The sequence below is a fragment of the Saccostrea cucullata genome, unplaced genomic scaffold, assembly GCF_032062105.1.
Source record: "Saccostrea cucullata isolate Sc308-1 unplaced genomic scaffold, CSIRO_AGI_Scuc_v1 ctg534, whole genome shotgun sequence".
NCBI classification, from domain to species: Eukaryota; Metazoa; Mollusca; class Bivalvia; order Ostreida; family Ostreidae; genus Saccostrea; species Saccostrea cuccullata.
In genome coordinates, this window is record NW_026923154.1 from 128,063 (window position 1) to 200,151 (window position 72,089).

At 32.8% G+C, this 72,089-nt stretch overlaps 3 protein-coding genes and 3 long non-coding RNA genes across 6 annotated transcripts in view; 5 read left to right on the top strand and 1 right to left on the bottom strand.

The window, feature by feature from the left end:
* Positions 1-8,006: 8,006 nt before the first annotated feature.
* On the top strand, positions 8,007-12,144 carry LOC134263313 (uncharacterized). The gene is made up of 4 exons (XM_062745648.1): positions 8,007-8,145; positions 10,005-10,200; positions 11,394-11,641; positions 11,816-12,144. The coding sequence occupies exons 1-4, from the start codon at positions 8,007-8,009 to the stop codon at positions 12,142-12,144; spliced, it is 912 nt and encodes a 303-aa protein (XP_062601632.1).
* Positions 12,145-14,588: 2,444 nt separating this feature from the next.
* LOC134263315 (uncharacterized) lies at positions 14,589-18,478 on the top strand. The gene is made up of 3 exons (XR_009991231.1): positions 14,589-14,780; positions 16,158-16,251; positions 18,096-18,478. It is a non-coding gene; the product is annotated as an uncharacterized LOC134263315 (long non-coding RNA).
* A 2,930-nt stretch (positions 18,479-21,408) lies between these two features.
* LOC134263316 (uncharacterized) lies at positions 21,409-25,098 on the bottom strand. Its single transcript, XR_009991232.1, has 4 exons — positions 24,907-25,098; positions 23,881-23,934; positions 23,098-23,204; positions 21,409-21,796 (listed from the first exon to the last, which is right to left on the bottom strand). It is a non-coding gene; the product is annotated as an uncharacterized LOC134263316 (long non-coding RNA).
* Positions 25,099-27,220: 2,122 nt separating this feature from the next.
* On the top strand, positions 27,221-31,184 carry LOC134263317 (uncharacterized). The gene is made up of 2 exons (XM_062745650.1): positions 27,221-27,455; positions 30,768-31,184. The coding sequence occupies exons 1-2, from the start codon at positions 27,221-27,223 to the stop codon at positions 31,109-31,111; spliced, it is 579 nt and encodes a 192-aa protein (XP_062601634.1). The 3' UTR covers positions 31,112-31,184.
* An 11,301-nt stretch (positions 31,185-42,485) lies between these two features.
* LOC134263318 (uncharacterized) lies at positions 42,486-44,376 on the top strand. Its single transcript, XR_009991233.1, has 2 exons — positions 42,486-42,554; positions 43,980-44,376. It is a non-coding gene; the product is annotated as an uncharacterized LOC134263318 (long non-coding RNA).
* Positions 44,377-68,467: 24,091 nt separating this feature from the next.
* LOC134263320 (sulfotransferase 1C2-like) overlaps positions 68,468-72,089 on the top strand; it is a 5,856-nt gene continuing 2,234 nt past the window's right edge. The window contains exons 1-3 of the mRNA XM_062745652.1: positions 68,468-68,566; positions 71,297-71,446; positions 72,010-72,089. The exon at positions 72,010-72,089 is cut by the window's right edge and continues 247 nt beyond it. Coding sequence (XP_062601636.1) covers positions 71,299-71,446; positions 72,010-72,089 — 228 coding nt within the window. The 5' untranslated portion in view covers positions 68,468-68,566; positions 71,297-71,298. The remainder of the gene's footprint in view (positions 68,567-71,296; positions 71,447-72,009) is intronic.

The following is a 72,089-nucleotide window of genomic DNA, read 5'->3' on the forward strand; positions in this document are numbered from 1 at the left end:
CTGTAAAACTATTAATAGCTCTCAATTATTCATTTACATGAGGTACATTTTTGAGAAAGGTCAATTTTGCTGTTAGAATGTGCTTATGATGTATATGTCTGATACTTAAACTTTTATAATCAATTACTAGTATATAAAAAAAGCATTGGATTGTTTCAGAAGCACTGCTTCTGTAAAACTGTTTTATATAAGAAATAAACATTGTACAGGACGACAATGGTGTAATTTTGCTTAAATCATAGCATGGGATATATATTGTGAGAAAAAAAAAATTAAATTAATAAAATATATAAAAAATAGTTTTAAGCGCAAACACAGTTAGCTGGGGGGGGGGGGGGGTATTTTCATATTTATTATCAAAGAAAATCTATTTTTCTGTAAGTATAAGTACATTATGTAGCCTTTGACTTTGAATGTTTTTATTGTTTAATTTACACAAGGAAAAATAATTAAGCATGACTACTGACCCAGCCTCTGATGTTTTAGAGCTTCGTGTACGTTCTGATCCTGGAGTCCGTTTTACAAAAGAATATACGACAAAGACAAAACATTTGAGCTGTTTGTGCCACTTTGTGAGTGAAAGATAATGTTAAGTGATGTCTAGAGTAAATTCATAGTAATTCTAATTCTGAATTGTTCACTTCCTTTAACTTAAAATGTACTACATTTAGCATTGATCAACCTAATTTAGCATCAGGTGCAATAAGAAAAAAAACTAGTATTCTAGGATTTATACCGTGGACAAAGGAATAAACATATCTGATAAATATTCAAATTAGCTCTGTCAAATAAGCTACCTCCTCTGTAAAAAATGATTTTGCTTTGGATAATACTTAACATTTTATGTCACTCAAACAGTGGTACATACGGGCATTTAATTTTGAGGACAAAATATACTTGCCCTTAGAGATACATGTATACTTCCCGAGAAAGAATCCTAATAATTACATTTTGCTGTGGTTATTAAAAAAAATTCTCCAGTATCCAATCAATTGTTAAAATTAAATTATCCTCTGGAATTCCGTTTGAATTGAAGTTTACTTTTCCATCGAAATGTATATTTGTAAATGCTCTACAGGTCCTTTTACTTTGTTGTGGTTGGTTAAAGTAAAGGTATAATTGATGTTGTGGTTTGTTTTCATTTTAACAAAATGGTATTTTTACATTTTTCTGTGGGAATAAGTAGATTTAAGTTATATTTTTTGAAATTAGATGCTGTGTTTTTAACAACCCGCAAAACATCAAAAAGTCACACATTAATAACTAATGTCGTGAAAAATGGTTAATTTTTTAAGTTTTTCAAACATGACATCCTGGAAGAGATAATATGCTATTCTTTATCTTTATCTTTATGCAATGGTACTTTGAGATACGAATTACAAAGAACATAAAACTCACACATAACATCTGTTAATTAAACAGCTAAATGATTTTAAGCACACATTTTGTCCTTGGTATCTGCTATGGAGGATATTGTAAAAGTTTGATAAACCTATTTTTTTTATCTAAATTAAAAAAACTGAAAACGTTTTTGAAATATATGTTATTTAAATTTTCATCGATTTATACTTGAGTATCCCCACATTTCTATAGTTAAATCGACATTAAACCTTTTTAAAGATATCAAAAATAAAAACAAGAGGCCCATGGGCCACATCGCTCACCTGAGAAGCTTTGACCATTCTGTTCTTTACCAGATTTCCCCCTTGTTATACAAAATGCATCCCCACCCTACCCGACTGATCATAATTTAGATATTTTGAAATCTACACTACCCCATGATCCTTCCATGGGCACATATGTTTCAGTTTTTTTGGCCCAGTGGTTCCTGAGAAGAAGATTTTCAAAGATTTTTCCTATATATTTCTATGTAAAACTTTGATTCCCTATAATGGCCCCGCACTTCCCCCGGGGGTCATGATTCCTACAGTTTAGAATTCACACTACCCCAGAATGCTTCCACATAAGCTTCACTTTTTCTGGCCCAGTGGTTCTTGAGAAGAAGATTTTCAAAGATTTTTCCTATATATTTCTATATAAAACTTTGATTCCCCATTGTGGCCCCACCCTTCCCACTGGGGTCATTATTTGAACAATTTAGAATCTACACTATACCAGGATGCTTCCACATAAGTTTCAGCTTTTCTGGCCCAGTTGTTCTTGAGAAGAAGATTTTCAAAGATTTTTCCTATATATTTCTATGTAAAACTTTGATACCCTATAATGGCCCCGCACTTCCCCCGGGGTCATTATTTGAACAATTTAGAATCTACACTATACCAGGATGCTTCCACATAAGTTTCAGCTTTTTGGGCCCAGTGGTTCTTGAGAAGAAGATTTTCAAAGATTTTTCCTATATATTTCTATATAAAACTTTGATTCCCCATTGTGGCCCCGCCCTTCCCCCGGGGGTCATTATTTGAACAATTTAGAATCTACATTATACCAGGATGCTTCCCCATAAGTTTCAGCTTTTCTGGCCCAGTGGTTCTTGAGAAGAAGATTTTCAAAGATTTTTTCTATATATTTCTATGTAAAACTTTGATTCTCCATTGTGGCCCCGCCCTTCCACCGGGGATCATGATGTGAACAATTTAGAATCTACACTATACCAGGATGCTTCCACATAAGTTTCAGCTTTTCTGGCCCAGTGGTTCTTGAGAAGAAGTCGAAAATGTGAAAAGTTTACAGACGGACAGACAGACAGACGGACGGACGACGGAGAAAATGTGATCAGAAAATCTCACTTGAGCCTTCAGGTCAGGTGAGCTAAAAAGATTTATCTACCGATTGTTTCAATTGTGTAATTAACAAAAACGTTCTTTCTTTATATCAACACGTGTAGTAATAAAACAAATACAAGGATCTTTTTCAATTTGGTTATCTGAACCTATACAACACATCGCCATACGAACATTGCTTCAATAAATATATTTTGAAAATTTTCAAGGAAATAATGAGAATAAAATTTCAACTACAAATTTCAAAACAAAGCCATGTACTAGAACACATCGAAATACCAGAAATAAAATTTACAATTTGAATCGTTCCGGAAATAAGAAATAGGATATCAGTGGTCTCGTTTGTAGTCATAATTTCGTACCTTCTATTGTCGATACAATGACCTTGTCAGCAAATATAATTTATCATTGAGTCAAATTTTGACTGATTTTTTTAAATACCAAATAGCCCTTCCGATTCATACTATTGTTCAAAAACAAAAATGCAAACTAAAGAATATGTCAATGAAATATATGGAGATAACAAACAGTATTCAAGCTCTTGTACCATAGTTAGGTGTGATTTCTTTGTTAAAAGTGTGAATTTTCTATACATAACCCACACTTTAAAATTTTCTATAACTTCGCCAATCGAGTTGGGACAAAATAACTATAAAATCAAGCACAATTTTAAAATGAAACAATTATCCGGGCTTGTTATACCAAATTCAGGAGAATAAAAGAGAATAAAAAATATCAACTGTAGACAGCATTATGTAATAATTAACAATTAATAGTGGACATTAATACTTCAACTTTATTTGAAAATTGGAGAAAAAAAATCAGAAATCGCTTGATTTTTAAAACATTTTTTTTAAATAGTGTCATGACCAGGGTGACGTTGGCTTAAGATAGATTCCGATATCGTTCTTTTGATAACCAACAAAGGAAACACGTACACATGTGACGTAAAAACAAAAGTGTAGACTACTGTACTTAACAAAGTTTTGTGGATCTAGCCGATCAAAGATCAGATTTTCATTAAATTGAAATATACATAACCCCGAACAAACATTTCAATCAATCTACCACTGTGCACGACAAAGTATGTATCGCGTTTACAAAAATTTAAGTTAAACCAAGTTTATAATAAATTTCAATTATTTAATTTTGACGATTGAAATTTACGAGGAAAAAAAATGTCAAAACAACATATCTCATTGAAATTTTAATGATGTTGATTTTGGTAAAATCAAACAGTGTTGTTACCTGCTTTGTGAGATGGAACCAGTACATACTGGCCATCTTATCCGTCTAATTCTTTTTTTTTTTTTTTTTTTGCTGAACACAGAAAGATGGTTAATTTTCAGTTTGACCCTCAATGGATGAATGCGAGATTTAATCCTGCATCTGATATATTTTATTCAATCTTACAACGTGTCAAGCTCTTTTTTCATGTTTTGCCCATCACCTTGCGTAATCTTCAACAGAATCCGTCACATTTATGAAATCATGACGCCAGTTAAAAGATCAATTAATTCTTAGTCGCCATGTGGTATATATTCAGAGGGAAGGTTGCAGGGAACTGTTCTCAATCAAATATGGCACAATCCACTCGAATTGGTTCTCTCTCTCTCTCTCTCTCTCTCTCTCTCTCTCTCTCTCTCTCTCTTTGAAGTTGTACATAGGGTATAAAATATATTTACCCAGTGTTCAATCAGTAATTCCAGCTTATCATCATCTGATCATCATATGATCATTAATAAATACTTCATTAATTACCAATACATACGGCTTAGCAATATTTTCAATATCATATACAACCATTTCTCACGCTGAAATTAGTATCATAGCTACAGATATCTGTTTTATCAATAAAAATTGAATTTGAAAATTCAAGTACATTGTCATTGGACGTCTGTTATTTTTTTCTTTTAATTAAAAACATTCAAATGTTTTATACAAATTCTCCAAAATGAAATATGAAAATAAACAGTAATGAAGCTCAAAAGTCCGTTAAACAATGCAAATGAAACCATAAAAGATGGTGATCTATAAAATCCCTAAGATTGGATATGTTGTCGTGGAAGAGAAATCCATCATCTAGGAAAATTCTTAATAAAAAGGAATTTGAGCTTTAGATTGACATTCTGTCTGTAGTTTTTTAAATATCAGAGGCTTTCAATTAATTGTTAAGAATTGAAGTAATTACTAATTGTGCCTGTATATAAGCAAACACATTTTTGCATCACGTATTGAAAACCTTCTACGCGAAATTTGAAGAAAACGAACAGAAATAAAATTTTAAAAAGCTTATTAAAGCAAACAAAAAATAGAGCATTCCCTTGCGTATCGAATGAACTGATACAAATATAACTCCGCATGCAGATGATGAAGGTATATTGCTGATTAAGTAAGACTGATCACACTGTGGTTGTGACTGATCACACCATGGCAAATTAAGTGTAACAATAATGGCCACATACATTTATGATCGTCAAAGATAATTTCAGATTGCAACAACTTATACTTGCAAACTAGATCATCAGATAGACCATAGATTTTCAAAATATTGATATTATTGTAAGTAGTTATATTTCACGTTTCTTTTCTAGAATTTGTCTCCCTACAAGGTTAAATAACCCATGAATATAGTGTACCAAGGTATATTGTTTCAATGTAACATATGGAGATAACAAACAGTATTCAAGATCAAAAGTCCATAAAACAATACAAAATAAGAGCAGAGCAAACATGAACCTCGAAAACATCAGAGGTTGGATCAGATCCCATGGAGGAAGCAGCATCCCTGCCGACCAGTCACACCCGCCGTATGCTCCTTGTTATGATCGGGAAATATCGAGAAAATCCGTCGTCAATTCTGTGTATAAATATGGACAACAATTTCTATGAAAAACATCAGTCAGCATGTGACTCAATGATAGATTGTATTTGCCGACAAGGTTATTGTATCGACAATAGAACTTAACGAAATGATCACTTTAAGCGAGACTGCTGATATTCTTGTTTAATCAATTTGTTTGTCAATAATTGACCTCGTTTTAGAAATTGTTTATACGTAGAGTATGCTCTTGCGTATCGAATCAACTGAGATATATTATCTTCGTACGCAGGTGAAGAAGGTATATTGCTGCATAAATAAGGGATGTTGACGATAAAAAAGTAAAAGTCATTACGTTTATCATAGAGCTTGGTTGTATGATTACCATTAACGTCTTTTTCAAGTAAAATATCCAAATAGGAAACAGATGTGTCTGACTCTGTCGTATCTTTAATCTCAAGGATATATTGTATCGACATACGAATGGGAATTATCATTGATTTTTGACAATACGTCGTCGATACATCTAAATGTCGAGTTGAAGGCCACAGCAAGTGTTTCTTCTTTTCACACATAAGATTATGCACAAATATTAATACAAAAATAGGTCTGGTAATTACAGGGTGCAATTGGTAACCGTAGGAATTCCTATAGATTGTTGGAAGACCTGGTCTCCAAAAACGACATAGATATTGTCAATCAGAAACTCAAGCATCTTTTTTATGTCAACTTCAAAGCACTTGTGTGTACAATCAGAATGTTTTTTAACACAATAATTTTGCAAATGACCAATGACAAGGTAAGTAATTTTATGAGTTCCATCTTTATTGGAAAAGACAGCTGTGTATGATATAAAAAAATCTGAAAAATGGTTGCGTATAAAGTTGAAGAGTCGTTATTTTTTTAAGCTGTTGATTTTGGTGAAATCTTGTGATTTCAAATTGTCCAAAAAATTCTTGGATTTTTTAAGTATCCACATCTGATTTACACCACTTCTTGAATATATTGTTACACAGTACTCTTGAAGTCTCTCCTTCACTACTGTTGATATCTTAGTGAGCAGTAAAGAAAGAGGCTTGGTTGAACATTTACTGGAACCCGCCTTTGTATCTTTGTTCGTGAGGATTCAAAAAAGAAGGAGCAAGAGAGAGAACTAGTTATTATCGAATCTTACTGATGACCCTTTTTCTTAGCAAAAAATATCTGTAATCACCTTGAGTTCAATTGTCATAACAATAAAATGTTCAATTCAAATTTTTGTAGAGTTTAAGTGTTTTAATATAGACCTCTGCTTATGAGTTTTTAAAAATAGTTATGTATTTTAAATATAAAATGAGTAGATGCCCAAACTAAAAAAATCAGTGAATATTATTAACATCGTCAGCTAATACAAAGAGAGACTTCTCCTATTTATCATTTGTATTTATTTTTACTCATAACTCAATTTATTTGCTGTTAAGCGGTTTAACAGATAAATTCCTTGTTCGTATACTGGAATATATATATATATATATATATATCTTATTGTGCAGACTCTACGCGTCAGAGAAAATTAGAGAGAAGACATGTACTTTTAGTGGACGATCTTCAATGAAAACAACAATGCACAGTTAGAGTTGCTTCTCATCGATTTATTTGCCTAATATCTTCTCTTACCTTTTTACTATCTTAATAATTTGTGTATAAGGATGCGAAAAAATATATATTTTTTTACAGTGTGTTGTTAATTCTTGTAACAATAAATATTTACAAGATATAAAAATATTGTAGACAAAGTATAGCTTCCAACAATAACAGAACCAATTGCACACATATTTTTCTTAAATGAATTTAATAAAAATCTAAAAAGAAAAATAAATAAATAAATAAATAAATAAATAAAAAAATGACAAAGGCAGAAAAAATATTAATTTGGGATTGTTGCTATTAACTTTTCCTCTGTCGAGTCTAAATTGAAGACAATTTCCTTAAAAATAAAAATATGTTTTAATTCAAGAATAGGATTATTTCTTCTTTTCTGTGAAAATTACGTATTCCTGAACAAGTGTGGTGACATTCAGATAAATCAGAGTGTCTACTCTTTATAAACAATACCTCTGATAAATTTAAAGATGAAACAGTCACGTTATGTCCATCCATAAATGATAGAAGTTACATTAAATGGCTGAGCAAACAAGTATCATTATTGGAGAGATTCAAAAGCAATCTTTACATATTACATCGTATTGATTCCATTGTCTTTTCTATAAAGGTGAAAAATTCATACTGGGTCGAAAAACTTTATACAATTGATCAAACATATTTGAAAAGCAAACTATCATGCAGGTGTTTGTCTATAAGAAAAGGTACGAACAGCATTTGAATATCGTTCATGATGATATTTGTTTAGATAGCATAGTATTTGTTTGTTGAAAACAATTCTACAATGATTGATTCAGATACTAATGGTTATGGACAAACCATACACAAAACTAAGCCTTTCGAAATTGACCTTCAGAGCATACTCTGTTATGAAGACGTTGAAAGTTATAAGAATTCTGGGCATTTTTCTTGGAATCTTTGCAGACCTTACTGTCATCGAAGGTATCGTAGGTTACTTTAATTTATTATCATGCTTTAATCATGTTAATGAATACTAGATCTAAATATTCTATACCATAAGATTTGTCCGTTTTATTTAAACTTCAAACATTAATTGTCATAAATTATGATGAAGTTATTAATCAAAAACTAAAAATTACTGATGTTAGATTTTGAAAGCTTCCAATCTTAAGAACAGATTTGGGCAAAATGAGCAATTTTTTTTTTTCAGAGTAGACACCCAAAACTTTTATTTTCATATCATTTTCTATCTTGCTTCTTTAGGTTACGAAAAATAATAAAACTTTAAAAACAAGAGGCATACTTTGAAAATAAACAAATATTCCCTAATAAATAAATGAGATTCGCATAAGCCAATATCTATTTTTGTTACATTTTTGTCAATTGTGTAGCATCATTTAATGTAAACAGAAATTTATTAAGTTTTCTAAACAGAAAAAGGCATCAGATGATTTACTACAACAGTATTTTTACACTTAATGACAATGGAAAAAGACATTGACCTTCACCTGACATTGCTTCTGAAGTATAACGGGTCGAATTGAATCACATTGATACTGTCACTCATTGAAATTGTCCTCTTAAATCTAAACATTGTTCATTAATTTTAAATATAAAAAGCACCTTCAGTAGAATTACGTTCATTCTCAATATCAAATGGCAGTTATTTTACCCATGCTTTATTGATATTTATTGATAAATGAAATCAGTTAAACAACCTTATTGAGCTTATCAGAACAAATAGCAAATCCAGAGTTCAATAGATTCAAAGTAATCGTAAAGAGAAGTAGCTCATGTATTTCAAGTTTCACTTAAACTTTGTTTATATAAAGGACATGGTAGAATAACGACCGAATCTGGCCCCTTTATTTGATGTTTAAAGAGGCTGGGGGTGGCAGCAATTTTTAGACTATTTCAATCTCCTTTAAAAGGAGAGCTCCATATAAAGATATACAAAAATGATCAAATTTTAAAACTAAAATGTATGAATTTTTGCTTTGTCAAATGATAGTTGACAGCTAAAGATACCGTATCTAAAAAAATAAGTTAAATCTGGTGGTTAATTTGGGATTAATTTGTTGACCCACCAGCCTCCTTAAAGTCTTCATTTCGTAAGTTCTATTGTCGATAGAATGACCTTGTCAGCAAATACAATTCATCATCAAGTCAAATGCTGACTGACGTTTTTCATACTAATTGTTAGTCAATTATTTACACACTGAATTGGCGATGGATTTTTCCGTTATTTCCCGATCATGACAAGAAGAAAACGATGGGTGTGACCTGTCGGCAGGGGATGCTCACTCCTCCATGGCACCTGATCCCACCTCTGATGTTTCGGAGGTCCGTGTTTCCATTTCTCCTGTTTTGTATTGTTTTATGGACTTTTGATCTGGAATACTGTTCGTTATCTCCTATGTTTCATGTAAAAATCAAAACACTGGTTAAATTGTGATAGTTTATAGTTAAGAACTTTAAATGTTGTTGCTTGAAGACCAGCACAAATTTTGATTCAAAGCATTCATTCCAAAAAATAATGTGCTGTAAAATTGATGAAAAATTGCATTAAAATGAGAAAAATCGAAAATTTATCTATTTCCTGACCTCTATGTGACCTCTGTGCATTCCAAAACTTAGAACCAATGCTCATTTTGTGGCAGGGGTGACAACAGTCTGTAATGGATAATCTGTTGTATCATTCTGAAAGGCACCCAAAATTAGGGGCCAAAAAGTGGTCTCAGCCTTTCTTGTTTTTTTTTGGTTTTGTTTTTAGAAAAGCTAGCAAGCTTTTTATTTTACATTATACATAGTCAGCTTAATTTTTTAATTTAAATCGGCAGGTAATTTATGCAATGACATCCTAGCCAGTAAGCTGCATGTCTTTCCGGACAGTTCTACAGCCTGTTTTTGGTTAAGCTTAATGGCGATGAATTTTACAGACACTGAAGCCCAATGCCAAAAAGATCAAGGATACCTAGCATATATTCCAGATTCTACCGTATATGACACCGTGCTTAGTCTTATACAACAATTTGGGTAGGTATATTCAAGTTTCAATAAATAATAAAATGTTCTACCTATAGAGAACCTAGTGAGTTATCTGTCTTCTAGTTTTTACATACATCATTAATGTTCTGCTACATTACAGAAGGTCTATTGGAGATGGCATAAAGCACTTTGTACTTCGTCATGTCAATAGAAATTATGTGATTGAAAAATATAATTTGACGCACGAATATTATACATATAAGTTGTTGAAAAAAAATCGCTAACATGTATAAAGATAACTAGATAAATCAGCATGACAATAGTTTAGATCATTTTTTTAAATCCACGGTGTTAAGGATTAATCCTTCTGTCAGCACCTGAAAGACAAAAAGTATTTATCATTTAATTTGCAATATCAATTCATTTTGTGTATAGCAGCAGAGTGACTTTTAACAATTAATGTAATTTTGTTGATGCTCAATCCGAAGATGATAATTTTTTAGCACCATTTTTATTGATGAAGCAGTTGTTCGGCTATTATAAAGCCTAGTTTTTAATTTATCAAGAGCAGTGATTCCGGTGCACGGTCCATACTCCTGGGTAAAATCATATTTGAGAGTGTAATATTCCCAATATTTCTCCAGTCAGTTTTCAAATTGATGTACAGTGTTTGATACAAAGGCGTCTGGCAAACTGTTCCACAGTTTGATTACTCTGCTTCTGAAAGTGTATTTTCCAACATCTTTGTTACACTTATGTTTCATTTATTTAAAGTTGTTTCCTCTTGAAATATGTGTTTCACTCAACTGATGTAGATAAAACTTTTTTATAGTATACTTTATTGACAATTTTAAATCCTTCAATCATATCCCCTCTCATTCAATGTTGGTAATTTATCTTGACTCTTCAATCGTTCTTCATACTTTAAATTTTTCAGTTGTGACAGCATTCTAGTTGCTTTTCTTTGTATCAAATCTGTTTTATCAATTAACACTAGTTACTTCCTTCTCTATGTCTACTTAATATATCCCAGTGCATTAGAAGTAAAATCTACAATCGATAAACAGAGCAAAAGACAGAATCCCTCGTAATTTTCAGAGGTTTGATCGGTGCTTGAGAGAATTGACCATCCCCTGTCTACTGGCTACACGTTTAACATTTGTATCTCTGTTTTTTATCTTTACCTTTTTCATTCAAACTTTGGATGTATTCACTGTACAAATTTTTTTGTATATTTCTAGAGATACCAGTTCGACGGCAAATTATTTTCTAGGATATACGGAATGGGCCGGATACTTGTATTCATTGTCTGGGATCTTAATACAGTACAGTAATTTTCATAGTTCACAACCTGACAGAGAATCGGAAATGTGCATTATGATGTCTGGATCTGAAGGGTATTACTATGACGTACTCTGCAGCAACAGAATCTACGGTGTTTGTTCTTCACTCTTTAATTCTGCAAGTAGTGCAGACACAACGACCGAAGGTGTCTTTCTGTGTTATTCATTTTTACTTATTTTACTTTTCAAAAGAATCCTTTACAAAGTAAATTCAGAGTCAAAAATTATTAAACATTTTTTTCTATTTGAATTCAATTTCTTTCCTAAGAAAAACTAACTTTAATCTACCATACATCAGTAACACAAATATGTATTTTTAGGGGTTATAACCACTGAGATCTCAACAGCCTTATCCACGTACCACAACTCAGAATGTATTTGTTCCTGTCCTGTGACCTATGACCTGAACCCAAAGGTCAATCTCACGGCGGAACAGGAGGCCGAGATATTGGAAATAAAACAAAACCTCACTGTGGAGAAGTCCACCCTTTCGAGTTCAGTGCGCAGGCGCACCAGTGCTCCAGATGATCGGAAATCTTCACAAGCTATGGGCTTTCTAGGAGTCTGCTTTTTAACATTTACTTTTGGTTTAGTCGTTTTGGCTGATTGTTCTCGGATTATAAATTTAATGAACTGTGAGAGGAAATAACATACCAATCTTTACGTAAAATACTTTAAGAAAATCCAATTACGGTGAATAATTCAATTTAGATAAATGTTTTACTGTTATATTCAAGTGTAATGAAATATCTATTTCTAAATAAAATTAAGATTTTGGTTGATTTTAATCATCACTAATATTGTTACAATGAATTGACGTTAGATGTTTGTACAATGTATGTGCATATTCTAAGATTTATATTAAAGCGTTTTCTATTTGATCTGCTTATTTATGTCTAATGGAAAATATTTTCATATATGTATTGCTTATAGATTTTTTTCTAGATCGATAATGTTCAGTATATTCATCTGTTACTTTTCCAAATTTATTTTACGTACTAGTATATTGTGCATAAAGTGCAAAGTACCTCGAATAAAAAATCCTGAACAGAGAAGGATAATTGGTTTTCATATTGCCCCTCAATCTTTTGATGCTAGGTTTTCACATACATCTGATACATTTAATCCATGATGACAGCATGTTAATGTCTTTTTTTGCATGTCTGGCCTATCGCCTGGCGTAGTCTTCAACATACGAAGGCTGTTCAATAAATAATGTCCTCGGTGCTCGGAAAGAAGCAAAAGACGCTTTTCAATGATTTAGTCTTTATGATTTAACTTAATATTCTCTTTTAATTAAAACACATGTCCGTAACATTTTTTATCCAATTGTTTTTAGAACTAATTTTTGGGTATGACCCTCAGTATACTGGAAAATACAAGACCTATGATTTCCTGGACTTGTTCTCCCTTCTGAAAGGTGTTTCTTCAAGTTTGGAAATAGAAACAAGTCAAAATCTGGCGAATATTGTTAATGTGAAAAAACATTAACTTTCTGTTTACTCTTCAGTGTGTGCGGGTTTGGCTTCAGTGTGTGCGGGTTTGGGCGCTGTGTCATGAAGAAATTTAATGTAGTGGATTCCTAATTCTGGGCCCTTCCTCTAATAAACCTTTCGATTTTTGCTTTCTGGACTCCTCCAGAAATTAAACTGTCTCCCCGAATACGAGTTTGAACAACAATGCCACTAATAATTAAGAAAATTGCATAATTATAAATATGTCTTTGTGCTCTTGCAATTATTTGCTTTTGTGAGACTTTCGCTGTTTTTATCATGTACATCTTATGGTAAATTTTGTTTGGAAGGTTTTAAGCAATAGATTCAAGTTTCATTATCTGTTTGAATATCAAACAAACGTGGATAACTACAATTACTGATATTTGTTAAGACATTCGTACACGCTGTCGTTTTCACTCATTTTTCAAAATATAGGATGACCTTTGAGTAATAAGCTTTTTTACCGTCAAACGTTTCTAAGAAACAGTGGTAACTACTCCCGAAATTATGTCTATCAAATTTACTATGTGTCTCAAAGTCAATCATACATCATCATATATTATTTGTTGAAATTTGGCAAACAGTACCTAAGTTGTTATAATTTTTTGTTGGCAAGGAGGGTACCCATTTTTGATGCCCATTATATAAATTTTTACCATTGAAATCCACCTGCTCATTTGTCTATAAAACAGACATTGGTTGCTGTAAATTTCACATATTTCACTGAATATTTCTTTGGGAGTTTTAACAAGTTTTACAGCAGCTTTAATGAAGCTTTTAATTTCACTCTACTTTACTGGTTCTATTACATTCAATTATCATGCAGTGTCTCGAATAGCCCTTGTTTTCCAGCTTCTCACAATGAAACTATGTGATGAAAAGTGGTCACATAAACTGTTATAAATTCATTAAAGATTCAATAATGAGAGAAAGCCAAGCTTCATGTCATATGATATCTGTATTGTATGTTATGGAAAGCCGTAGGGTACCCCCACATTATTATTATTTTTTCCTATATAGTTATACCAAAAATAATTATGTCATCCAAACTTGCTTTTTACAACATTATTATTATTTTCCTGCAACAATTATAATCTTGTCTGTTAATTAATTAAATGTGTACACATTATTATTATTGTGTCCTACAATTATAATGATTCACTTCACAATAATAATCTTGCCAGTCAATATGTAGACACATTATTATAATTTTTCGCCTCATGATTATAATCTTGTCAGTCGATGTGTACACATTATTATTATTTTGTCCTACAATTATAATGATCCAAACTTTACAATAATAATCTTGCCCGTCAATGTGGACACATTATTATAATTTTTCGCCTCATGATTATAATCTTGTCAGTCGATGTTTAAAAACATTATTTTTATTTCACCTCAAAATTATAATAATTGTTCTTACTTTTAACAATTATAATCATGTTTGCCCAAGCGAACACATTATTTTTATTTCGCTTCAATTTCATGCCAATTTTATTCCACAGTGATCATACAATTATAATCTGTCTTACTCCAACAATAATAATCGCGACCAAAAAAGTTGCAACATTATTATTATTTAGACGCTTGAAATCAAACGTTTCTGTGATTTTGATGTACTGAACAATTATAATCTTGTCAGATTTTCTTTGGGAAAGATTATTATTATTTGGACGCTTGAAAAAGTAAACGTTTGTCTGCCGAAGACAATCACGTGGTTTAAGGCCATGTGCTTCCCTAGTATCAACAGTGCCGAGGACGGCGCCAGTGAAAGGCAGGCGGTTTACCGGTAAGTAAAGATGATTTTGTTATATTAATGTACAAGGAAGTGAATTCCATTCATTCGATAAAGGAAATGTCTCAGAAATCAGCTGTCAGTATGCTGTTATTAAACGACAGCTATGGAAGAACTAGTTCGAATTATCTCTGCACTTTTGTATAGGAGATTGAGATTGCATCAATGCATGCCATTGCATTGTGAATTTATGTTCCAAATCTAGATAAAGTGGCGTAAAGTTGAATGATATATCTTTACGAACAGTATATGCTTGTATTTTACATATTAGCTTGAATTTTCTCTGCTGTAAGCCATTTACGTTGATTCTTACGATTATTAGAAACTTACTCTGATAAAACACTATTGATGATTTCATTTATTGATTTTTCTTGATTTTATGAAGTTATCTATTATTGGACCAAAACTTTTCTCTTAATTTGACTGCAAACTCCTATGTATGTTTGTTGTTTAACACAGGCACAGATAGACATTCTCGGGGGTGGGGTTCCATGTAAACTCGCCCAAACTTCCAAAACCTATTTTGTGTTGGGGGGGGGGGGGGGCGTAGTTGATGACTTTTATCTTTGGAATTTTCATATTTACATACCAATTTAACAAAAATTAGCATTTACCAGGGAGTTCTTCGTTTTCCGAGGGTGAGTCCAAAGTAACTTTTTTCTTGCTTTAGTATATAAATTTGAAAACTTTGCAAATTCCATGGGGGGTCCTCCCTCCCCCTCTAGATCCGTGCATGGTTTAACGTCCCTGTCGAGACTTTTTCACTCATATGGAGACGCCACCACTTATAAGTGGAGAGCTTCAAGTTTTGACTAATACTCGGCACTCAGGGCTATTGAACAGTGAGGGATCTTTTTTGTGCCAGCACCTACTGTGACATGGGACCTCAATTTATATGGCTTCATCCAAAAGACCTGTCTCCACGTGCCACAGTGGGATTTGAACCCGAAACATAATGATAAACTCCTTTCTCTGCAACTCTAAGAGCAAAAGCTCTGACCACTGCTCCAAATGGGCGACCCTATGTTTGTTATCAAGAGCGATGTTAATTATTGTTAGAATTTACTGGGTGTGTTCAATAAACTGCACAACAAATCACTTAGTATATAAACACAACCAGGAATAACTCATGTATTGGATTTGTTTTTGGTTCACCTGCTCAATGATCATGATGATAAAAAAAACAATTTTCAATATTCTGTTTTTCAAGCCACAGCTGCCATTAAAAGAGTCAATTGACAAATGTTAATATGAAACATTTCAGAAAATATTAAAATTCTACATTTTTTGTTTAATCTTCAGTCACCATGAGAAATGGAAAATATGCTTTAGTTTTTAAAGAATTATTTGCACATGTACATTTAATTTTAGGAGCAACAAAGGGTCTTGATTTTTAGAGGCATGCAGGTTTTAAAGAAAGAAAACAGTGTTATAAAGAAAGAAAAAGATTGCAGATTACACCGAGGTAAAAAGAACAAAAGTGGTCACTGGTGAGAAAGAATTAAGAAATTATATATTTATAACAGTGGCAGATTTATCTTGGGGGGTAGGGGGGGGGGTTAAAAAAATGTAATGGGTACTCAGAAAGTTTTACATTGAGATTTATATTTTTATTCATTCTGCAGAAATATATTGGTATGTTTAGAACAGTCATCTACTTTGTAAATAATTATTTGCAATTTAGCTTACCTGAGTCTAATGCCCTGTTCACACAGAGAGTTTAATTCGAAATATCTACATCCAATGAATATTTTCTCCTTTATTTCTTAAGAAACCCCATTGCGTTCATCACTGCATAAACTACAGAAGGCATGTCGCCTGTACAGATTTCTTAATCAGTGGCTGTTCCATCAATGAAACATATGAAGATGTTCGCATCATTAATACAATAATGAATCTTTTTAATCCTACTTTTAATTAATTGATTATTTAAACAGATATAAATATAAACAATAAAATGGTTTTCTTTGTTTGTTATTACTGGAATGAACGGTCGCAGCTATTGCAGAAAAATTTACATAACCCGCTTATGCGGGTTATGTATTTTTTCTGCAACAGCTGCTTCCGTTCATTCCAGTAATAACAAACAAGGAAAGCATTTTATTGTTTAATTAAACGTAAGTTACTGTAAATTAAATCTGAACAGCATTCACACGGAGAGTTTTATGTGAAAAAGTTTAATTTGAATTAATTAACTGCGCATTAAATTACTTCGCATTAGCTCCGTGTGAACGCTAAGCGAAGCTAATTCAAATTAAATTTTGACTCATGCGTAAGGCCTGAATTAAGTCACAGGCCCCATGTCAATAGTTAGATTTAGATATCAGTGCTAGGTTTTAAGGAAAAATAAAGGAAAAAATATGTTTATCACTAAATTGTATAAAAAACATGATTTTTATGTCAATTGAATCTGCTCGGCACACATGATGTGAATAACAAATGACGTCATAATATCATTGCTGATCTCCCTAATGTAGAAATAAAATTTTGATTTGCATAACTTTACTTTGCTTTAGCTGTCGTGTGAACACAATTAAATACGCATTATTTTACTTCTCATTAATTTACTGTGAATTAAACTATCCATGTAAAAAGTGCATAAGGCTCAAGAAAATTTTTCCGACTAAGAAGTATCTGGCATCTGTTTATCATACATAATGATCCCCAGGTTAAGGATGGGGCCACAATGGAAATCAAAGTTTTACACAAAAATACAAAGGAAAGATCATTAGAAATCTTCTAAGGCCATGATTAGTCAAAGAAATAGAAAGCATCATCAGTTGGTGTAGATTTAAGCTTGTTCAAATCATGCCCGCTTCCCCTCCCCTTAGGATTAGTTTGGGTCCAGTAGAAATTATTACTTTTCAATACTGAAAGCCAAAGAGCTAAGGTGAGCAATGTGACCCATGGGTCTTTATTTGACCATCGTCATTTCTGTGCAAAATATCCCAGTGTATGTTCATTTTGCGAAGGCTTTTTTGTCGCCCCATACTTTGCCGTTATGAAATTGTCAAAAGAAGTCTAAAAAAAAAATTTTAAATTCATGCAAATTACAAAGGATATTGTGAGAAAATAGGGAGGGTTTTTTTTTATAAAGGGAAACAACTCTTGCAAATGTACATTTTTTATTCATGTAAGAATTTTATGCCAAGTCTGTTCACACAAGAAAAACCCAGTTTGCTGTCACATTGGGAGCCCCACTTGTCATACGTATCATGAAAAAACTTCTCCACCCTACCAAGTTTTCCCATGATTATGTGTGTCAGTGATAATTATAAAGACTCTTGTGTTTTTAATTTTATTTTTCAGGGTTCGGGAACCATAAATTTTATGTTGGAGTTTGAACTTCACCCTGATAGACTTTGAGCACATCATAAGTTTTAGACCTATGGACGAAAATCTGGCAGTTGGATGATAAGGAAAACACAGCCGTGATAAATATCAGAGAAATCTCCTTAGAAGAGTGTGCCGGTCTGGACAAAAAGTTGCAATGTGAATAACTTGGAAGAAAAAAGAGTCTTGTCAAATTTCAGAGAATTCTTGATGAAAGATTGCATGTGTTGTTCCAGTTCCATGAACTTTGTCTTTTTAACATTATTTAACACTTCATTTGAAATGATGCATTTTTGATACATTTTCATTATTGAAATATTTACATTTGATACTCTATTTAACCAGTGGGCCAAGAAAGGTGAATACTAGTACTCATGTGGTATCATTGTCAGATAGGGTAGATTCAAGTTTGTACATATCATGACCCCCTGGATGTAGAGTGGGGCCACACTGAGAGTTCAAACTTTAGGGAAAAAGGCCACAGTCAAAAATATATAAACATCATTATTTAGTGTACGTTCAATTTTGTCAAATCATACCCCTCCCTTTTAGGGGTATGTCAGGACCATTTATGCATTTAAGTTTTTCAATACTAAACTGATTTTTGCTTTTTTTCTTAGCCACATTGCATAGGTGAACCAGTTGGTCCCTGAGCCTCTTGTAAATCTGTATATTATATATATTTACCAAAATATTGAGGCATTTCCTATTTGAATATTTTGCAATGAGATTTTTAAAAAAAAATTCCTGAAAGTAATTTGCACATTTATTTTATTTAAGTTGTCTGGTAATGATGTGTTATTGAATGGATATTAAATAGTGATTTTTTCTGGTGTTCTTTTGGACTTGAATGACAAACATATAATGGAAGGCATGTTGGAAAAGTTGGAGCTCTGTCATATACATGTGATAATTGTAGACCCAAATATTGTTCACCAACATTGGAAATACATGTTCAAAATATGGGAGCTACTATATGGCCTATATACTGTATGTGTACTTAAAATAGTGGGCTTCATATTTGTGTCTGATAATCTGTAAACTGTATACACATGACTTTTAATGAGTTACACAGTACATTCACATACATGTACTTGACCTTGAGAGAGAATTCACACTCAAATCTAGTATTGAAAAAAAAACTTGCATGCAAGTAGATTTCCAAACAAGATGTGTTTGTGAAACACTGATGCCCCAGTATGGCAACATAGTGAAGATTAAACTTCTCTTAAATGCAAATTTAATATATTGGTACCCAAAGTAGGGTCCCCTAACTGGAAATACAATTGTGAAACATGAAAACCCTATCAACATCTGTTCCCAAGTTATGACCAGGCAAAAAAATTTTCATAAGTACAGAAATCTTCAAGATCAAGGTCAGAGGCTCAAGGTTATTGGTATTGAATGAAAGGTCTTGTTACAAAAATTACATAGGGGAAGTATAAAAGCCCTAGCCCTTACTCTTCAAAAGTTATTGCCAATGTTAATGTTTTTTCATAAGTCCTGGAATGTCAAGGTCAAAAGATCAAGGTTTTGGTATCCAATAAAAGGACTTGCCACAGAAAATATATATGTGAAGTATGGAAGCCCTAGCCCTATTACCATTTGTAAGTTATTGCTAAGGTTCAAGTTTTTTCACAAGTCCGGAAATCTCCAAGGTCAAAAGGTCAAAGTTATTGGTATCCAATAAATGATCCTGCCACAAAGAATACATGTGAAGTATTGAAGCTCTAGCCCTAACCGTTTTAAAATTTTGGTTACATTTTTTTAAAAAGTAAGTCAAACTCTGAGGTCAAGGTCAAAGGTCTAGGAATCAAATGATAGGTCTTGTCACAAGGATTAAAAAACTAAAGTATGAAAGCAATAGCTCGTACCCTTTAATATATTTTGTCAAGGTTTGTTTTTCTAAAGCAGGTCAAAGTCAAAGCTCTTGGTATCCAGTGAAGGGTCTTCTCATAAAGATTACCTGTGTGAAGTATGAAAGCTCTACCCCTTGCAATTCAAAAGTTATTTCCAATGTTAAAGTTTTTTACGAAGTTTTGGGGGTATATAGTATTTGTCGTGTCCGTCTGTCTGTTTGTCCGCAAGAACTTTAACCTTGCCCATAACTTTGATTTGGTAGAGCCATGACTTTCATATTTCACGTGTATTTCTTGTGACAAGACCTTTCTATGGGTACCACCAAATGTGACTTTTTGACCTTGGAGTTTGACCCACTTTTACATGAAAATTTTTAACTTTTACTTTGGCCATATTTTTTTAACAGTAGATACCAGGACATTTATACTTCACATATGTATTTTTTGTCAAAAAACCTTTCATTGGATACCTGGAACCTTGACCCTTTGACCTTGTATATTTCCGTACCTGTGAAAAAAAATTTAGCCTTGGCTATAACTTTTGAATGGTAAGGGACAGGGCTTTCATACCTCATATATGTACTCCTTGTGAGAAGATCTTTCATTGGATACCAAGCATTTTGACCCTTTGACTTTGACCTTTAAGTTTGACCTACTTTAAAAAAGCCATCCTTGACCATAACTTTTAAAGGGTTAGGGCTGGTGCTTCCATACTTTACACATTTAATTCTTGTGACAAGACCTTTCATTTGAAAACAAGAACTTTGACCTTGACCTTGGAGTTTGACCTACTTTTAAAAATTTTCAACCCTGGCTATAACTTCTGAATGGTTAGGGCTAGGGCTTCCATACTCTACATAAGTATCCTACGTGGCAAGACCTTTCATTGGATATCAATTACCTTGACCTTTTGACCTTGGAGATATTTGTACTTATTGAAAGTACTTTTACATTGGACTACTTTCAAATTTTGCAATTGATTTCCAGTGAGAATACCCTACTTTTGGTACCAATTAATTCAATTTGCATTTGAAAAAAGTTTAATCTTTGCATCGTTTTTATTAGTATGTAAATCTCCAAGGTCAAAGTTGGTGGTATCCAATGAAAGGTCTTAATACAAAGAATACATATGTGACATATGAAAGTCATAGCTCCACTAATAAAATCAAAAGGTATGGGCAAGGTTAAAGTTTTAGCAGATAAACAGACAGACAGATGGACATGACAAAAACTATACAGCAAAACTCGGTTATAACAAAGTCACAGGGACCTATGAAATTACTTCGCTATATCTGTAATTCGTTATAACCATACAAGAAATTCATTAAATTTATATAGCTGGGGATCCAAGATGACTCCGCTTTATCTGTAAATTCGCAATATCCGAAACTTCATTTATGGGGGCATAAAAGTATAAGCACAAAACAAGACTATGTTATGAATTTATTATATTGTTTCTGGCATTAATTTTTTTTTAATTCACACAAGAGAGAAATGAAATATCTCTAAATTCCAGTCTTATCAGTGTCCTGTTTGTGTGGAATTTTTACCTGCCATTACATGTGTACATATTCTGCATTGTTAATCTTGAAATGCCTAAAAAATGGACTATGCTCTCTCAAACTAGATAAACCATCAAGTCAAAAGCTTATAGGCTCAGTGTTGCGGAACTAATAGTACAGAATTAAGTGATAGCAAAATGTCTAACAGTCTATAAATCCATCTGAATATAATCAATTCTTTCTCCCTCTTCAGATCCTTTTCTCTCCAACAAACTTTTTTTTGCAAAGTGGGTTATGACATCATTCATAGGAAGAACTGAAATATAAAAATATCATTATACCACCTGATTCATGATGAATTAAATTACACATAACAAGAGGCCCATGGGCCACAATGCTCACCTAGGTCACTTGGTTCTAGTGTTCCACAGAATTTTAAAAAATGTTCCTTTTTTCAATGAAAAATGACCTAATATTGTGGCTTCACCTTAGCATAAACATTTGTAATGAGGTTTACTTAATCTTAATAACATGTCCTACTGTCCTTCCATCACACTTTGAACTTCATATGCTGATACATATATTTTACAAGTAGAGCTTTTCTAAAAAGCTTACCGTCTTTAGCAACAACCTTAAACAGTAAACTGATCTACACCTATCAGGCCATATAATTCTTTTAAATTTTGTATTTCTACATTAGCTTTTTACTGGCATTAGCCCTACCACGGTTGTCGCTCGGTCGTCTCCGTAAACTTTGACTGACCGAGAGCTTTCGGCAAACCTCGGCTGATTCCATTCCCTTTTTCAAACAAGAAAGGGAAAAAGAATAATAACAAATTGTAAAGCCTGCAAGCTATAAAAATCAAATTTTACTTATAATGAAATTTAAGAAACATATTCATTTATTGCTATAAAAAATACCATGTTATTAAGAATTAATTACTGCTGATTTTGCTGTTCGTTTTGTCATTTTTTTAAGATTGGAAATCTTGCAAAATTGTTAAGTCGTACGAAAATTAGATCATCAGAAAGTTACCTCCCTTGCCTTGAACAGCATTTCAACCAATGAAATAATTGAAAATTTTCTCATCATGCAATTTCTACCAATCACAAAAGAGAGGAAGTGCATAGTCCGAAGACTGTAAAAAACTTCAACTATACAATACCGTCTTCCAAGGAAGACGGTAATTAATAAGAGTTTCTTATTTCTGACCTTGACATTAATTTTTGTTAAATTATGTTAGGTTCAGTTTCAAAGGTTGTTTCAGATATTTCTATCGAACCTTATATATATGCAGATAGTGCCAGATACATACTGATGGGATCTATTCAACTTCATAATCATTATTTTATTTGACCTTTCTTTTGACCTTGACCTTTCTTTAAATTAGTGAGTAAAGCTTAGGTTTAAAGAAACTATTCAAGAGACTTTGATTAATCTTCATATGCTTAAACTATAAACATTCATAAGAGCTATTAAGTTGCATGAACATTCATCATGATATTTTAATAAAAATTTATATGCTAAACACTTTGAATAGCATTTACAAACTGCAACAAAAAATCTGCCCCTGTGTTAAATAATAAATTCTTTCTAATCATTACTGTCCTCTTTACCTTTGTCATCCACCATTATTTGATGGAAAATCTTCTTCTTTCTTTACAACACAGTTTTCTTACTTTAAAATCTGCACCCCTATAAAAATCAAGACTCTTTGTTGCTCCTTATTGTGCAAATAATTCTTTAAAAACTAGAGCATAATTTGTATTTCTCATGGTGACCTATGATTCAGTAAAAAATGTAGAAATTCTCAAATTTAGAATCTATTATCTAACTCTTAAAAGCTGTGAATTTAAAAAGAAACACCCAGAGGCGTTAGATCCGCTCGCATACTTGCTACACTAACATCCAGTAACAACATCTCACAGAGGGTCAAGTCAAAGGTCAGATTCTATCATCCAATCAAATTGTCGCCTGCAAAATCATTGAATATTTGTTGAAAGGAATGTCTACAGTTGTTCCGAATTTGACCTTAGATGTAACCCTCTATGGGATATTGTTAGATGTTAGAGTAGCAAGTATGCGAGTGGATCTAACATTTAACTTTAATTAGATTGACCCAGAGGTGAACATACTTACTGTAAAATCACATATTTTCGTGGGTTCAAACTTTCATAGTTTCAGGAAAAAATTTGGATCCTGGGAATTTGATTTTGTGTCTGAAGAATTGTTGAGTAGTTTTATGTGTAACACTTTACATTTCGTGGTGGACATGAATTTGTGGGTCTCCCCACACCTCGAAAACAACAAAAATTAAACCTCCACGAAAATTTGTGATTTTACAGTAAATATGCAATGTTCATACCCCTTTAGAATAAATGGAAAAGTTTGTCCTTTACCTGGAACTTTTTTTACCATCCCACAGCAGCTCCTTTCTTCAACTTGTGCATAATCTGCAACATAACAGTTATTTCATAAAAATTGTTTTCATCCAATCATAGATAAAATCAGCCAATCAAGACAATTTATCAATAGTCAGACTTTTAACTTAATGTTTTTTGTTTGTCTTTATGTTGTTTAATGTCCCTCTCAAGAATTTTTCATTCATATGGAGACGCCACCATTTGCTGGTGGAGAGCTTTAAATTTATTCTATACTCAGCAATTATGGCCATTGAGCAGTGAGGGACCTTTTTTGTGCCAGCACCAACTGTGACACAGGACCTCGGTTTATACTGTTTTATCTGAATGTAGTAGTCCTGGAAGTGCTTAGAGCCACGGATTGCCCTGCTACCTCTGATCACATGGTATATGTCACGCACCTGCTGTGACCTGTACCTATCATCGCACACTTTTTCTGTTACTGGGTGCAGAGTACAGACAAATCTTTTCGGCTCCATCAATATTGTGCATTGTATATAGTAAATTGCATATGAAGGACTGGTCTCCATGTCCCACAGTGGGATTCGAACCCACGACATGTCATGAGGATCAACTCTTAACTTTGCGACTGTAGAGCAAACAGTCTTATATGGGCAACTCAACTGACCCAAGTCGCAATGTAAATAACAATAGATCTCAATATGAATAACTTACTTCAGAGAAGAAAATTCAAGTTAAAACTGTAAAGTACAAGCTATTAATAAACTTTAAAAAATATCTGTTAGTAAATATATACATGTACAGTATATCATTCAACTTAACGCCACTTTATCTAGATTTGGAACATAAATTCACAATGCAATGGCATGCATTGATGCAATCTCAATCTCCTATACAAAAGTACAGAGATAATTCGAACTAAGTTCTTCCGAAGCTGTCGTTTAATAACAGCATACTGACAGCTGATTTCTGAGACATTTCCTTTATCGAATGAATGAAATTCACTTCCTTGTACATTAATATAACAAAATCATCTTTACTTACCGGCAAACCGCCTGCCTTTCACTGGCGCCGTCCTCGGCACTGTTGATACTAGGGAAGCACATGGCCTTAAACCACGTGATTGTCTTCGGCAGACAAACGTTTACTTTTTCAAGCGTCCAAATAATAATAATCTTTCCCAAAGAAAATCTGACAAGATTATAATTGTTCAGTACATCAAAATCACAGAAACGTTTGATTTCAAGCGTCTAAATAATAATAATAATGTTGCAACTTTTTTGGTCGCGATTATTATTGTTGGAGTAAGACAGATTATAATTGTATGATCGATGTGAAATAAAATTGGCATGAAATTGAAGCGAAATAAATATAATGTGTTAGCTTGGGCAAACATGATTATAATTGTTAAAAGTAAGAATAATTATTATAATTTTGAGGTGAAATAAAAAAAAATGTTTTTAAACATCGACTGACAAGATTATAATCATGAGGCGAAAAATTATAATAATGTGTCCACATTGACTGCCAAGATTATTATTGTAAAGTTTGGATCATTATAATTGTAGGACAAAATAATAATAATGTGTACACATCGACTGACAAGATTATAATCATGAGGCGAAAAATTATAATAATGTGTCTACATATTGACTGGCAAGATTATTGTTGTAAAGTGAATCATTATAATTGTAGGACACAATAATAATAATGTGTACACATTTAACAGACAAGATTATAATTGTTGCAGGAAAATAATAATAATGTTGTAAAAAGCAAGTTTGGATGACATAATTATTTTTGGTATAGTTATATAGGAAAATATAATAATAATGTGGGGGTACCCTACGGCTTTCCATAGTATGTCATACAGTTCAGGACATTATTTATTGAACAGCCCTCGTAATCCATTATATTAATGAAATTATAATGCCCGTTAAAAGATCGGGGTTCCCTAAATTTGGCCCTTTAAAGATTAATAAACTAAGGTTCTCATTATTTACTATGCGTCACTAGTAATTATGTGTCCAGCAGAACTATAGCTGAAGGTGAAGAATAATATGAACACCAAGGAGAGTTATGTTTTCGATATTCGATATCTAGGATCTGTAACGTTTTCTTGTGATTAAAAAGTTTGGATTAAGGCAAAAAATGATGATGGTCTTAAAAAGATTAGAATACTCAAAATGAATGAAAAAAATATCAAAAAAAGAAATGTTTATGGACGTTCCAACATACACAACTTAGTTCCACTTTTTTTTTTTTACAGTTAAGCTTCTATAAAGCAAAACTTAGTTTTATCCTTTTATCACTTAAATCTCTATCAAACCATTTACACAGTTTTTTTCCCTTACGCTTCCAAAATTTAAAGAAGATAATGCTTATCTCCCAACTAATTTTATTCTTTCGTTAGAGTGAACCATAATATCACATCAACAATATACCTACCCCCTGTTGACTTGGACTGGATTAAATTCTTATATAAAACGCTCAATATTTGATAAGTAACTTAATATTTGTAGAATTGTCATTTATTGAAAGAGTTTTCATAATACAGTCCTTAAATTCATTACACGCATTCGTTTTGAACGAAACAATCAAACCTTACACGTTTTGATATTGACTTTACTAAGTGATAATTGATCAAGAGGTTACATTGGTATGTCCAGTTTCTAGATTTATGCCCGTACATGATATCATTTTTGTATGGTCTAGATTTAGAGTGATGAGTTTTTGGAGATTTTTTGGATTAATTCTAGGAATACTTCATGGTGTCAATCCTAAAGGTGGTATATTGTTGTTGTTTTTTTTCCATTTCTCCTCATAGTTTATGTATAAAAAGTAATGATCTATTATTTATCTGCCCGATAAAATAAATTATTTATAATTATGTCTTTAATTTTCATTTGCCAATGAGATCGTTAGAAAATCTTTGTCAAGTTTTTTCTTTGTTAAAATAGTATGCAAATTTACGGATCTTTGCACATTAAGAAAAAGCATGTTAAAGATATAATGTATTTGACACATCTTTTCTTGATTACTGGCCATAGGCTCTACAACATGCAATGGTAACTCGCAGAGTAAAGAACACGTTTTCCCAGATGATACCAAAGCCTGCTTTTGGTTGAACCCGAAAGAAATGAACTTTACTGAAAACGAGGCGTTTTGTCGATCCTCAAATGGGTTCTTGGCCGTTATTCCTGATAGAGATGTGTTTGATACAGTGCAGTCTCTGAGAAATTCATACGGGTCGGTGACTGTGTCTATAATTTAATGTTATGATCAAAAAGTGAAATTAAAAAATTATACACAAAAGTACGTAAATTTAGATATGGAGGTTTACGTTTTCAGAACCACGATGGCAGACTATTACTTGGGATACACAGAATTGGAGGGAGACTTGTATACATTGTCGGGGATTCTTCACACCTTTAGTAATTTTGCCAGCACGCAGCCAGACAGTGTCTCTGAGAACTGTGTAACAATCTACGGGTCGACAGGGATTTACTATGACGAGTCATGCAGCGCAAAACACTTCGGAGTTTGTTCTTCGATTCCAAATTCTGCAAAAAGTCACCAAGAGACAACAAATGGTATTTATTTTTCAGTTATCTTGAATTTTTTTGTTCAAGCTACACTTTTTAAGTTTCAATAGGGCAGGAAGTTTGAATCTTCATTAAGAATCTTCCTTTCTCAGAGGTCTTCAAGAAGATGATCCTTCAAATTACTTGCAATGACATAATTTATACTGCTAATAAATCCTAAGAGTGTAAAACCATGTATTTTTTTTCTAATTGTGGTTTCAGACAATTCCTATCAAAACCTGCATCATTTTCTCATTAAGAAAAAAAAACATATGAGTTCTACATTACCCGTAGTTTTAAGAAAGAACAGAATTTCACTTTTTTCCGCCATTAAATTTCTTTAGAAATCCAGATTAAGGACTTTATTGCATGCTACTATAATCAAAACTGAAAATTGCACATGTTTAAACGATTTTTTAGGGTTTTTTTATGTTGTAATTTTTTAATACTTGTACCATCTTGACCATTGACCAAAGCAATATTTCATCGATGTCCTCATGTAGCCTTGCTATATTGCATCTATTCCGCAATGACTTCATATTTTTAACCGCTAAAATGAACTTAAATGAAATATATGGTGATACTGATCAGTATTCAAGCTCAAAAGTTCATTAAACAATACAAATTTGGAGAAGAGCTGACCTCCAAAACATCAGAGGTGGGATCAGGTGCCATGGAGGAATGAGCATCCCCTGCCGACCGGTCACACCAGCCGTGTCATGATCGGGGAATAACGGGAAAAATCCGTCGACAATTCATGTGTAAATAATGATCTAAAAATTAGTATGAAAAACGTCAGTCAGCATTTGACTTAATGATAAATCTTATTTGCTCAGATGAACTATAATCGAAATTTTGGAGGTCAAGTGTAAATTATGATCAGTGATATACACAAATTACAAGCCGCCCACTCTGTCACATCTTCTTACCCTCGCATATCGCTTATATTTCAATGCCATTACCACGTTTTAAAAAATGAATTATCACACACTTCATGCATTTTTGCATTATTCATTAAAAAAAAATTAAGTATGTATTTAAATACAGCCATCATTTAATAATATCAGTATCAATATTGGTAAAAGAACTGTGGAACGTTAAACCCTGCAAAAACATTAAGCTTATTTTTCAAGGTATTTATAACAGTTTTGCCAAAGGATAATAAAAGCTTTCATTAGTGTTTTTTTTTAAATATGGTAAGACCAGTATTTGATTCTATTTTGATGTCCAATTAGACAGTTTCTATTAATGATCAGTGTACTATTTTAATGTTACGCCATGGTCTTGATCAAAAAGATAATGTGAAGAAATCAAAGATGACATTAAATCTTATCACATTTTTACTGTTATAAATTTTAAATTTACATTTAGAAAAAAATGTTATCTTAGTTATTTAAAAAACTGATGGGGTCTAATCATTCTTTTTTTAGCATATATATCATTATTTAAAGATATTCAGAATTACTTAATCTTTACCATGTTAATTTACGGGCCTTTTTTATCGAATACCTTAGTGTATTTTCCTACTTATGCACAATATATCATTCTTTATACAAATTGCTTCATGATTATCCTGCACTTAATGAGATACATGAACCACAAGATTTTACTTAAATCAACATTTTAAAAACTTGCCACTTTTCAACTTTATATACAACCATTCCAAACGATAAATTAAAGTCTGAGCTTTTTGATATCATTGACAACTACTTTTTCAATAAAAATGGAACTCGAAAATTTACTTACGTTGTCATGGGTCATTTGCAAAATTATTCAGTTTAAAAAAATCATTTTGATTGCACACACGTACTCTGATGCTTATATTAAGAAATGTTTGAGTTTCTAATTGACAATATTGCGTGGTTCTCAGAGGCGTGGTCTTCCTAAAATCTATTGTAATTCCCATATGGGTACCAATTACGCCCCGTTATTAGCAGATCTATTTTTGTATTCTTATGAAGCATACTTTATCGAAAATCTTATACGAGAAAAAGGAAGAAAACACTTGCTGTGGCCATCAATTTGACATTTAGATATATCGGCGACGCATTGTCAAATAACAATGGTTATTTCTATTCTTATGTCGATAATATATCCTGGTGAGTTTGAAATAAAAAATAACTCGTAGTGTGACACATCTGTTTCACATTTAGATATTTTACTTGAAAATGACGTGATGACTTAAACTTTTCACTCGTCAACGTCCCCTTTTACACAGCAATATACCTTCACCAACTGCATAAAAGGTTTCCATCTCATAGTTGATTCGATAGGCAAGAACATGCTTTACATGTGAAGAATTTCTCAGAAGTGGTAAGTTATTGACAAAAAAGTTAATGAAAAAAATATCAGCAAGTCTCGTTTTAAGCGGAACACAATTCGTAAAAAGAAATTTTCCGCCATATTCAATCGGTCTCTTGCTATATCTGAGAGCCTCTACATAAAGAACCGACCGCTTGATACTGTTCAGTGTAATCAATCGTCAACAGGGTAGTCGGAAGTGTAGTCGGAAGTATTCTATACAGCTCTCGCTAGTGACAAAAATAACTACGTACTTTTTCTAATGCAAGAGAGTAAGATAACAAAGAGACTAAAAACAGTTGCACAGGTCAGTGCAGTCTACAAACAAAAACAAATACATGTAACTGCAATAAAATGAAAACAAAGGTAATGCAAGATAACCAGCACGAACAGGGGTCGCCATTTCACGCCGTTACATGTGACAATACAACAGTCAGGTGTAACGAATGAGATGAGTAAATAATAATATCGAAAATATCGTTTCTACGAATCGTATTGACTTTAAAGTCATCATTTTGTAAGTTCTATAGTCGATACAATAACCTTGTCAGCAAATACAATCTACCATTGAGGCAAATACTGACCTTTTCATACTCATTGATAGGTCATTTATTACACACTGAATTGACGACTGATTTTCCGTTATTTCCCGATCATAAGAAGGACCACTTGGGATGCTCACTTATCCATGACACCTGATTCCAACTCGGATTTTTGAGAGGTCTGTATTAATTGCTCTGCTCCATTTCTGCATTGTTTAATGGACACTTAATTGGACACTTAATTGACAACACATTTTTTCCGTTATTTCCTGATCATGACACGGAGGGGTGTGATCGGTCGGCAGGGGTTGCTCACTCCTCAATGTCACTTGATCCCACCTCTGATGCTTTAGAAGTCGGTGTTTGCTCTGCTCCAATTTTGCATTGTTAAATGGACTTTTGATCTTGAATACTGATTATTGATTCCATGTACATGTATTTCATATGTTAATCGTTTCCCTTTTATTTATTTTTGTAGCAATAACTACCACAACTATTCCTTCATCTTCCATCGTTGATACAAATTGTATTTGTTCCTGTTCTATGACCTATGATCTGAACCCAAAGGTTAATCTCACTGCTGAGCAGGAAGCAGAAATCAAAGAAATAAAGCGAAACCTTACTGTCGAGAAGTCCACATTATCGAGTTCAGTGCGCAGGCGCACAAGTGCTCCAGATGATCGCAGATCTTCACAAACTGTTGGGTTATTTGGTATTTGTTTTCTTACCCTCACGTTTGGGTTTCTCGTATTTGCTGATTGCATCCGGGCAATAGACTTAATCAATTGTCAGCAGAGACATGACATCTTCACTTTCCATTAAGATCTTTTTATCAGCATGGAATTAGTCAAAATGTACATATATTTCTTGTCGTTTCTTTCGTACATACTTTATCTATACCTGTATTTAGTATTAACTTAATAGTATATAATAAAGTTGAAATTTCAAGTTTTTTATATTCCTGAAAAAATTGCATAATGCTTTACTGACTTGTAGATTCATTACATTATTTATATGCGACCTTTATTTTTTTTGCAAATTGGACACTTTAATTTGAAAAAAGTATTTCAGTTTCAAATTAAGCCAAAGGACGGTTTTTTTAATTAAGTAGAAAACTTTTATTTTTTAAGTTTTAGTTGAACATGTGGTGTCTTATCTAAATTGCAGATGAGCTATTACTGGCAAATCCATTATCTTTGCTATGCTTTAACAAGATTACAAAAAGAACTCAAGGACTATTTTCTACTTTGCTGTTATAAACCGTTCTCCGTAATGTGATATGACGGGTTATCATGACAGGAGTACACAGCGGGGGTATCCAGTTGTCAGGAGAGGCTTACAAAGTACTCGATGGCACGTTTTCCCACCTTTAATGCTTTTTTCGTCATGATTGGATTAAACTTATTTGCTGCATAAACAATAACATGTCGTTTTACAATCTGATGAGAAAAAAGTTTTTCTTTCTAAGGAAATTAAATGGTTATTTCCATTCTTATGTCAATACGATATAACATGGTGAACTTGAAATAAAAGATATCATAGAGTCTATCACGTCTTTTTTATATTTGGATAGTTTACTTGAAATAGACATTAATGGTAATATAACAACCAAACTTTATGATAAATCTCACATAAAATCAATACCATTTAATATTTTCCAAAATTGATCTTATCGATATGTCTACTCATTTTTCGAATTTCTCATAATTCAATAAATAGTAAATGACAATTCTTTATTGATTTGTAGTTATCTTGAAATGACATATGAAATATATGGAGATAACGAACATCATTCAAACTCAGAACTCATTAAACAATACAAAACTGGAGCAAAGTAAAAACGGACCTCCAAAACATCAGAGGTGGGATCACGTGCGATAGAGAAGAGAGCATCCCCTACCGACCGGTCACACCACCGTGTGCTCTTTGTCATGATCAGGAAATAACAAAAAAAAATCTGTCGTCATTCAGTGTAAATAATGACCTAACAATTAGTATTATAAACGTACATCAGTCAGATTTGACTTTATGATAAATTGTATTTGCGGAAAAGGTTATTAAATCGACCATAGAACATAGAAATGATGATTTTAACTATGATTGCTGGTACTCCTGTTTCATCAACTTGTTTGTAGATTACTTACCTTCCTTTAGAAATTATTCATTCATAGAGCATGCAATTGCGTATCGAATCAACTGTCATCACCGTTTGCAGATTTTGAAAGTTTATTGATGCATAAGTAACTGAAGTTGACGATTGAAAAGTTAAAGTACTAGTAATCACGTTTATCATAAAGGTTTGTTGTTAGATAACCATTACGGTCTTTTTCAATTAAAATATCCAAATATGAAACAGATATGCCAGACTTTGTGATATTTTTATTTCAACCTCACTGATATATATATCGACATAAGATTGGAAATAACAATTTGATTTCCTTATGAAAGATAAACTGTTTTTTCATAAAATTGTACAAGGACATATTGTTCACGCAAAAACATATTTAATCCTATCATGACGAAAACAACATTGGAGGTGGGAAAATGGCCATGGAGTACTTTGTAAACCTCTCCTGACGACAGGTCACACCCGCTGTGTACTCCTGTCACGATACCCTGCCATATAACATTACGGAGAACGGTTTATAACTGCAAAATAGAAAATAGTCCTTGAATTGTTTATCTTTTTTTTTTTTATAAAACTTGTTTAAACATTACAACGATAATGAAATTGTAAATAATAGCTCATCTGCAGTTTAGGTAAGATACCACATATTCTCCATTTTTCTCACTGTAAGTAATAAAATGAAGATTTTTTTTAAATATTGAGTATCAACAATTGAGTACTTACATGTATATATGTACAATCATTTTTAAACATAATAAATATGTAAATGACCTTTCAAAGAGAAAGGAAGAAAATTTTACGATATATTTTATATTTAAGAAAAAACACATCGATAATTACAGTACTGTTCTCTTGCAAGATGAAAGTGATGAATTAAAATTTTACCGTCAACTTCCCTTACTTACGCAGCAATATACCTTCATCATCTGAAAACAGTATTTACATCTCTCAGTTGATTCGTATGGAAGAGCATCAGCAATCATGGTTAGAATCAACATTTTGTAATTTTATAGTCGATCAATAACCTTGTCATCAAATACAATTTATCATGAAGTTAAATCTACATGAAGAGCTATTTTTCATACATTTAAGGCCATTATGATCCGATCATGACAAGGAGCACATAGCGAATATGTGAAAAGTCAGCAGGGGATGCTCACCACTCCATTGCACTTGATCCAACTTCTGATGTTTTTGAGGTTTTGTTTGCTTTGCTCCCGATGTGCATTGTGAAATGTACTTATGAGCTTGAATACTGATCGATATCTTCATATTTTATAGATCATTGCAAGATAACTACATGTACAAATCAATGAAGTATTGCCGTATACTAATCATTAAATTATTAAAAATTCGAATAGTGAGTAGATGTTAGCACAATTTGCAAATAATGTAAGGATTATATTGATTTTATGAGATTAGGCCAATATTATTTACCTTGCAAGAGAGCAGCATTGTAATTATTATCATGTTTTTATATTAAGCATATCTTAATTTTTTTTCCTTTCTCTTTTCAAAGGTTATTATTTTATTTAGAAAATGGTATATACATACAAGTACTCAAAAGTTGATATTTGATATTTCAAAAATGCTTCATTTTATAACTTACAATGAGAAATATGGAGGAACAATAAATCAAAGCAAAAAAAATCAGTTGTAACAATTCTAAATGGGAGCAAAATACAAGCCTCTAGATAAACTAGGTATATATTCTCCGTCCACCGAAAGATTAATAAACCCAAAAGCAGGTGAAAAGAGTATATTGCTATATAAGTAAAAGAAGCTGACGAAGGAAGATTCATGTCATCACGTTTATTTTTTTTATATGCTATTCAAGGGAAGGGACTTCTATAGTTGACCTTGGTTTTCTGTATCATTTGACAAGATCTAATGTTTCGGTGATGCGGTATGTAAGTTTAACGTAGTTAAGGAAATTTTCACTCTTCTCGAGACGCCACCGTTTCCCGGTTAGAATATGCACATTTTGTATTATTCTTAAGTGCCTCTGAGCAGTTAGGGACCTTTTTCGTGCCAGCACAAATGCGACACGAGACCTCGATTTAAGCGGTCTCATCCATAGGACCAGTCTTCATGTCCCGTGGTGGGGTTCAACTCCTTGCTTGCCCTAGACTCTAGATCAGACGCTCTAACCACTGAGCCAAGTGTGGAAAGAGGTTTGATTTAATGTTAAAGGCGTAATGTCTATTTTACAAGAATTTTACCTATTACCTTCCTTTCCGATTATTACAGCAGCATACTGAATGATCCCATGGGTCCAGAATCACTTCTCATTGTGACAATCTTTGCGACCTGTCGTTAGTGAGTTCTCATTTCATAGCTTAAAATTAATTTTCTTGAGTATCTGGGTTTATTAAAAATAAATTCTCTAGAAATGCAGAATAATCAATAATAAGTCACAAATTGAATTGAGTTAGTTGCATCTTCGATGTAAAATTGTTAAACTACCTTAAATCTGAAACACCGCAGGTAACGAATTATTGATCTAATGAAGCATCACTTCCTATTTATAGAGATCCACACACCTTCCACGCTTCTACAGATATATCTTCTTGTGAGATCTAGTTTAGGAAATTCATAGATATATTTTAATAGGATTTAACATGACGTTGGTGTAGTTTTTCCCATTACTAGGACTGGTAAAGGTGTGATGCGACTGCACCTTACCTGGAAGAATTGATACAGTCTGGATATATAAATCAAAACATGAGAACCAAGAACTCATAAATCAAACTGTCTGAAATATGAACAATTCGACATGGATTCAGAGGACAGAAGACGCATGTCAGGAGTGTACCTTTGATTTGTCAAAAGCCGAGCTCCCCATAGTCCTCTTACTAACGCTCGTTCTTAACGGTGCAGCCATATACATCTTAATCAAAATTCGCCCCACATGTACTAGTGTGGACCATACTTGTGTGTTAGTCCTGGCTTGCAATGACTTTGTAACGGCGGCTCTGTACTCCGTCATGTGGATCGGAGGTTGGATCAAGTGTGGTTGTCTCATGGGACGCCACCTGTGTAACATTCTGGGCTGGTTAGCTACCGCCATGGTGATCTGGTCCGCTTGGGTCGTGATTATTATGGCGGGTTGTAGGTACCTCGCCACTGTTAAACCTTTATATTACAGAACGCATGTTTCTGTATCCACGGTGCATGTTTCTATGGTTTCCACTCTGTGTTTTATTTTACTACAACTGATTTTTCCATTCTTTGGGGTGGCCGCCCAATACAAGTTTTACCCAGGAAACCGAATTTGTGCTTATGAATTCTCGCCAGGAGCTGGTGGCGTGGGACATAGGTTGCTGCTGGGGATTTTATCTGCGGAGGGCCTTGTTGCTTCCATTGTGGTGCTGTACTTTAATGTCTGTATTATCTGGAAGGTAAGGTGCCTTTCAAGAAAATGAAAGTTGCGTAATTTTTTTAGCTTTGGCGATCTGTTGTGAGTACCAATAATATATCTTCAAAGAAGAAGCTCTAATTAGGAAGTAAAGGATGATAAAATGGAAGGTCTTTCTTTTTAAATACAGAGATAAAGTTACTCTCGAGTTGTCACGTTCTTCAAAAACCTTCTTTTCCAATTAAGAATATGAGAAATCACTGACGAGAATATCATTTTATGTTTAAAACTTGATAACGATATCAATGTACATACGAAGATATTACGAATATATTATTGGGCATTGAGTGTGTTTACCCTTTAAGAAAGGATTAAGGACAGATGATACAAACAAAAAATGGATGCCTGGATTGGTATATATTTTTTGCCTTAATTTCATTGTAAATGATGCAAATAATAAATTTCTAGAATATAAAGAAATTGTTAACCTTCTGTGATGTTCAAAAGTCTGCTCGCCTGAAACCATCCTTATTAATCTATACAATTTTTTTTCACTTTAAATTCCATTTTTGTCCAAATTTGAAAAAAAAATTAAAAACTTCGCGGTGAAAGTTATTCATTTTATTCTTTTAAACATGACCTAAGTTGTTATTTTCAAATTCTTTGACAAAAGTTTGTTTGTATCATCTGTCCTTAAATGCTGAGAACACCATACTTCTGAGAAATGTATGGGGTTTTTTTACAGGATAGGAATATTTTGTAGAACAATTGTATTCCTACATAAGAGAAGCTCTTTAAAAGTTAGTCATGATGTTTCCTTGTCTGTTATATTGATTTAATTCATAATAATGCATATTAATTAATTATCAAATTTTCCTTATCCATTTTATTCATGCAAAGTTTACATGCAAATATTTTGCATAGTTTTTTATTTTAGTTTTAAAGCATTTGACGTTTCAGTCTTATTTTGTCTTTTTTCAAACGTTTAGCTTGAGATTTATTTAAAAAATAAAACACTTAAAACTAAATTTTTCTTAAATTTCATAATCCTAACTTAAATTTACATAGTTCAATCACAGATTTTTAAAGTTGACGACAGAGACACTTCTAATAAGTTATAGTAACCTTATAATGATGAACAATCAACAATCTCCTTGTATTGAGGTTGACTTCCTGGGGCCTAATGAGCCAACGTCCGGCATATACATGTACTCTATTACTCTTTGACCAAAATCCTTTACCGAACTAATTGTATAAAACCTAACGTACAGCAAATTTTTCAAAAGAACCTACTTAATACCATTAGTGTTCTGAGATAATCAAAGACAATCAATATCACTTCCTTCTCCCAAATATACATGAACCTTTAACATTGAATACAACTCTATAGCGTCTATGTTCAGTAAAATGTATTAAACGATACGATTAACTCATATAAAAGTTTAAAATATTATTCATTTCATTTTGGCTATCTATTTAATAAATTAATAATAATAAGATATTTGGAGATAACGAACAGTTTTCAAGATCTAAAGTCAATTCAAACATACATATCAAGAGCAGCTTAAACACGGACCTTCAACACATCAGATTTTGGATCAGGTGCCATGGAGGAGTGAATATCTCCTGTCGATCAGTCTCATCAGCCTAGTGGTCCTTGTAGTAATAGGGAAAACGGAAAAAGAAATATTGACTTTTTAAAAATTTATTATCATGATATAAATGAATCCTGTATAAGACTCATTGGAGTTGAGGGTTTTCAAATATGTGAATCTTCAGTGAAATTTATATATAAATGCTCTTCAAAAGATTGTCGTCTCTGGCAATTTATATTACAAATGAAGCAGAATTTATGCAAAATCTTGTGCATGAAAAGAAGAAAACACTTTTTGTGGCCTTCAGCTCAACATTTAGATATATCGACGACGTATTGTTTATTAACAATGGTAATTCCCATGCTAATGTCGATACGATATATCCTGGTGAGCTTGAGGTAAAAGATACCAAAGAGTCTGACACATCTGTTTCATATTTGGATATATTACTTGAAAAAGACGTTAATGGTAATCTAACAACTAAGCTCTATCATAAACATGATGTTTTTAACTTTTCTATCGTCAATTTCCCTTATTTTTGCGGTATCTTCATCACCTGCATACGCTATTATATATCTCAGCTGATTTGATACTTAAGAGCATACTCTACGTATGAACAATTTCTAAAACGAGGTAAATTATTGACAAACAAGTTGATGAAACAAGACTATCAGAAGTCTCGTTTAAAGTCATCATTTCGTAAGTTATATGGTCGATGCAATGAGCCTTGTCAGCAAATACAATTTATCATTGAATCAAATGCTGACCGACGTTTTTCATAATAATTGTTAGTCCATTATTTATACACTGAATTGACGACGGATTTTCCCGTTATTTCCTGATCATGGCAAGGAGCTGTTGTGAGCGGTCGGCAGGGGATGCTCACTCCTTCATGGCACCTGATCCCACCTAAAATATTTAGCATTTTTCTCTGAATACACCTGTCCAACCATACATGCAGCTCTTGAAGGGTGGACAATTTTTACTCTTACTCACTGTTATTGTTATGCAGTAACTTTTTGAAATCTTTTCAATACTTCGTTTTCCATTTTGCCTTATGGTATTCCTGAAGATGGCCATTAGACAGAAAAAAGTGACGTTTTCTTCTGCTTCCCTCATTTCAGAGAGCATTTTTAATCACCCTTATTAATTGTACTATGAAAAACTAGAGGTACTGTGAGCAAGAGGTCACAAAATGATACCCCGCTTCCCATATTATTAAAATGACAAATGCCTTGTTTTGCTTTCGGAGACCCTAAATAAGTGTCATCTAAGAGATGGGTACCCTTCAGTACTATAGAACAAATGGCAGTGTCGATGTTTTGCTAATGGTCACCCTTAATACATATGTATGTGTAAGTTTAAAAAATATGATCTGAACAATGGCTCTGTGTAACAAAGAATCTGTGACAGTCTTATTAAAGTTCAATCATTGGTATGGGAGGGGTTGTGGATAAGAGATGGGTACCTCAAAGCGTTCAGACGGACGGACGGACACCCCCATCACTTTATACCCCCTGCTTTTCAAGCGAAGGGTATAATGAAAGGAGAAAATCTAGCCATTGTGGTCAAAGCAAGAATTAAAAATGATAAAAATTTGGAAAGTCTGGAAATGAATAACAGTCTTATTCCTAGTAAAAACGATATTTTTCTGGCTCTTAAAAGTTAAGATTTTATATCTACATAGTAGTTTGTTTTATAGATATTACATATAGAAAACAAAACAAGAAGTACACAGTTCAAATTTTGGTCATCTTTATTCTAATAAAGTCCATATCAAAATCTATGTGAATCAATTGTTCTCTTCTGACCTCGTTATAATAGGTAACATTGAAGTTCCACACAATACTGTGAACACGAAGTTCTCTAACGAGTTGTTTCATGTCAGGAAAGCATTTATCATCAGCATCATTATAAAAAGAGTGATACAGAGGTTTAATTAAATACATGTATAATAACTAATGAGGGCTCAGATTATATAATATCTAAAATTACGTTTTACGTCTTTCAAAAAAGTATCAAGAAGCAACTGCTTTTGAGACTATTTTGCTCTTTTAAGAAGGCTGGGGGTCAACAAATTAACCATCAGATATATTTTTTTTAGATATTACATCCTAAAACTATCATTTGGCAAAGAAAAATTTAATACATTTTAGTTTTAAAATTTGGTGGAGCTCTTAACTTCTAAAGTAGACCAATGTAGTCTAGATATGTCTACAACCACCCAGCCCTCTTATGTATGAAGGAATAAACAAACATCTATTTTTAAATTATTGAAAATGATACGACTTTTAGGTTACATATATAGTATAAAATTTCCTGAATATTCAAACGGATGGTTTAATGCTAATGCATTGCAACAAATATAATTAATATAATTCAATATATAATTGATTGTATATTGTTGAACGTCTCTCTCGAGAATTTTTCACTCATATGGAGAAGCCACCACTTGCCAGCACTAAGGGCCATTGAGCAGGGAGGGATCTTTTTCGTGCCAGCACCTACTGCGACACGGGACCTCGGTTTATAAGGTCTCATCCGAATGTTTTTTTAAAGTTGGAAATATAAAATGTAAGCATTTTCTTGCCTATTAAGAAGGAAAAATAATAATAAAAGAATAAATATATGGCCTAATTTATTGCATGATCTGCCCTAATTTGATTTGTAAGTCACAACTTATTTTTTCCTCTATTTTTGATCAGGTTAAGTTAAGCAAATCAATAACCAGAAAAATTAAAACACGGTTTCAATACCTTTAGGGAATCTGACTCATTTCATCATTTGGGTGGATGTATCAACTAAATGATAACATCATCAACGAAGTGATTAAGGCCAGATATTAATTATTCAATAATTATCAAGAGTAAATGATCATTTTCAATAAGAAGTATTTTAAATTAATTGCTTTTGTATTTGTCCTTCATTCTAATCATTTTCTTTTTGATCAACCAGTGTAAAATAAGGATTTCAACATAGCTTAATTAAGAATCGAAATGCGGTCAGCCTGTAGGACTAAATTGATACAAACAGTATTTTTAAGTAATTATTGGAAAACCAATAATCATCATTTTGCGACACACTAGCAACACAGATCAAAGCAGTCACAGCTACTTGTCTACAAATATATGTTTGGGGGAAAATTAAGTGTACATTTCATTATCACTTTACCTCCATTTTACAAAATAAATGTAGCAAAGTTATCTTTGTGATTCAAAATAACATTGTTTCAAAACAATATTGTTTTAAAGCATTAATGAAAGTGTATAAATGTTCTATCATATATTAATTATTGTGTAAGAGATTGCACTTGCTTCCATATCATCTGGTCATCACTATACCTGATGCATAGTTCATGGAGATTGTTATGTAGACTAAAAGTCCAATGAAAGAATACAATTCAGAAACAAAGCAAACATGGACCTCTTCAAAATCAAAAATGGGATCAGGTGCCATGAATGATTAAACATCCTCTGTCGTGTGCTCCTTGTCATAGTCGGAAAAACCCGTAGACGATTCAGTATGAAAGTAGTACTTCACAATAATGACCTTAACAATTTGTTTGTTGGTGCCGTATATCAGATTTACATGAAAAACATCAGTCAACATTTTGATTGAATAAAGATTATATTTGTTATTAGTTATGAGGATTTGTTTTTATTCTGTATATTTTTTTCACGTCTATATCTGCATGTATAACATATTTGTGGATGCATCAATCTGAAATTGTGCTCACTTTAATGTTTTGAATCGTTCTTGTCCAAATCTGATATTGCCATAAGTTTATTCGTTCTTAAGTGTAAGAGATTTGTACTCGCCCAAATTTGACTTTATGATCAGATATTATCTGCAGGAGCTTAAAGAGATATTTTAACAAACTTTGAAAAAACGTCCGTCCTCCAAGGATGTAGATGGGAGAAAAGGCAGAGTTACGCACAGCGTGGTCGGAATTTTATTTGTTAGATTTTGATTGGTCAATCTCTGCCTCTCCTAAGGCATGAAACAAAATGATCGTTATAAAACACAGCTATGCAATATTTCAGACTTTCACATTCAAGGAGGACACTTATTGATTATAATAAAAAATATTTAAGTAAACTTAAATTTATTTATTTCAAGTTTGATTCAGACTTCCAATTGCCCTGCATATTTTAAAATAATCATCAAACATCACAAAACACTTACTCTTGTAGCTAAGCTACGAATCCCTTTTGGGGTTTTATATCATGGTTCTGTGGGAGAAATTAATAATTTTACACGGAATGTTTCTCTTTGAACTTCAAATCAATTGCCCTGCAGTGCCAAATACAACTGTTTACCTGCAAAAACAATGTTCAACAACTCTCGTATATTCGACTATATTTGTATAAATCAATCAATGTAGCTTTGATAAAGGGAAGAAAAAAGATTTGCTTAATATAAATGCTTTAAACTTATCAGTGACTCAAACCATATCTAGAAAATTTAAAGCTAAATGTCTCTGAAAAATGAAAGCAAGATTTTTTTTTGCATTTATGTAGCTCCATTAAAAAATAGTTTAGATATAGAATCACACTGATTTTGAGCAAAATAAAAAAGTTTATCTTTTTCTTCTTCCGAAGGCCCAAATTGGACTAAAGAATTTTTTTATGCTTCTTGTATCTTTTTTTTCCGGTTGAGCCAATGTGCAATGTGAAAAATAAAAATACAGGAACTTGTCAAATATATAACATTAAGAATTCAAAACTTCAAATGTCGGCAATTCTTCTGCATGGTCTACATATACCACATGCAACTAAGTGAATAATGTTTGTATAGTAATTTATTACCTAAGAGAACTTTGAAATATTTTTCTTTTCATTAGTGAAAAACCTTGCTTATATTTATTGTTTTGTACGTTGAATTGTTCGTTTGAGTCTTGTCTATGATAAAAATGTTATTCTCACCACCTTCTAATGCCATACTTTATTTTTAGATGCGCCAAAAGAATACAATTCACACCGAGTGTTCGACTGTAAGTTCTGATCTTCACCGGATCAAATCTCTTGTCCGCATTCCTCCTATACCACTGAATAAGATTTAATGATAACATACTTTCACATATTCTTTATTTTTGTGACATTTATTGTCTCCCAGAAAACCGCACTGGCAAATGTTACGAAGGTGGTCTCTGCTGTATACATAGTTTGTTATACACCTTTTTTGGTAAGTTAACAATAGTTTAGTTTCATAATCGTAAAGGCAAAATTAAACGTAATTTCTTAGTTTATGGACCTTTCAAGTTTAAGCTATTCTAGTTTTAAAATATGTACGAGCTAGTCGATTTAAATTCTAAATATAATCTGTAACTAATAAATTGTGTAGATAGCCTAAAGATACGAAAGAAATGTAACAAGAAAACAAAGCGGGAGATGATGGAAACAGAACTTAGAAACGTGGGTAAATAACAAAAGTCCAAAACCTTGATATTCACATAAAAACCTTCATCTTTTAAATTTGACCTTGTACAATACAAATTGAAAACAAAAATGCTTCGAGTTTGTTGGCAATTGCAACTTTTGAGTTGCTAAATTGGACATAATCTGACAGATCGATGTTGTAAACTGATATCCCTTAGTCATGCAACCAAAAACATTAAGAGAAACCTGGCAAAACATAGTCAACAACGATATGTGTTATACGTCCTTTTTACATTAGCTAACCATTTAGGTTTTTCTAATGATAGTAAGGGAACTGACCTGTTGACTAATGAACTGTTATTCGGTGAAATATCTAAAGGGGTGTGGTAATAAGAGGGGAATTTTTCCTTAAATAAATCTTACTGTTGTATAACAGCTAAAGTAACTGTAACTGTAACGTAAAGTAAATGTCTATAGCTTGCGGTAGTTATTGTTTTTCTTCCCTCTTATATAGAGTTTTTGTCCGGTACAGCTTTTGTGGCATTAGTTTCTGTTAGTCAACTTATTTTAGTATTAAGGTATATATAAAAACAAACGAAGACTTGCATATAAAACAGTGATGCATTAAAATAAGTAAATCCTCATTATGGTAAAATAAAATGCATTTTTACTTTAAAAAAAAGAAAGAATTAAAAGATTTAACTACTTAGTCTTCTACTGTAAACATGAGAGAAGAAAATGTACGATACAAAGGAAAGATATTTTAATATATATATACATTAATGTTAAATGGATATCATGTAAATTATCAATATTAAATAAGATTGATGATAAACAATCAACTAGGTCACATTAACGAAGCGTTTACTCATTAGTCAGTTCCTTATAAAATTTAATAAGGAAATATTTTTTTTAACACGAGAAAGAATTATTTTTGCAAAGTCGTGATGAATTCAAGTTTCTTAGAGTCAACTTCCCTCACTAATGACGCTTTATACCATAAACACCAGCATTTGGTGATTATGTCTCCTTAATAATTTGATACTAGTACGCAAGAGCATGTTCTACCAACGATCGATTTCTACAGACAAATCAGCTGATGTTACAAAGATATCATCAATCATGTCATAATTGTTGAAGCTACTGGGATTTTGCCATTATCTGCATTTCCAAAGATGCTTTACATTTATTTGATAATATACATATAAAGTATTTGATCACCTGCTTTCAGATGCGTGTGATGTATGACGTCTCTATAAATTCCCCGGACCAGAACAAAACCTACCACCACATTACGATGGTGCTGCTGTTCCTTAGTCCGTTACTGAATCCTCTGATTTACGTAGGCTGTAACAGACGCTACAGGGAGTATCTTCTGGGGAGCTTTCGGAAATTGTTGTCAAAGATAAAACCGCAGTTACCTAACGACTACTCTGTGGAAGGCGATACAGTTGTTACTATCGAGAACAGTGAACCTGCAGGCGCGGCCAACACGAACACGACAACCGTCTGACCAACCCTTAATTCAATTCATTTTAGTTCTGTTTTTGATTGAATATCTATAAATGTTTTGATCTTTTTTCCCAACAAAATGTTTCAGTATATTCAGTAAAATCTCAAATTGTTAAGGAATGGCTGTTCTGTTCAGTAAAACCTCAGATTGTTAGAGAATGGCTGTTCTGTTATCAACATATGCTACTCAAATGCAACAATACTATTTCTAACCCTATATTTATGAATATTGGACAGTTCACATTTAAGAGTGAGTAAATGAAACCGCCGAGAGGCAACTTCATGCAGTGTTAAACGCTACTTGGATTTGTATTTATAATTTGTATTTTAAAAGATTTTACACATACATGAATCTAATTTTCATGGAAGAATCAAAATGGAGAGAGTTATTAGAATTAAATATTACAGTGTGGCTTCCATTGGCTTGTGACAGTGCCTTTAATCAACTCTCGTAGTTGGGCATTAAGCTAAGCTAGCTAGCACTGACAACTTAATAAAATGCTTGAATAAATTATTTTTTAAATATGGAGAATCTTTTTTATCAGTGGAAAAGTTAAATATAATAAAACAACCCCTAGAAATTTCAGAGGTGGATACGTACCAAGGAGTAGTAAGCGTCCCCTATTGACCGCATTCACGTCTGTTGTGAGCTCTGTATATTGATGAGGTGAATAGAAAATTCCGTAGTCAAAATTAATCATAAAAACTAAGGCAAATTAATGGTTATGACCTTATAATGGATTTCATTTGTTTTCAAGGTAATTATAATGACCACTGGTATAAGGAAATGCTGACTTGAACTTGGTTGTTGAAATACCTGTGATATTAACTTATTTGTCAGTATCCGTCTATAAAATGATCATACTCAGAACAAGCTCTAGAGTCTCAGGTAAGTTGGAGGACAGAAACACCATTTGTAGGTAAATCAATGTTATCATTTCCCGAGTTCATTGGCCGATACAATAACTTTCTATGCAAAAATAATCTTTCATTAAGTCCAATGCTTACTGTCTCTTTCATATACCAATTGTTAGTCCACTAGATACATACTGAATTGTCTAGACTTTTTTCCGATTGTCGGTTCTTGACTACGAGAACATAAAGGCTGTAGACTGCTCGATAAGGGATTTCTCCTCCTTTAGATCACCTGATCCCATCCTTGATGTTTTAGAGATCCCTTCTTGCTCAGTGTATTTTGTGTTATAGCTTAATAAATTCGTGTTACAAACAATTTTGATTTGCACATACTTTTATGAGCAATGTTTCCCCATACGCCATTAGGTTTACCTATTAAAATGAAAGCATCAATTTTTGTTTCTTTTTAATCTTTTTTTCATTCATAAATTAAAATTTCTTTAGTATAATTTATTTTTACTTATAAACAAAAATGGACTTCTATGATAAAAAGTGACGATGATTCCTAGTCTTTTGCTTGAGCAAGGGTGAAATATATTGGATGATTTGGGTTTTTTTTTTTAAGAAACTGTAAAGTTAGATAATATACACATTAAGTAAAATGATCAAATATTAGCTGGTTCAGTCATAATATGTAGAACTAAATTCAAACCACACATTTCCGTGTATAATTTCCATAGGAAACAAAACATAAACTGTCATTGAACAAAGGAAACGAAAGAATCTTTGTCAAATAGATTAATGTATAACGTTCTAGAAAGTTCATCTTATTCCATGGTTATTGACATGAACTTTTTGATTTAATTGAAAAAGATACAGCTTTTTGCAAATTATAAGGCATGTTACAGGGAGATTCCAATACTGATCTCTATGATAATAATGTTTCAATTCCCCTTCGCATTCAAGATACAAACAAATCATCGGTCACCATAATTGAAATCCAAACAAGATTTTTATTGATAGTCTGTGTGCTAAGGATGAGTGACCCTCTGTTTATGATACCTGAAATGAAAACATTAATGTCTTCATCTTTATTTCGAGGCATACAATAAAAACATATCAGGACATATGCATATAAAATAACATGTATTGGCTTACCTATCAATAGGGCTGCGAAATATTTACGTCCAAATTCCGGTATATTGCGATTCACCTAACAAACCAGAAGTCTCTGTCGAGACTGAAGCTCTACTGGTTTGTACTTGTAGCAAAGGAAGAGAAAAGTACTTAAGCAGTTGGGAATTGAAACTTTACAACAGCAATAAATAGAATAATGATCATTGATAAGGTCTTCTTATGTTCTTAAGTGTTTACTACTTGTGTGCCAAGTTATATTGAAATCAGACCAAAACTGTAGGAGGAGTAGCATTTTGAAACAATTTCACAGAAATTTCTATTTTTAGTAACCACGGCAACACCGTTTATCAAAATTAAAAACCGATATACAGAATTATGTATCTTAGTGTAGTCTACTTGTGTGCCAAGTTATATTGAAATCAGACCAAAACTGTAAGAGGAGTAGCATTTTGAAAGAATTTCACAGAAATTTCTATTTTTAGTAACCAAGGCAACACCGTTTATCGAAATAAAAAAACCGATATACAGAATTATGTATCTTAGTGTAGTCTACTTGTGTGCCAAGTTATATTGAAATCAGACCAAAACTGTAAGAGGAATAGCATTTTGAAAGAATTTCACAGAAATTTCTATTTTTAGTAACCATGGCAACACCGTTTATCGAAATCAAAAACCGATACACAGAATTATGTATCTTAGTGTAGTCTACTTGTGTGCCAAGTTATATTGAAATCAGACCAAAACTGTAGGAGGAGTAGCATTTTGAAAGAATTTCACAGAAATTTCTATTTTTAGTAACAACGCCAACACCGTTCGTCGAAATCAAAAACCGATACACAGAATTATGTATCTTAGTGTAGTCTACTTGTGTGCCAAGTTATATTGAAATCAGACCAAAACTGTAGGAGGAGTAGCATTTTGAAAGAATTTCACAGAAATTTCTATTTTTAGTAACAACGCCAACACCGTTTCTCGAAATCAAAATCCGATGCTCAGAATTATGTAACTTAGTGTAGTCTACTTGTGTGCCAAATTATATTGAAATCAGACCAAAACTGTAAGAGGAGTAGCATTTTGAAAGAATTTCACAGAAATTTCTATTTTTAGTAACCATGGCAACACCGTTCATCGAAATCAAAAACCGATACACAGAATTATGTATCTTAGTGTAGTCTACTTGTGTGCCAAGTTATATTGAAATCAGACCAAAACTGTAGGAGGAGTAGCATTTTGAAAGAATTTCACAGAAATTTCTATTTTTAGTAACAACGCCAACACCGTTCGTCGAAATCAAAAACCGATACAAAGAATTATGTATCTTAGTGTAGTCTATTTGTGTGCCAAGTTATATTGAAATCAGACCAAAACTGTAGGAGGAGTAGCATTTTGAAAGAATTTCACAGAAATTTCTATTTTTAGTAACAACGCCAACACCGTTTATCGAAATCAAAAACCGATACACAAAATTATGTATCTTAGTGTAGTCTACTTGTGTGCAAAGTTATATTGAAATTAGACCAAAACTGTAGGAGGAGTAGCATTTTGAAAAATTGTTTACAGACAGACAGACGGACAGACGGACGGACGCCGGACGCATTACTATCGCATAAGCTCTTCTGGTCTCTGACCAGTAGAGCTAAAAATATCGTATTGCAATACGTTTTTCCATTACCGACATACCGGCAAAATGCTTGGGCTTTAGATTTCTTAAGAAAGATATGAAAACTAATATTTCAGAAACATGTTCAACAATTGCCAAACAGTTCGAAACGGAACGGAAAGACTGCTGTTGTATAGATACATTTTGTTCAATAACTGCAGTGAAAATCAACAAAATAGTCTTGTAACAATGTATTTATAATAGTTTTACAGACGTTGCTTATAGGTAGAGGTTAATAAAATAAGAAAAGAGAGCATATTAACTGTCTTTTAAAATATTGCAATACAAATCGAAATACAGATGAAAATATATTGCGATATATCGCAATACGAAATTACCAGTCGATACTCATGACAATGAGCTCATAGTGAGGATGGACAGATATTTACTCTATCATGGTACGTGATCCTATCTTTGATGTTTAACGGCTCCGTGTATGCTCTCCTCCCAATTTCTATTATTTCATTTCAATGGATTTTTTTTAACTTGATTACTGTTTATTATATCTATATATTATTTTAAAATATTTTAAAAAATAATCAAGCACTGTTTCCTAAGTCAAAATATTACAATGTTATTAGTTATTCACCCATAAGCAATAATATTTTTCTTGGTTATTTTTCTATGTAAAAATAGGAAAAGTACCAAAGTTTCTATTACCCTGCTTAATACACGTTACATTTACTTTGAAAAATCTATGGTTGTAAAGTAGTAAGCAAAAATAAAGCATAACTGGGTTTGCATTTTTTGCATGGCGTTTTTACGGAAGCGTATTAGGGCCGTAGAAGTATATCTTATTAATTTGTTTCAACAAATTTTCAAATACGTATTTATTGTAACAAATTAGGAATCTGTAATAAATCAGGCATCTATGTGACTTATAAAATTTAGGCGCCCAATGGTTCCTTATCAAAAAGATTTAGTCACCAATACAAAGTTATAGTCGCCAGACAAATGTTCCTAGGCGCCATGCAATTAAGAATGTAAAAACTGATATTAGTCAATATAAAGAGACATGTCCATTGTTAACTTTTAAACTTTACTGTTCTGCTTTTTATGAAAAAAAAATTTAAAATGTTTTAGTTCAGTAATTTGACGACTAGAAAGTCAACTTAAAATAATAACTCGTTATCAAAGACCTATGTATATAATAAACAAATGCTACGTATTTAAGTTTAATGTTTTATTCGAGTTGGCAGGTATTGTCCACAGTGGTCTACACAACAGTGGGGCAGCCGGCAAAATGGCATACCCCCAACATCAATATAAGTTGTGCCCTCCCTGACGGGAAAAGTAGCACGCTGGGTTGACCTCAATCGTGCTACGGACACATTTCAACACAAATTATCTTTTATAATTATATTATTTTGCTTTAGCTTTAAATTGTATAAGATATAATTTTCAAAGTCAACATCACATATATCAACATCAACCATCACATATATCAACATCAACCACAAAAAATCAACAAAATCAACAGTTCAATGGTTAAATTGAAGGTGACGATTTCGCCAACACAACCACTGTGAAGTATAGTTTACTGTCTTTCCCCGAACTCCTCGAATGGATAATTCGCCAAATTGACCCTTGTCATGCATGGTATTCATGGTATTCGGCCAGAGATCATTCCAAAGGTCCCACAATACGGAAATTCCACAGGTCCCAGAATACGGAAATAGCAGGCAATTCAGATCAGCATCGTTAGTCTCCTTCAACGAAATCTCTAATATCTGAAAAGACAAAAAAAAAACCCACAGCAGAAAAAGATTCTCAATAACATTTGCATAACTCTAATAAATTTGGTATAACCAAATGATGTACAACAATGAAAAACGTTATTTAAACAAACAAAAGGAGAAAGGGTATATACTTAACACCTAGCTCAAGGGTTGAGGTGGGAGGGTATTTCATAAAACAAAAACATAAATCGGATACTTTCATCACCCACCTTTCACTTTCATTGATGCATAGAAAAGGGGAGATAACCCGTAAACCTAGTGACTAAGTACCGACACTGTATTGATGGATAAATAAATTCCGGCTTATCACATTTATTAGTTTTCTCCACAAAAAGGAGGTGAATGATGACATATAATAAAAGGATAGAGCTTTGATAACGGCGCATATTATGAGATGAACTCAAATATGCGGTATTATCAAAGACCTATGTATATAATAAACAAATGCTACGTATTTAAGTTTAATGTTTTATTCGAGTTGGCAGGTATTGTCCACAGTGGTCTACACAACAGTGGGGCAGCCGGCAAAATGGCATACCCCCAACATCAACATAAGTTGTGCCCTCCCTGACGGGAAAAGTAGCACGCTGGGTTGACCTCAATCGTGCTACGGACACATTTCAACACAAATTATCTTTTATAATTATATTATTTTGCTTTAGCTTTAAATTGTATAAAATATAATTTTCAAAGTCAACATCACATATATTAACATCAACCATCACATATATCAACATCAACCACAAAAAATCAACAAAATCAACAGTTCAATGGTTAAATTGAAGGTGACGATTTCGCCACATGGTCACCGTAGGTGCCCACCGCCACCTGGTGGGGGTAGGCAACTTCAATTTAACCACCCACCATGGACTCCTAGCCTACTCAAAACCCTCAGCAACCCATCCATCGTGAACATCACTCTCTCTCATTGCCAACCCACTGTAGAACTATCCTGCATTAAAATAATTCTGGTCTCCCTTCAATTAATTGGGCCTAACGCCCCCCCCCCCCCTCCTGAATTTTTATCTTTCCAAGTTACTAGTATATTGCTTTGGGTCTCAGATTCCATTATTAATAGCCAGCTGGCAAGAGAGAACTACTACCTGGACTAATGTAAGAAAATTATGTAGAAAATACGTTTTATTTACATCCCCCCTTTTTATTTATTTGTTTATAAATTTGAATTTTATTTCTTATTTAATTATTTTTTAGGTGATAAAATACTTTCATGCAGAGATTAGAAACAAGATGAATGAGCACCTTTACTCTTTAACCCCTCCCCCCATCCCTTTCAGCATGATTATGCTATTCCTGTATTGTTGACAATAATTTTAAAAGTGTTCACATGCCCAATTTGTAAACTGCAGAACACGTTTTGTGATATTTTGTAAATTCATGTATTTTGCCATTTTAAGGGAATGATGATTTATATACATGTACCACTTATTTTGAAAGCGAACTCCTCAAAGGACCATTTAAAATTGATTAAATCTTATAACAAGTACCTTTCAAACAAAGACACACAATGGAGGACTGTATTTGTATTTACTGCTCATTTGTAAATGTAGTTGGATGGCAGCAGACACTGAAGGCACACATGACTAAATCCTTTATTCTAAACCCCTTCCCAGCTGATGCTCTATCAAAAATGCATGATCTTTTCACACCTAAAGCTCCCCCACCCCCACCCACCCCGCAAAAATATGTTATGGAATAGGTTATTTAAATAATAGACTTCAAAATATTTTTAAGGCTGTAGAAAATGGATATATGATAGAGAGCATAAAAATTAATATGCTTAGTCAGTGGAAACCTATCCTTTATCTAATACCCTAAAATGCTGGGAAATTTTAGCTAATCTTAATACTGTGAATCTTCTAACTCCTACACACATGTGGATTTGTATTTGTATCCCTTAGCTAACCTGTATTTGTAACCACTAGCTAATGCATGGATGTAAATTGCATGTACATATATATGCACCGACTAATGCATCTTAATCCCATATGAGATAAATGTGTAAAGTAACATAAAATAATTATGCTACATGTAACTGCTCAGATGAGAGATAAATACCTATCATATTACATGCAAATGGCACCTGGGTTTGAACTGATATTTTCAATGGGAAAACGCCCCCTGAGATATGCATATGTGTCTTAATTTCCAACAGTAAGCACATACTATTAAAAAGAAAATATTGTAGGAAATGGTTTGGATTGTAACCTAGCCTGTGGAACAATATGTGCTAACACCCCCCCCCATCCCCGCGCGGTTAGGTAGTTAGGTAATCTCGCCGTTAGTGCTGATTGGTGATAAAGAAAACTAGTTACCTAAACAACTTACCCTTTGCGAGTTTAAAAACTGTGAATATAGAATTTTAACTAAAGCAACTTTTATCTGTGTGAAATAGCAAATCTTAACAACTTAGAGACACAGCAGAAACCAACACTGACAAAAAGCCCCAATTTGAACCTTACAAGTCTCATTATAGCCCTTTCTATTTTATTTATTTATTGATTTATTTATTATTGTTGCACGACCATTCATACAGCATTTGCGATATTAGGAAAATACATAGAAAGTACCAGCACTGTGAGCTGTGTTCAAATGGGACTGCATATGCATTGACTGTAGCACCTGAAGAACTCATTCCCAATGCCAAATTGAATAACGAGTAAAATTGGTAAGAGTTCAGGAAATTTGAGTTGCAATACCTATTTTAAAGTTCACTTTCCCCACTGAGAAAGAAAACTCAAAGGAATAAATGTTAATTATGTTAATTTCCTAATACTCTTGACAATTTATTTCACAGTGCTTCAATTAGCCTGTAAATTATTATTATTAAACTTCTTTTTATAGTCTTTTATTTGTAGAATTGTATTTCAATACCCAAAGTTCTCTTCTTGTATAAATATTAAACAAGTGACTAGACCCATGTTTTTAGAACATTGTCAGGAAATAAAAGCCCATGCTGAAATTAATCTCTGTGTAAATAATCATTTGTGAAATAATCTATATATTAAATAAATTAGTAAAATAAGTTTACCTGATTTTTCATGTTAACTCATTGTCTTAAGTTGGTACAAAACTTTTCATTTACTAAACACAACTTTATAAGATACAAGGCCTTTATGCTGTTAATGGGTGAGAAGACATTAAGGAGGCTAGGGGGTCAACAATTATTAGCCACCAGATATAATTTAAATTTTGGGATATGATATCGTAAGCTGTCAACTATCATTTGGCAAAGATAAATTTCATAAATTTTAGCTTTAAAATTTGATCAGTTATATCTTTATTGAGCTCTTCTTCTAAAGGAGATCCAAATAGCCTAAAAATGGCCACAACCACCCAGCCCCTTTAAATGTATGTGTTTATATTGTGTTATCATCAAACCTTCTCTATTAAGGTAAAGGCGCTGTTAGAGAAATTCATGATTATGCTCATGTACACTGGAGACGGCTTCCAAGGAACGAACAGCATGGCCTTCTTTTATTTCCTTTATGTATAATTTTAACTACCCCATTGAACAAAATGACAACACAGAATATAATGCGAAACATGCCCTTCGCCCCATCTTACTTAATCTGAACCCTTTGATATATATTAACCAGCAAAATAGTAGCTAGCCTTGCTAGATATTACATGTAGTTAATTTAAATAAAATTTGGGGAATCCTATTTATATCAACTGTTACTAATGAACCATTGAGGTCCTAAATTACTATGCCCACATTGTTATTGTTCTTGTTGAATCTGAAGTTGTCCTCCCTATCAAGCCCCTTAAGAGAAGTGATATCCGAATAGGTGAGGATGCTGCTGGTCCTAATATATTATTATTATGTGGATTTGACAGACAATGTACAATTCAACTCTGGTGCATGTTACCTATGCCGGGTATGCCTCCCAGATTTTACAGCCTGAATTGTTGATTGTAATGCTTCCATCCAACTGAATTTTTTGACTCAAAATCTATTTACTTTTTTAGTCATCAATGATTCATATTTACTTACCTTGAGTTGTGTCATATAGCATGTGTACAACTGTAAATATGTCTAAACAAATACACATCTTACTTGATGTTTCATTCATATAATAAAATGCATTATTGTAATGCTACATTCAAAAGCACCAAAACTTGTTATGTACTTTACTTCAAACTATTTTATTTCACAATTGATTACTGCCTTTGTCGCAACTGAACTGCATATCTTTCATGCCTCTCTTTGGACCCTTGTTAAAGTTGAATGGCCTTGATTGAAATTTATATACTTTAGAGTTCTGTCCCTTTGTGAATCTAACAATAAATAACATTTCTAAAGATTTGTCAATTTTATTACTTCTCAATCTGAATTTTTTTTTATTCACTGTTTTTAGGACAAAAGGTAGACTGGTATGGCGTGCTAGAGTAACCCTATCCTTGAACATTTATTAATTACTTTTTTTAAAAATCACTCAATATTTTAAATAAACTGATAACTGCACCAAACCCAAAGTTACAAAAGCATACTCCTACTGTAAGAATTATAATTATGGATATTCCCATTTTTAAATCCCCTAAAGATAGGCTAAGGGATCTAAGTAACCATGTGTACGGATGTTTATTGGCAAATGACCTTGAATAACATGGACCGAATAAAGTTGAAGTTCATACCTATTTTTACATTAGCTCATTTTGTTCATATATTATTTCACTTAGTAAGTTTTAATTCATTCAAAATCTGCTGATGAAGTTGGTTATTATTTTACACATTGTAATCTTGTACCATGTGTCAGTGTTTAAAGCATGGACGGGTGGCAAATCGATCTATTTCAATCCAATAAAATACTTGCCATCGAGCAATATCAATGTTAATAAGATAATCTGTTTTACTTCTTTGACTGAAACTTAACTTTAAAAACTGGAAATTATTATAAAATATTTCATAAAACAAAAACATAAATCGGATACTTTCATCACCCACCTTTCACTTTCATTGATGCATAGAAAAGGGGAGATAACCCGTAAACCTAGTGACTAAGTACCGACACTGTATTGATGGATAAATAAATTCTGGCTTATCACATTTATTAGTTTTCTCCACAAAAAGGAGGTGAATGATGACATATAATAAAAGGATAGAGCTTTGATAACGGCGCATATTATGAGATGAACTCAAATATGCGGTATTAAATAAAAAAAATCAACAGAGATCCTATATATATATATCAAAATACTAATTTGTTAAAATAAATTAACATACGTGAAAGAAGAAACAACACTTGCTATGGCCTTGTAGCAACCTCTAATGATAAAACTCCGCTTAATGATACAAATAACATTAAGCATTGCAATTGCAACGCTTAATGCCATAATTTATTGCATTAATAGCTGACATTCTCAACCGCTAATGCTAAATCGCCGCTTAATGATAAAATCACATCATTAAACGTCCGTCACAAATGCAGTGCAACACTGACGCTTAATGAAACAAGCATATATCGACATAGTCGACGACTAATGATACAAACTAGTGTATCATTAAGCGTTGCAATTGCAATCTTTAATGTTATAAAATTTAGAAATGGTTTGTAATATCTAAGAGAAACACACATCCATCTTTCCTGAACAATGAGATATTACTTATCAAAACATTTATATATGCACTCAATGTGCTATATAAATGGTAATTATTGAAATTTTACTGTGTTTTCTAGCTAGTCAAGGGAACTTCTTTATGCCCAGATGTTTAAGAAACAGACAGTAAGATAGCTGGGAGAAAGAGATGCAGACAAAGAGATAAATAAAGTGATAGTCAAATCCTTTTAAAAGAACCATTTTTTAAAATGAAAATACAGAAGCAAACAAGAAAATTCCTTTGAATTCGATACAAAGATTTGAATATCAACCTATAGTATATATATAATATATTTGAATATTTTTATCGAAACTTTGTATTTAAGATTTGATACAGCTAAACACATGTCACTGTTAACGTTTCAGATATACATATCGAGAAATAAATTTATAATTTGCACTATTGTATTTTTAATCTGATTTGTTTCTCCAAATTCAAAAAAGAGAGACATCAATATTGACAACTTATGTTTAAGGATATATAACACAAAGAATACAATGTACATGTAATACATTGAATAATATATTGTTTTGAGAAAAAGGTTCATTTATCCTTTATTTGTGATCGGTGTTACTTGAATGCATTACTGTTGCATGATTATTTTAGAATCAATTTTAAATACTTGTATACATCAAATAATAAAATGCATGTTTACTGAAGTTGATGAAGCTGATTTTTTGTTTATTCTAAATGATGCATATTTCATTTTGTAGTATATTTGTTGTTGTTTTTTTCGATATAGAAGACTAAGTTTACATCTGCCTAATATTAAAATGAAAAAGATTTAAATAAATAGTTCTTTTTTCGGTACGAGACAACCTATAAATTAATATTCATTTCTTGTACATTATTATTTAAGAGGAATGGTTCGATTCTTAAAAAAAACCTTGGAACCTTTTCTGAATCTTAATTAACCTTGAAATATAATGAACTATAAAGAATCAAAGCATAATTACATCAAAGTTCCAAAGTTTTTACTATAGTAAATCACAGTTCCAAAGTTTTCACAGTTGCAAATCAAGTTCCAAAGTTTTCACTACAGCAGATCAAAGTTCCAAAGTTTTTACTTTGCTACTATAGGTAACTATAGTAAACTAAAGTTAACTTTAGCTTTCTATAGTATTCTTTGTTAGCAACATGTCCGCTATTTGACATCAGCCGTGAAAAAACTGTCTAAATTCAGTTTGACGTCCAATGTAACATCACCAACTTTCTCATCAAAATTAAAAAAAAAAATGCCGATCAAACTACGCTGTAGTTTAATGGAAGTTTTCAATTCTAAGAGAAGTAAGGAGACGAAGTATGTTTGTATGTGTCGGGATTGGTTTTGGGTTAATTTACATTAAATATTTTATATAGTGATTGTAAAATTGAATATTTCTTTAGTGTCTTGGGAAATATTAGGGATTTTTTTCATTCTCCTTTTTTGGAGCCCCCCCCCCCTTTACTTCGAAACTTTTGCCACAGACTTTCCTTATATGCAACCTATGTATTTTTTTATCATCCAAATTGACATCTGCTACCCAGGGTCTTAAAGTACTGTAAGTATTTCCAATCGAGATATTGCTTTTTATATCGATAAAACAATAAAAATCAAATAAATGTCATTGCAATAAGAACTCTAACTCGTGCTTATTTTTGCCAACTAGACAGCACAAAGAAAATGTTCAAACACGTCTGTGTTTCTTTCGTTCCTAGCATTTGTGCTACTTTTTATCTATTGAATCAGATGAACTAGCAATCAAGGTGGGTCGATTAAACATCTAACTATGTAGCGCCAAGAATGGCACGACTTATATACCCAACGTCCAAGCATACCAAAGAAATATTCTATTATGAATTCGAAATAATTAGAAACGATAATTTCTTATATTATTCAAAAGTTGTTAATTCTATTCCTAACTAGAAAGATTTCAGCCTGTCTCTACTGCAAATGTCAATAAATAATGATCCATTTCGGTATACTATTTATAAATGCCTGTTAGTCGGTTCTGCTTATAAGTCGTTGTACTTTTTTCATGTACATTAGTTAATTAGTCATTGACACGCTTATAGGTCGGTGGTATTTAGTTAGTATCTGTGGCCAATTTCAGAATAACAATCTACTGTTTTAATGAGTTTCAAGGATATTTTGGGGACAATTTAACAAGTACAAGATCATTTACTAAATACTAGTGTTTTAATTGTAAATGTTATAACCTTAGATATTCATTTCCTGTATCAGATTAAGTTCCAACCTTTATAATCGAGTTGTTACAATATCAATAAATTTCTTTCTTTCAGAATTTCTTTTTAAAATTTTTAATGACTCACCTATAAGTCGGACCTAGACTTTTGTTCAAAATTCAACTTCCAAAAAGCCTACTTATAGGCGAGTATAATAAGTTATGACATCATCTTAGTGCATGTTTTTAAAATTTTAAAAGTTTTCAAGAAACATAAAATAAATCGTTTACATTAATCATTTTGCATAAAGATGTCACATTCTAAATCTAGAATTTACTACCTGGGAGTAAATACAACATCACAACACGGCAACAGCTGTCGTGTTCTAAATTTTATATTACATTTACTCCCAAACGGTAAATTTAAAATCAAAATTTCAGAGAAAGGATTTAATAAGAAATCGCGATCGCAACCGGCTAGAGGAATCAAAAATCTCCAAAGTATTACATGTACGTATATGCCATGACAATCCCAATTTTCACAAACTTTGAAATCAATGTTGGAAGACGTCTAATCTGTGGAGCATGTTTAACTTTATTGAATGTAAAGACAATACCTGAAATATACCACAGAATAAATAGGAAGACATAAATTTTTAACATCCGGTGATGCTAATACGTTTGAGATTGTTTTTGCGACCCATGACGGAAAGACCCGGGAGGATTCCATTGTTTTTCCGACCTCTGATGGAAAGACCCTAGAAGATTCAATTGAAAGAAATCGCTTAATCGAGCCTAACCCAATGAAAATTAAGTGATCCCGACTTGAAATACATTCAACAATTTCAATTTCACAATAAATAAGACTGTTTGGTTGCACTATATTCACAAACAATTTTAACTTATTAACCTATTATTTCTCATTGTTAACTGCATCAGAATAACAAACTTGCTGCTTTAATTTTGAGTTGAGTGTATCCGATTAATTTAATTCGAGATAAGTGCAAACTTGAACCTTAGAATTATTCACAAATTTCATAATTGAAATCAAGTTAAAAAAGATTTTCTAACATTTGTTTTCTATATGAAAAAACCCTTCATTTATTGTCTTCTTTAATTCTATAAAATTGGAAGGGAAATAATTTAACGCCTTCTGAAAACAAACATACTCTTTTCGAATGTAGCATGATTAGATCTGCATGATATACTAGTATATCCTTTTTTTGTCGGATGCCAATAAAAATAAAAAAGCAAGTTAATTGGTATGTAGAGACGACTGTAAAGGGTAAGGAGGTGGATAAAATATTAGTTAACAAGAGATGTTTGTAAAACACTTATGCCCCCTTCCCCCAAATTGGAATTTTTCTTAGTCCAAAAGGGCATAACTCTGTCAAAAATCGCGCAATTGTACCCAAAACAGAACTTGACCAAGATATTTATCTGATAAATCTGTGTACCAAATGCCATCTCAGTATGTGCAACCTCTGCAAAGAAAATGAATGGAAACTGCAAATAACTGGAATTATTCTAAGTCAAACGGACAAAACTCTGTCAAAAATTGACCTAGATATACCTCTGATAAATTTGTACGCTAAATTTCATTTCATTTCAGTTCAAAGAAAATGAACGGAAACTGCAAATAATTGAAATTTTTCTAAGTCCAAGGGACATAACTCTGTCAAAAATGGCGCGATTGTATCCAAAACAGAACTTGACCTAGATATTTATGTAATATATCAGTATACCAAATTTCATTTCAGCATGTGCAACGGTTGCAAAGAAAATGAACGGAAACTGCAATTCATTGAATTTTTTCTAAGTCCAAGGGGCATAACTCTGTCAAAAATGGTGCGATCAGATCCAAAACAAAACTTGACCTTGATATTCATGTGACATATCTGTATACCAAATTTCATTCAGTATTTACAACGTTTGCGAAGAAAATGAACGGGTGCGAAGAAAATGAACGGGAACTAAGTGGACCGACAGACCGACAGGCAGCATCAAAGCAATATGTCCTTTCTTCTTCGAAGGGGGCATAAAAATGTGCCTAGAATTAGGCAGTGTAGGTATATGGAATACTGGAGTGTTAAAAAATTCTCCCCAACCGTCCACAGAAAATCTTGTGCCCTAAATTGCGCATTATTTTCATAAAAGGATCTGTGGCGTACGAAAGCCCAGAAGGCTCATTCGAGATTCAAGTTTCGAAATACGAGATTCAAAATTCGAGATTCGAAATTCGAGTTTCGAGATTCAAGATCCAGATTAACCAATCAAAAGGCTCATTCGAGATTCGAAATACGAGATTCGAAATTCGAGTTTCGAGATTCAAAATCCCGATTAACCAATTAAATGCGGGTTCAACATTTGATTACTCCCCTTTATTATGTTTTATCTATCAATAAATCGTTTAATATATTTATAACAAATGAGTCATTTGATTAAATTACAATGCAAGAAAGAGTGTTATATATATATATATATTAGAAGGAAATTTGAATAATCAATGGATTTTTTATCAGCAAGATATACTTCAATTTATATTATGACTTCTTAAATATTAAATAGAACACATATATCAGGAATATATATATTTTTTGCATTGTCTACTTTATGTAAAGGGTTGTTGGCATAATAATAAAGTTATAAATAGTGACTAAAGATTAACAAAATCCCCACCCCTACCCGCCAAACCTGCCAATTTTTCCCGACACTGAAAATGTTACTTTAAAACTTGAAAGGCAATGTAGCCTTGATAAATAAAAACCGAGTATATTTTAATCTTTGATCATAACGCTATGGTCAGAGACTTAAATATAAAACCATAACGCTATAGTTCAGCAGCTAATTTAGACTAATCTACTGTTTGATATCAGATAAAATAAAGGCTGCATTTATTCTAATTCATATTTGCAATCTGGATTGTATATATAATTGTTTAATTAATTCAAGAAATCAAAGCCTTAGATGAAGATAAGTAATTGAAAAGTTTATTTTTATGTACTGAGTATTCCCTCTTTTAGGAAAACGAACACGGGTTTTATTTATCAAGGCTACATTGCCTTTCAGGTTTTTAAAGTAACATTTTCAGTGTCGGGAAAAATTGGCAGGTGTGGCGGGTAGGGGTGGGGATTTTGTTAATCTTTAGTCACTATTTATAACTTTATTAGTATGTCAACAACCCTTTATATAAAGTAGATAATGCAAAAAATATATATATTCCTGATATATGTATTCTATTTAATATTTAAGAAGTCATAATATAAATTGAAGTATATCTTGCTGATAAAAAATCCAACGATTATTCAAATTTCCTTTTAATATATATAACACTCTTTCTTGCATTGTAATTTAATCAAATGACTCATTTGTTATAAATATATTAAACGATTTATTGATAGATAAAACATAATAAAGGGGAGTAATCAAAAATTGAACCCGCATTTGATTGGTTAATCGGGATTTTGAATCTCGAAACTCGAATTTCGAATCTCGTATTTCGAACCTCGAATCTCGAATGAGCCTCTCTTTTGATTGGTTAATCTGGATCTTGAATCTCGAAACTCGAATTTCGAATCTCGAATTTTGAATCTCGTATTTCGAAACTTGAATCTCGAATGAGCCTTCTGGGCTTTCGTAGTGGCGTCATGGTTAAAGATTACAATATAACAGCATAACGCTACAATTCTACAGATACCAAAAATACTTAAATTTAAATACATGCGCTAAGATGATGTCATAACTTATTATACTCGCCTATAAGTAGGCTTTTTGGAAGTTGAATTTTGAACAAAAGTTTCGGTCCGACTTATAGACGAGTCCTTAGAAAATTAAAAAAAAGTCTTTAAAAAAATGAAAACGCTCATAAATACAGTAGATTGTTTATCTGAAATTGGCTACAAATTCTAGTAAAAAACCACCGACTTATAAGCGGGTCAATGACTAATTAACTAATTTACATGAAAAAAAAAATACGACTTATAAACAGAACCGACTAACAGGCGAGTATAAATGGTATACCGAAATGGATCATTATTTACTGACAATCGCAGTGGAGACAGACTAGAATCTTTCTAGTTAGGAATAGAATTAAGCACTTTTGAATAATATAAGAAATTATTGTTTCTAAATATTCCGAATTCATTATTGTACAATTCTTTGATGTGCTTGGACTTTCGTAATTAAAGGCGTGCCATTCTACATAGTTACATGTTAAATCGATTCCCCTTGGTCACTAACTCATTTGATTCAATAGATAGAAAGTAGTACAAAATGCAAAATGGAACGAAAGAAACACATAGGTGTTTTATCAATATCAAAAAACAATACCTCTATTGGAAATACTTACTTTAAGACCATGGTAGCACATGTAAATCTGGACGATAAAAAAACCCTACGTTGCATATAAGGCAAGGAAGGATGTGGAGATAACGAACAGTATTCAATCTCAAAGTCCATAAAACAATACAAAATTAAAGCAGAGCAAACACGGACCCCCGAAACATCAGAGGTGGGATCAGGTGCGGAGTGAGCATCCCCTGCCGACCGGTCACACCCGCCGTGTGCTCCTTGTTATGATCAGGAGATAATGGAAAAAATCCGTCGTCAATTCAGTGTATAAATAATGGACTAACAATTGGTATGAAAAACGTCAGTCAGCATTTGACTCAATGATAAATTGTATTTGCTGACAAGGTCATTGTATCGACCATAGAACTTACGAAATTATGACTTTAAACGAGACTGCTGATATTCTTGTTTCATCAACTTGCTTGTCAAAAATTTATCTCGTTTTAGAAATTGTTCATACGTAGAGCATGCTCTTGCGTATCGAATCAACTGAGATATATATACTCCGTACGCAGGTTATGAAGGTATATTGCTGCATAAGTAGGGGAAGTTGACGATAGAAAAGTTAAAGTCATCACGTTTATCATATAGCTTGGTTGTTAGATTACCATTAGTGTCTTTTTCAAGTAAAATATCCAAGTATGAAGCAGAAGTGTCGGACTCTGTGGTATCTTTTATCTCAAGCTCACCAGGATATATCGTATCGACGTAGGAATGGAAATTATCATTATTAATTGACAATACGTCGTCGATATATCTAAATATCGAGTTGAAGGCCAGTAAGTGGCAAAATATTCGAAGCAAAGAGGGGAGGCTCAAAAAAAAAAGGAAACTAAAAAATCCCTAATCTTCCCCAAAACCCTAAAGAAATGCTATATTATTCAACTTAACTAACACTAAATAAAATATTTAAAGTAAATTACCCCCATTCCACATCCCATCCCGACACATACAAACATACTTCCTCTACTAACTTCTCCTAAAATTGAAAACTTCCATTAAACTACAGCGTAGTCTGATTTTTTTTTTTTATTTTGATTAGAAAGTTAGTGATGTTACATTGGACGACAAACTGAAAGTTAGACAGTTTTTTCACGGATGACGTCAAAAAACGAACATATCCCTAACCAAGTAAAAGAAAATTTGGAATTTTAATTTACTATAGTGGAAACTTTGATTCGCTATAGTAAAAACTTTGAAACTTTTATTTGCTACAGTGAAAACTTTAGAACTTTGATTTACTATTACATAGCAATAACTTTGGAACTTTGATTTACTGAAGTGAAAACTTTGGAACTTTGATTAACTGTAGTAAAAACTTTGGAACGTTGATGTAATGATGTTTTGAATCCAATTCTTTATATTTTATCATATTTCAAGGTTAAGATTCAGAAAACTGTTCCGAGATTACAAAAAAAAACAACAACAAAAAAAACTACAAAAAACAGGACCATTTCTCTCAAAGAATAATGTACAGGAAACGAATATTAATATAGAGGTTGCCTCTTGTAGCGAAAAAAAGAACTAGTTATTTAAATGTATTTCATTTAAATGTTAGTTAGATGAAAACTTAGTCTTATATATCAAAAGAAAAACTATAGTACAAAATGAAATATGCATCATTTAGAATTTTAAAAAATCAGCTTCACCAACTTCAGTGAACATGTATTTATTATTTGATATATACTAGTTTTTTAAATTGATTCTAAAATAATCATGAACCTTTTTCTAAAAACAATATATATTATTCAGTGTATTACATGTACATTGTATTCTTTGTGTTATATTCTTTAAATCACTTTTTATTCGCGAGAACTTTATTATCGCGTAATTACGCGAGATGGTATACTCGTGAAAATTTCATTCTCGCGTATAATAGAACTTCTTAAGATTATACAAGGTACTGACCACAATTCGTGAACATTTTGTTTCGCTAATAAAGAGTCAATGACTATCTCGCGAAAATAAGGTGTCGCAAAAAATAAGTGATCTACAGTATCCCTAAACATAAATTGTCAATATCAATGTCTCTCTTTTTCGAAATTTGGAGAAACAAAACAGATTAAAAATACAATAGCGAAAATTGTAAATATATTTCTCGATATGTATATCTGAAACGTTAACAGTGACATGTGTTAAGCTGTATCAAATCTAAAATACAAAACTTCGAATAATCAAATATGTAATATATATTTTAAGTTAACTATTCAAACCATTGTATCAAATTAAAAGGAATTTGCTTGTTCGCTTCCGTATTTTCAGTTTAAAAATGGTTCTTTTAAAAGGATCTTATTTATCTCTTTGTCTGTATCTCTTTCTCCCAGCTATCTGACTGTCTGTCTCTTAAACATCAGGGGCTTAAAGATTGATTGATTGTATATTGTTTAACGTCCCTCTCGAGAATTTTTTACTCATATGGAGACGTCACCGTATGCCGGTGAAGGGCTTCAAGTTTTTACCTTTACTCGGCACTCAGGGCCATTGAGCAGTGAGGGATCTTTATCGTGCCAACGCCTGCCGCTGACACGGGGCCTCGGTTTTTAAGGTCTCATCAGAAGGACCCGCAACTTTCACTTCAAAGTGCCGAGCGCATGGCGAAGGAACAGTTGCTACCCATTTTTTATCGACTTAGGTCAGTCGCGGCCGAGATTCGAACTCAAGACCTGCCGATCACGACGCCAGCGCTCTACCGACTGAGCTACCGTGAACGGTTCCCTTGAATAGCTAGAAAACTCAATAAAACTTCAATAATTGTCATTTATATAGCACAAGGGCATATATAAACGTTTTGATAAGTAATATCTCATTGTTCAGGAAAGTGGATGTGTGTTTCTCTTAGATATTACAAACCATTTCTAAATTTTATATCATTAAAGGTTGCAATTGCAACGCTTAATGATACAGTAGTGTGTATCATTAGTCGATATTTGCTTGTTTCATTAAGCGTCAGTGTTGCACTGCATTTGTGACGTTTAATGATATAATTCTATCATTAAGCGGCGATTTAGCATTAGCGGTTGAGAATGTCAGCTATTAATGCAATAAATTATGGCATTAAGCGTTGCAATTGCACCATTTATCATTAGAGGTTGCTACATGGCCTTCAACTCGACACTTAGATACGACGACAACGTATTGTAACTTAATTATTTCATTCGTATGTCGATACGATATATCAAAGTGATCTTGAAATAAAAAATACTACCGAGTCTGACACGTAGATCTTTTACTCTAAAAAGAAGTTAATTGTAATCTAACTACCAAACTCTATGATAAACGCGATGACTTTAACTTTTGAATCGCCAACTTGGATGGAGTATGTTGGCTGAGTTTTCAAAATCAGCTTTGAGTGCCTCGGCTGGAATATTATCAGGCCCAGGTGGAACTGAATAATTCAACAGTTCTTCAAAATGTTCTTTCCATCTCCTTCTTTGTTCTTCTTCCCCTTCTAGTTGTTTCTCTGCTTTGTCTTTCACTGGCCTTTCTTTTTTACTTCGCTTCCCAGCTAGCTTCCTTGTGATGTCATACAGATTTTTCATGTTTCCTGCTCTTGCAGCTTGTTCTGCTTCTGTTGCTAGTTCCTCGATGTACCTTCTTTTGTCAGCTTGAATACTTTGTTTTGTTCTCTTGTTGGTCTCTGCATACTCTTTTTGCTTTTTCACCTCTTGTTCTGCTTGAATTGACCACAGCCTTCTTATTCTTCCTCTCCTGTACTTTCTTAAGTGTGTCATTTGTGATCCAGTCTTTATGATGGTATTTTTTCACTCCAAGTATTTCATGGCAGCTTGTTGTGATGATTTCTTTTATCCCTTTCCAATGATCTTCAACTGTAGGGCTTGGTATTTGTTTTTCACCGCAATCTTGTACTTCTGTAAGATTTGAGTATCTTGGAGAAACCTGGTGTTATATTTGATTCTCTGAGAGTTTCCTTCTGTTTCCATTTTCTTGAGCTTCAGTTTGATGCTGTCTGTCAGTAGATGGTGATCTGAGGCTACGTCTGCTGCTTGTTAGACTCTGGTATCCTGCAAAGATCTTCTTAACTTATTGATACATATATGGTCTATATGGCTAACTTCCCTTACTTAATATACCTTCATCACCTGCATACGGGGTTTATATCTCTGAGTTGATTCGATACGCAAGAGCATGCTCTACCGTATGTACACGTACAATTTCTAAAACGAGGTTAATTTTTGACAAAACAAGAATATCAGCAGTCTCGTTTAACCTCATCATTTCGTAAGTTACATGGTCGATACAATGACTTTGTCAGCAAACACAATTTATCATTGAGTCAAATGCTGACTGACGTTTTTCATACTAATTGTAAGTCCAATTGGTGAAGATTTTTTTCGTTGTTTCCCGATTATGACAAAAACCGGTGTGGGTGTGACCGCTCGGCATGGGGTGCTCACTCCTCCATGGCACCTGATCCCACCTCTGAAGTGTTGGAGGTCCCTGTTTCCTCTGCTCCTATTTTGTATTGTTTTATAGACTTTTGATCTTGAATACTGTTCGTTATCTCCATATGTTTCACATTACAAATTATCAATTTGATATTACAAATTATCAATTTGATATTACAAATCATCAATTTGATATCACAAATCATTAATTTGATATTACAAATTATCAATTTGTTAAAACAGATTAAGTAATTTGATATATATAGGATCTCCCATGATTCGGTTTTTATCCAATAAATTGTGTGTAATTTTATCCCTTGGTCTTGGCGAAGGGATAAAAACAGACAACGAGTTGGATAAAAATTATATCCTACAAATCAAGAATCTCCCATGATTAAGGATATCCGATCCTTAGCAAGGAAGGATAACTCCAAAAATCAATATTTACTTTGAAATGGTTCAGAATTAAGCTTGAAAATGAAATTTTTTCATGCAACAATTTTCATTTTATTGATCTTTATAAGATTCAAGGTTTTTGAAAGTTTTAGAAAAGGTCTTATAAAAGTTGACATTTGTACCCTATAAAAGGAAAAAAATTAAAACAGTTTTAAAGGAATAAGATTTTCTTGAATCCAGGCTTAGATACCAATGCTTCTTAGCATGGTATTAAATAAGAAGTGATTTATGGTGTCTTGCAATGATAGCAAAAGCCTTTTACACTAAGTATTATAGAATATACGACAGAAATAGAAGACAAAAAATACCAAATAAATATAGAAATCATGACAATTTCTCTGAATGCCTGGATACCTATCGTTTTTTAACCTAAAAATATATTTGTTAATCAATGTGCAATTAGAAAATGCATTGCTAATATTCCAATTCGCTTTTTTTGCAAAAATATTGGAGATTTGACAATTTTCCCTATATAATATGATTAACTTTAATCTTTAACTTTAAAGAAATACTATGGATAAATTTACATAACTTTGTGGATTCAGAGATTCTTTTATGAGTATTTGCTAATTTTATAAACCTGAGGATCGGACTACCTTAATACAATCATTTTCATTTTTTTTTTCACAGATTTTATAAAAGACTCCACTTTATTTTACTTCATCACTCAATCGCAAAATTTATTGTGACATCACAACTGTGGGATATCAAAACATTTTCCAATGAGTCATATCCACGGTATAAAGGGGTAAACATGGGATAAAACAAATCAAAAATAATTTGAAATAACAAATTGAAGTGTATGTAGTTCTACGCAAGACAGGTCAAATCAGAAATCTAAGTATAAGACGGATTTAAAAAAAATATTTGCATTTGTCGAAGTTTTCGGCCAATAATAAGTCATAAAGGATTTAGTAGGACTTTTGAAAGTTTTTCCAGCAGCCAGGCCCTAAATTTGATGACTAAAATTACACACATACATAAAAAAATAAATAACAGAAGGCATTTCACATTAAATTTTACCAAGTACTACCCATTCAAGAATAATTGTTTATTTTCGTATTCAGAGAAAGATTGCTTCAGAATGTTTGTCTTTTTTCACGATAATTTATCGAAAAAATCATTTTTGTCAATGTTGCTTTGTTGCCCAAGCGTAATCATCTTCGCTAGCCAAGGGTTTCTGATACGCTACTCTCCTCATGAACCCTTGGCATACGGTGAAGTCAAAAGACGGGGTTGTTTTCGTCACGTGATCTCGAATCTATCAGGTATGCACTGATTGCGTCTTCGACAGAAATAAAGATGCGTGTTAAAGAAAAATTAAATCCAAGTTTTTTTTTCAAGAATAATTAAGAAGAAATAATTGGGTTCTCTTTATTTATTATTTATAGTGCAAATCGGAGGTTTCAATATAGAAAATGATGATGCAGTTGACTGGTTTTTATCCATATGTATCAGAGTATGACCTTTCATAAAAATATCTTGAAGTTTCTTTGAAACTTAGCAATTTGAACTGAGTTAAAAGCTTTTAGTGAGGCGGAAGGATAGAATGACGAAAGGACAAAAAGACAGAAGGATGGCAGGACAAGACAAACTCTATATGCCCCGGGCATATTCAAGGCGGGCCATAGTTAATAAGAAAACGGAAGGTGTGTCATTTCCACCAAAGCTTGTCTCTAAATTTCCAGTCCATAAATTACATAGTGCCTATTTAAATAACTGGCCAAACCATGACAAGTAGTCCAGTTGCCGAATACGGAATGAAAACAAACCATCTTATTATCAACTTTGCCTGAAGGTTTTTGACGTTCGACTTTTTGTCAGAGCTAGTTAACAAAGAAAACCTTGCCCGTATTTCACACTTTTTGTTCGGAGTTAATCGACGGATATTGCTAGACTGGGAAGCCAGACAGTGCAGGTGCGTTGCATGTTTACTGATTATTTTTAGACTTTGGTCACTTGTTCAGAATCATGTGACTTTTGTAAATTGAAAATTTAACGTCTGACATACATTGGAATATCTCTATTATAATAATATAAATACCTTTCTGCATGTGTGTATCAATCTATATATCAGTCGTTGTACAGAACCGTTCTAGAAGGAATGTTGACAGCGATAGACCAAATTTGAGAATAAAGACTTTAATAGACTCTCAAACTTAAGGACAGGTGAGCCTCACAAGCTTAATTATGTAATAGTATTTAAAGTTTCCCTTCCAGATTTCACATTAAAAAAAACTGGGTCAAAGTAATCAAGTAAAATTTTGAAAATGTATTCAATAAAAGTGCCCTCATTCCGTCTACCGTCATTAATAGCTATAAGACACACACACACACCCTTTCTCTCTCTCTCTCTCTCTCTCTCTCCTGATAATGCGTCCTTTTAGCTCACTTGAGCCTTCTCTGTCGTCGTCATTGTCGTAAACATTTCATATTTTCACCACGTGGCTAATTTTAAGCACACTTGGCACAGAGTATCGTTGTGTAAAGGGGATTCAAGTTTGATCAAGTGAAGGACTGTGTCCTTTTCAAGAGGGAAATAACTCAGAAATAGTAAGATTTGGTTGGGAGTTTAAATATAGCCTTCCTTTCAAGAACCACTGGGTCCGAAAAGATAAAACATGCAAACGCTTCCTAGGTCATGAACAGTGGGTTTTTTTTTGGGGGGGGGGTCACAATGGGTGATCAAAGGTAAACATAAAAAATCTTCTTTTTTAATTTTCTTCTCTGGAACCGTAAATCAGTGATTTTAAATTTTTATATGGATGCTTCCTCAGGTTCTAGTAATGTAAATTCAATATTGTTCAAATCATGAATCACCAAAGTTAAGGAGGGGCCATAATTTGTGATCAATTAAATGACTTGCAAATACATAGGAGAAATCGTTAAAAACCTTCCCAAGAATAGCAAATCTTTTATTAGTCGTATTAATGAAAGAAAAAGTGAGGAAGCTCAAATACCTCACACTCCCCCAAAAGTCGAAGTGCTGAAATTCCCATGAAAAATAAAGGAATCAGAATTTCCTGGTAATATGCACATCTACACATTGTGTCCTAAATATCTGCAAAGTTTGATGAAATTGTGTGCAATGGTTTATGAGAAGTTACGCTGACACACTGTTCATCTCTAAATTCAAGATATAGCCAAAAATCTAAGTTGAAAAGTGCGGAAATTCCCGGAAATATGAAGGAATCGGAAATTCCTGGTAATTTGCACATCAACACATTGTGTCCTAAATATCTGCAAAGTTTGAGGAAATTGTGTGCAGCGGTTTATGAGGAATTGCGCTGACAAACTGTTCATCTCTATATTCAAGCTATGGCCAAAAAACCTAAGTTAAAAAGTCCGGAAGTTCCCGGTAAAATTAAAGGAATCGGAATTTCCTATTAATATGCATATCTACACATTATCTGCAAAGTTTGACGAAATTCTGTGCAGCGGTTTATGAGGAGTTGTGCTGACAAATTGTTCATCTCTATATTCAAGATATAGCCAAAAATCTAAGTTAAAAAGTCCGGAAATTCCCGGAAATATGAAGGAATCGGAATTTCCTGGTAATTTGCACATCTGCACATTGTGTCCTAAATATCTGCAAAGTTTGACGAAATTCTGTGCAGCGGTTTATGAGGAGTTGCGCTGACAAACTGTTCATCTCTATATTCAAACTATGGCCAAAAAACCTAAGTTAAAAAGTCCGGAAATTCCCGGAAAAAATAAAAGGAATATAAATTTCCTGGTCATTTGCACAACTACACATTGTGTCCTAAATATCTGCAAAGTTTGACGAAATTCTGTACAGCGGTTTATGAGGAGTTGCGCTGACAAACTGTTCATCTCTTAATTAAAGCTATGGCCAAAAAACCTAAGTTAAAAAGTCTGGAAATTCCCGGGAAAAATAAAGGAATCGGAATTTCCTTGTAATATGCACATCTACACATTGTGTCCTAAATATCTGCAAAGTTTGACGAAATTCTGTGCAGCGGTTTATGAGGAGTTGCGCTGACAAAAAAACAGGACTGGCGGACTGACTGACTGACGGACGGGTCAAAAACATTATACCTCACGCAATTGTTGCGTGGGGTAATTATCCTCAGGTAAGGTAGGTATATGTATATCCATATTTTTTTTGAAAATTCATTCAAAAAATCGATGTGCATGGTAGCTGCTTTACTGACATCAGATGGTATGTCATTGGTATTAAACGCACATATCTGTGTGTTTGTTTTAACGTCCCCTGAGCATTTTTATTCCACTCGTATGGAGATGCCGCCACTTGTCGGCGTAGGGCCGTAAATTTCAGACTTCAACGTTTCACTCAATGCAATTGAACAGTGAGGGATCTTTTTCGTGCCAGCACTTACTGTGACACGGAACCTCAGATTTTACGAACCTGTGTTAATTTGCGTCCCGCAGTGAGATTCGAACCTGCGACTTGAGGATCAACCAACCCATTTAATTCACAACTCGAGAGCAAACGCTCAAACCACGGCGTCACGCAGGGAGTAATTAATTTAACTCCGAGCTTGCATAAATTATTTCATAAAATGTACAATGATTTCAAATCAGTATATAAGTTCATTTTTCTCCAACAAATATTTCAATATCATCGATTAATAATTTAATCCATTTACAGGTATATACTTCGCAGATATGCCATTTGAGGATTTGGTTCATTTTGATGGCTGCTGTTTCCCGCCTTTTCCACCGCTAGCAGCCGATGCTAAAAAACACTTGGATGCGCTACGTAACATGAAAACACGAGAAGATGATGTGCTTATGATAACGTTTCCCAAGTGTGGTAAGTCATATATAGTAAAACTCGATCGGTTATAACGAAGTCACTGTGACATACATGTATGAAATTACTTCGCTATATCCGTAATTTGTAATTATCTGTATTAGGAAATCTTTAAATTAGCTAGGGATCCAAGATAACTTGGCTATATCCGTGAATTGCAGTGACTAGAGTTTATATCATTAAGATAACATAGTTCTCAAATCTATAAAGTTTTTCGCTTTAGTTCTAAGTTAAGAATTTACCCCAGCCCGGCAAATGTTTGAAAATATTACAAACAAAGCTTCAATGTAGATCGTCGCTAACTTACTTTATAAGCAGTAACATTTAAATAAATTTCTCATTCAATTTTCCTTCGTAGGTATCTCTGATTTTAATTATTTATTTCCTTTCGTTGACGTTAAACTCCTTAAAAGTTACTTTAAATTGGTTTGAATAATTTATTGATGAAGAAATGGCCAAGTTGTATAATTTTATTTTAAATTATTAATTTTATCAAAGATTTTATCACTTTGACATCAACCTTGTTTATAGGAATAATTATGTAATTTGCTATGTTTCAACAGGAACCCATTGGGTCTGGGAGATAATCGTTATGCTACTGCAAGGAAAAGCAGAGTACCATCCACTCACCAGAGAACACGTG

Excerpts from the sequence above, each read along its gene's own strand:
- LOC134263313 (XM_062745648.1), top strand. The coding sequence starts at position 8,007 with ATGGTTATGGACAAACCATACACAAAACTAAGCCTTTCGAAATTGACC. Across the intron at positions 10,201-11,393 it reads AGTCTTATACAACAATTTGG|AGATACCAGTTCGACGGCAA; the intron begins GTAGGTATATTC and ends GTATATTTCTAG. Across the intron at positions 11,642-11,815 it reads TGCAGACACAACGACCGAAG|GGGTTATAACCACTGAGATC; the intron begins GTGTCTTTCTGT and ends ATGTATTTTTAG.
- LOC134263317 (XM_062745650.1), top strand. The coding sequence starts at position 27,221 with ATGGCAGACTATTACTTGGGATACACAGAATTGGAGGGAGACTTGTAT. Across the intron at positions 27,456-30,767 it reads TCACCAAGAGACAACAAATG|CAATAACTACCACAACTATT; the intron begins GTATTTATTTTT and ends TTATTTTTGTAG.